Source organism: Mustela erminea, chromosome 6 (genome assembly GCF_009829155.1).
Source record: "Mustela erminea isolate mMusErm1 chromosome 6, mMusErm1.Pri, whole genome shotgun sequence".
In the NCBI taxonomy this organism is placed as follows: Eukaryota; Metazoa; Chordata; class Mammalia; order Carnivora; family Mustelidae; genus Mustela; species Mustela erminea.
Window position 1 is genome coordinate 141,040,883 of NC_045619.1, and position 72,089 is coordinate 141,112,971.

The window sequence follows — 72,089 nt, forward strand, 5'->3', positions numbered from 1 at the left end:
TTTGTTTTGTTTTGTGCCTTTCCTGCTCTTATTTCCCTTTTTAAATCCCAATTTCAACTCGAAATCTAAATCTAAATCTATCATGAATCCGGCGCTCTTAAAATGATGCTCCGTCAAAGCCGTTAGACTCAGTGATACCCTGTTCCCCCGCTCGTCCCTGACCCCAGCCTGTAACACAGGCGCAGGTGGTGCAGACATAGCTTTGGGAAGTGGCTCGGATGACGGATACAGAAGCGGTTTGTGTGACTCTCATCCTCCAGGTGGATGGCATTGTGCTTCTGCAACCAGGCAACACTCACAATGTAACAGTGACCGGCTTTAGTAAGAATACAGAAGATTGATGACGTGACATTTGGGTATGGAACATCTGGTAGAAGCTCGACCTTTTAGAATCCCTTCAATTAAATGATAGTCCTGATTAATGCTCCTTGTTTTGATTCTTTCTACACGAAAATCTAAGGAGCTATCTTTTTATCCCCAGCCATTTTTGGAGACTCCCTGTCACTGTTCGGATTAGAAAGATCTTATCTGGGCCAGAAAGACAAAAGAGAAACATTAGGTTAGTGGCAATGGGTTCTGTTATTATCAAAATAATTTTTAAATAATTAAATAAATTTTGTTTAAATGTTATTGATATATAAAACATATGTGTGTTTGTGACATAAATACTATTTATATGTATAAGTATAAATAAATAAAGCATATATAGGACATATATGTGTGCTATGTGGAAACAGAAAGGAAAAACACTGCCAACTTCACAGAGACTAGGTGACAACAGAAAGAAGATCCTAACTCAAATTCTCTGATTCTAGAGCCCAAGCTTTGTGGGCCAATGTTACTTTTGAATTCTTAGCCCCAGCCACAAGATCAAAGCAAATAAAGAAAAAGGTAAGGGAAATTTCATAAAGCTCATGAAATTTAGTTTGTTTGTAACCAAATCATTGAAAAATTGGCAGAGTTTCACCAAAGCTGTAGGGAATTTTGGAATGGTCTGTATATATAGGCAATATGGCAAACAGAATATAGGCCATAGGGCCAACAGAAAGGTCAACTTTCACTCTCCAGGGGATGAAGCGATGGGGTCCTATCTCTGAGGATTATCACTGCTGGATAACTGTCACCAAGTAGGGAAGTAGGGTTTGGTGGTCGGGCATATGCTGTATCCGGAATCTGCCTTTGGGAGTCCTGATAGGGGCAAGGGTGGGGATGCCTGAGAGGACATGAGCCTTCCCCTCTCTAAGGACAACTACCTGGCAAGCCTGCTCATCCAGAGGACATGGCCAGAACTCGACCACCCGAACAGCAACACAGACACATTCCGAGAAGTTGTCATATGGGAGTGGACAAGCAGCACCTTCCCCAGGTCCAATGGGGCAGTATCCCTGGGGAAATCTCTGGTGACAAGAGGAGCAGCAGGTGTCTGTCATTCCTAGGGCAGCTCAGGTATGGCAGGACCTAAGCCAGTATCAAGGACAATGATGGCTCTCCTCTGGCTATGAGGCATTTGAGAGCAGACGTGTTCCAGAATCCTGACTCCTGTCCATTCCTGTGAGCTAAGCCTCAGTGAGTGGAGGGGGTCCAGGACCTTCACCCAATGTGATTGCTGGGGAACCACGTGGGGCTGGGGTCCAAGTCTTACAATGGCAGCTGTACGTCATGGCAAACTTGCAGAAGGCATTGCCACATCATGGTTTATGGCTGGCAAAACACAAGCCCTAATTCTGGCTATATCTGTGTGGATCCAGATTTATTGCCTTAAACCTTGGGCCAAATCCATGGTCATGGAAGTCTGCAAGAGGCCAAGTCTCTCTTTGGGGTGCCAGACAGCAGGGGAGAGTCTTAGACAGGTTAACCTTGACCTCTGCTAGTGTCCCCACATAGGAGCTCCATTCCGGGAATCAAAAGGACAAATGCTTGGGAATGGAGCTGTTGATTTGTGATTAAGCTTTTTCTCCTGAGGGCCGCTCTAGATGGAATTTTCCGTCTGAGTAAAAGGTGGACTTTATTCAGTAGAATATTGATCAAAAATTTCCATCTCGATGGTCTTTCAAATGAGTGGAATCCTGGGCATTTTTGAAGTTCTATAAAGATTCTTATATTATGTTTTATTCCAGTTCTCTATGGCTTGATCTCTCTGTTTCCAGTTTCAAGGGTTAAACCCATGTTAGATCTGTACTCACTACTCTATTCTATGCAAGCACATGCCTTCTTGGGATGGAAACTGATTTGGATGTACTGTTTGAAAGTTGACTTGTTGTTTATATTTTTGTTAAATAGCTCAGAGGAAAAAAAAAAAAAAGAAACACATGACTATCTACCCCAAGTATAAAAGTAGTATTTTCAGCTGAAATCTCTTTTTGTTATCAACACCACAGTTACACTTAGATAAAAGGTATAAAAATACTTTCAAAATCAGCAAATTATGTTAACGTTCAACAATTAAAAAATGCCCTGAATTTTTAATAAAGAATGCTTCCTTATGAATTTGTTAATTATTTCTTACCTTCAAGATCCACATCCTGTGTTTGAACTCATCTAACCATGGGTAGACTGAGTTCAACTACATGGTTAAATTCAGTGAGAGACCATGCTGTCAAATTTTTCACAGTTACTTAAATTACTACCTTATGGTTTGCTATCTTTAACTGTTTCTCTGATTCTTAAAAAGTTCCATTTAAAATATATTAAGAAAAATATATTTTAAAAACAGCAAGTGTTGGCGAGGTTGTGGAGAAACCTCTTACACTGTTGGTGGGAATGCCAACTGGTACAGACATTCTGGGAAACAGTACGGAGATTCCTCAAGACATTAAAAATAGAGCTACCCTGTGACCCAGCAACTGCACAACTGGATATTTACCCCAAAGATACAGATGTAGTGAAAAGAAGGGGCACGTGCATCCCAATGTTCATAGCAGCAACGCGCACAACAGCCGAACTGTGGAAGGAGCCAAGATGCCCTTCAACACATGAAAGGGTAAAGAAGATGGTGTCCATATATACAGTGGAATATTCCTCAGCCATCAGAAAGGATCAATATCAGGCGCCTGAGTGGCTCGGTTGGTTAAGCAACTGCCTTTGGCTCTGGTCATGATCATGGAGTCCCGGGATCAAGTCCCACATCAGGCTTCCTGCTCAGCAGGGAGTCTGCTTCTCCCACTGACCTTTCTCCTCTCATGCTCTTTCTCTCTCAAATAAATAAATAAGATCTTTAAAAAAAAAAGGAGAAAGGATCAATACCTACCATTTGCATCAACATGGGTGGAACTGGAGGGGGCTATGCTGAGTGAAATAAGTCAAGCAGAGAAAGACAATTATCATACGGGTTTACTCCTGTGTGGAACATAAGGAACAGAGCAGGAGGCCACAGGGGAAGGGAGGGAAAGCTGAATGGGAAGAAATCGGGGGAGGGGGACAAACCATGAGAGACCCTGGACTCCAGGAAACAACTGAGGGTTACACAAAGGAGGGGGATGGGGGATGGGGTAACGCGGTGATGGGTATTAAGGATGGCATGTGTTGGGATGGACACTGGGTGTTATACGCAACTAAGGAACCACGGAGCACTACGCCAAGGACTTACGATGTACTATAGGCTGGCTCACTGAACATAATAAAAATATATTAAAAAAATAAAATGCGTGCATATCCTATAATGCACACATAACAGATATGACAGAGGGAAACAAACCATAGGAGCCTCTTCACTAGAGAACAAAGGGAGGGTTGAGGGAGGGAGGAGGGTGGGCTATGGGCTAGGTGGGGGTTGGGTACTAAGGAAGGCATTAGTGATGAACAGTGGGGGCTCTGTGTAAGTGATGAATCACCAAATTCTATTCCTGAAACCAGTATGACACGGTATGGTAACCAACGACGATTTAAATAAAAATTTGGGAAAAAAAAAAAAGAATGGCAAATTATAAAATTAAATGGAAAATCCAGAGATTTTCTACATGTAACAATGTAAAATTTAAGAAATTTACTTTAAAAGCAAAATACAATTTACTGAAATCAATACTAATGAAATGTATTATTTCTGATTGACTGAACTTACAAAATGTGATTTTTATTTTTTTATTTTATTTTATATTTTTGGTAAGTGCTGTCACAATCAGTCACACTCAGAACAATGGCTAACTTTATCTCAAAAGTCAGCTTTGGATAATGTGGCATTGCTCTCTTGAGCTCGGGAGATAAGGGAGCTGAAAAATAAATTAACTTTTTACTTGCCTAATCCGTAGTAATAATATTTTGGTGATTATATTAGGATGCCAGTTTCCAAAAAAATGCTACACTGAATCAAGATTGTTTGTTACTGTGGAGTACTGGGTGGGGGGGGGGGTTATGCATCCAGTCCAGAGATGTATGTATTTCTTAATGTCACATGCAGTATTCACGTGGCTTGATTAAACCTCTGAGTCACCTTTACAATGAAACAGGTCTAAAGGCTTAAGTCATAATGGAAATGATGTAGTTAAGGCATGCGACGTGAAGACACGCACACACCAATGCAGTGGGACAAGACGGTGACAGGTACTGAGAAGTCGGAGACCCCAAACTTTACAACAGGTGTCTGCCGGGAATTAGCCCAGGACGTGGACGACCATGTCGTCCTTTAACACAGCTCTTTGCGGAGGTGGAATTCAATCGCTGTGATGTGATTTCAAGACCATGCATCGCAATGAGGTGATGTTTTGTTTTTTTGTGTGGTTTAAGCACTCTCTGTTGTTATCTATCTGGATATAATATTATTTCGGTCTTTGTTCCCTTTTTCAAAATTTTCTATATTTGCTTTTGTTGTTAACTTCAAATCAAAACTCCAAAATGCATCACATCAAATCTTAAGACAACTGTATCCTTCATTCTCGCACATTATTTGAAAAAGAGACAGGCTTTGATCTGAATCCTTTGTATGTAAAGAAAGGCTGACTCAGAGCTGCCTTCTGTTAAAAAATTAAAACAAAACAACAGTGTTCTTGGTTGATAGAGTTTATAGGATGATCTATCTGTGTCTTTTGTTTTATAAGAGTATTCAGATACAAAATGAATCAATCAAGTACCCCCTGATGTGGGGCGTGCGGAAGGAAACAAGGAGAAAATCGAGGCTGTACAGTGCAAGAAAAGGATCTTTATGCCGGTCAAAGAAAGGATGCGTGAAAAGAGCTGTTTTTGATTCTATATACATGTTTTAAAAACAAATACGACATAGATAGAAGGGACCAGAGAAAATATTTATAAGCCAGGATTCAAAAACAGACCTTTTAAGGAGGCAGATATGCAGGTTTTAATACATTTGAAAAAATCTGTGCATTATAAACTCTTATTTTTTTTTATCATACTTCCACTCTGCCCAACTAGGTGGATTTATTTCAATAAGCATGTCAAAGAAAAGGACAAAATAAAGATATTCTACGTAAAAATGACTTTAACACAAAATATATAAAAACATGGTTGGATCCACGAAACATGAAGTTACGATGTTTGGAAGCAGGAGTGTCATGAGAGAACTTGTGCCACGAAATATTAAGATCCCACGAGCCTTTAATAATGACATTAACTGATTGGTGTGGATCTGGCAAAAGCACGTCAGATGCTAGATCACCAAGCTGAGAACCCAAAACCATCTGTAGGAACTTGGCAGATGATTACACTGCATTACAGATCAAGGGGAAGGAACTCACCCCACTTCTGTGATCCCCGTCCTCACCGCACGTTATATGCACCGGAAAGTCCAGCTGGATTAGACATGATGGAGGAGTGGGGAGGTGGGGGGTAGGAAGAGGAACAGAGGACCAGCTGGAGAGGAAGGGGTTAAGAGCTAGAGGCCACACCACGGATATAAGTTATGGAATTAGTGGGCTTGAAAGCTAGAGGCAAAAGTTATAAAAGGAAACATTTCAGATTTGTCTGCTTAAGACATGAACGTTTCTGGACATTGAAAACACAGCCATGAAGCCCAAAGGCAAACAACAGAAAGCAAGCACACACGGGCGAGCACGAGATCCCATGCACGAGAGGGCACAACCACCCGGCTTCCCGAAAAAGGGGCAAAGAACATGAGCAGACCTGCCCCAACAAGAACACCTAAATGCCTTAACAAGATCTGAGAAAAGCCAACCCTCATTACTAGTTGAATAAATTAAAAAGGTAAGATTCTAAAGATTATCTTCTTCCTTTTAACAAATAGTAAAAGGATTAAAAGGGTTTGAGGTTTTGTAATAAGATGAAGTGGGCTCTTGGACTTTGATTTTCCCCATGAAAATGAAGGAAATCTGACAACTGGCTTAAAAATACAGGTAGGTATCAAGGACCTTGAAAATGTCCATGACCCTCGGCCCCATAATTACCCCTTGGGAGATCCGTTCAGTGTTAGGTAGGAATTTTATTTTTAGAAATCCATCTTAAAATATGAACCTTTGATGGAAAGTATTTAGAAGTAGTCTTCAACACATATATTCCGAAATCAGGGAAAGGTAGAGGGAGGTGGGGAGGAATACGTACTCTCTGTGGATTTTAGTGACCGACCTGAAGAGAGTTGAGAGCAGGTGCAGGTGTGCGGCCGATGACACGAAGCATCGAGATGGCTGGCAAGATATTTGCCCTCCCATACAGAGATACAGGTTTCAGCAGCCGCCTAGCGGTGCCCCCTGGTAAACGGTCTTTTCCTTTTCTTACTCCTTTCTTCCTTCACTAAATGAACATTTCAGAGGTCGCAGCCAGGAAGGCACAAAGGATATATAAAAATCAATAAAACACAGTAACTACTTCTAGAACTTTATATTCTACCAGGATTACAGTCATCTCACACTCACATCTTGCCCTTTTCGCACAGCATTGTTTTTGCACACGTGCTAACGTGCCGAACCATGCTCCCGTGGTGCATGTGAATGTATTATTGAAATACATTCACACACACCGAATGCCTGTACACACCGGAGTCCCGCTCTGCACCACGGGAGCCCACAGACGCAGGTGGGGGTGTGATTGTCTTTAAAATGGTTTTTTTTTTTTCCCATTAAGAAATAATATGTAGCAACACCTTGCAATAGAAATATTCGCAATCTATTTAAAATGGTTGTCAAGGATGATGTTTCACGATGTGTTTCAGATACATTTCTTTTTAAAGATTTTATTATTTTTCAGTAATCTCCACACCCCATGTGGGGCTCACACTCAAAACCCTGAGATCTGTGTTCTACTGACGGAGTGAGCCCAGCGCCCCTCCAACGTACATTTCTATCGTATAAAGTGAGAGGTCATATACAATGACCTGATCTATCGTTTATCATAAAAGTCAGACTCAGCGGTTTCCTTGTGACCTACTTGGGGATTGTGAGATAATGACTGGCCTCTGTCCTGAGAAGTACCTGGACACAAGCACAGGACTTATGTGGTGGGACTCTGGCTGTAAAACTGGTTTTCTGGTTGGTCTTGCTTACGGAGCAAATTCATGTTCTGTTTGGCCTATGACATTGCCGTTAGCGCGGTGACGTCACTCAGCTGATGGCTTATGACTTGAGCCTGACAACATGTCAGTAAGGTGCATCTGGCAGTTTGTATTGGTGGTTTGGTTTTCCTGGGTTGCTTACTTAACCCCACAACCAGTCTCTCCGCAGATCATTTCTGAGATAGTTTCCTAAATTTACCTATGCTTTTTGTTCGTTTGGACTTGGATCTCTTACTTCTGTCAGAGGTGGCCCTTTCTGCAAATTGCTGTCCTGGTAAAGGGTCGGTTTATATGGTCAACATGCTTGACACACACAGATAGCTTTTGTAGGGACTGTATTTGCAGTCTGAATGAAGTGACCCAAGATGGGAGTTTGTGAGTTCTGACCTCGTGCTACACATTTAGGCTAACCGTGGGAACGTCCCTATTTTGTTTTATTGAAATCTCCGTATTGCAAAAGTACTGTTCATCGCTAAAGCACCCGAGCTCAGTGTAAGACGTAGCTTTCTCCCTGGGACAAAGGAGCGCTGTGGATTCCCTGGGTCCCCCAGCCTGGCCAACAGGACATTAACTGCAGTGGTCCAACAGGGATTCCATTGTCAAATACATACCCCCAAATTTTATTGTGTGTTTTGTTAACTGAACCCTATGATAAATGAAGAACTACACAATCCTAGTATTAATTTTCAGTTTTGTCTCCCCAAAGATTCATAAAAACTCTTTAGTTTATCTTGAGAAAATGTTCCAAAATGTGTTTCAAGAAGGATTCATTTCACGAGCTGCCCCATTTCTGTGTTGAAATAAACTGGGAAATCACCTTAGTGCTAGTCTTCCGTCCCGTCGGGCGCCATGCGCATTAGTGTGTCAGGAGTAATCAAGGGACTTGATGCTGTTTGGTTAAACCACAATTTCCCAGTTCACTCTCCCACATGGCTTTTTGAGCAAAATGCCCTGTAATGGTACAGGGAATAGGCGACCTTTGATTCCCAGAAATGCTGGCTTTGGGCTCTGTCCTGTTCCGTGCTGCTTCTCTTGTTGTTCCTGCTTCCTGTGCACGCTCTAACTAGCAAGTGTGTCATTCCTCTCACCCGATATGCATTTCCCTCCATAGTAGGGTCTTTATTGGGGCGCCTGGGTGGCTCGGTCGTTGAGCATCTGCCTTCAGCTCAGGTCATGATCCCAGGGTCACCCTGGGATCGAGCCCCATATCGAGCTCCCTGTTCTGCGGGGAACCTGCTTCTTCCTCTCCCACTCCCTCTGCTGTGTTCCCTCTTTTACTCTCTCTGTCTCTCTCTGTCAAATAAATAAATAAATAAATAAATAAAATCTTAAAAAAAAAAAGAAAGGTCTTTATCATAAATGGAAAAAAATTTCGACTGTTGTTACATTTGTGAAATATGCAAAGTTCAGGATACAAATGCAAGTTCTTCATTAATTATATTTTCAAAAGTGTTTCTTTCCTAGTGTTTCTCCTTACATGCACGGCAGTGGTTATTGACTAACAAGAGAAAGTGTTTCTTTCTTTGCATAGTGGCCCTAGAGTATACTGTCTTTTGCAATGATTTAAACACTGTTTGCCAAACGTTTTATTCCTCTTTCTCTATCTGAAGATATTGATGTCTTCTGAGCCCTTCCTTCTTGCCTTTATTTGGGATTACCAGTTGCTACCATGTTTATCTCAAAGACATCATCTCTAGTTAGGTGTTGTCATTCTCTAGTCCCTACCCGGCAATTCATTTCTCAATAGTTTCTGACCACGCTGTCCTCCCCCAAAGACACCTGTTAAAGAGTGTGACTGCATGGCACTTTGTCTGTTAGTTCTCGCAGGCCAGGAAGCCTCTAGGGGCAAAGACTCCTTTTATCCTTTAATCCTTCCAAACAGTGTAAAAACAAGGAAGCGTTCAGTGGTGGTTAATTCATGACTGATCTGTCTGCAACATTTTAGTTTTTGTACTTGTATTTAGTACAACTTTTTATTAGTTTCAGAGGGAGAATTTAGTGATGCATCAGTTGCAGAGATCACCCGGTGCTCATTCCGTCACCTGCCCTCCTGAATGTCCGTCCCCCAGTTACCCCAGCCCCGCACCCCCTTCCCCTCCAGCAACGCTGTTGGTTTCCTAGAGTTAAAGGTCTTTTCTGGTTGCCTCCCTCTCTACTTTCATCTTCCTTTAGTTTTCCTTCCCTTGGCACTATCGGCTAGTGCATGGCACTTGTATTTTGCACATTTTAAGAAATCCTTCCAGAGACCTAGTGACAAATGCTCAGAATCCAGCCTTGTACTCTGTGTGTGTGTGTGTGTGTGTGTTTCATAGTTTGCCGCTCACTATGTGCAGACATGTTTTTTCCCACATGGCGTTTCACTTAACTGTCACACTGTGACAGAAGGGTTGTTTCTTTTTTTTTTTTTTTTTTAAAGAATTTTATTTATTTGACAGAGACACAGCGAGAGAGGGAACACAAACAGGAGCAGAGGGAGAGGGAGAAGAGGCTTCCCACGGAGCCGAGAGCCCGATGCGGGGCTCGATCCCAGGACCCTGGGATCATGACCTGAGCCGAAGGCAGACGCTTAACTGACCGAGCCCCCCAGAAGCCTGTTCAGAAGGGTTTTTTGACAAAGGCTCTTTAATCAACCTTTTCCCTGGCCATAAGCCCTTCATCATATCCTGAGTTATGCGATCATTTTCTTTGTTCAGTTGCGCTGGTACTTGTTCTCGTCTGGTGAACCTCTACTTCTTTATTACTTACAGTCCATAAATAATAGAACTAAAGTTTGAACTCAGGCAGTCTGTCTGCAGAGTTCCTGCCCTGAGTCACCGTACCGCCTTGGCTTCGTAGCCTACATTTCTCATCATGCAATTGCCAAGTCCGAGGATGTGACACTCTTTTTTGTGCAGAATAATGGGTTGGTTTATCATCTCAAAAGCCAAAATACGATAATCTGTAATAGTTTACAGGAATAATATTTTATTAGTTAAAATCATTTTTTATGAATTTGTTAGTAGAAAATCATACTTTGTTTTTTTAAAAACTTATTTAATTTTATTTTTTTCAGCGTTCAAAATTCATTGTTTATGTGCCACACCCAGTGCTCCATGCAATACGTGCCCTCCCTAATACTTTGTTTTAATTTGCAATTTTTATATCTTACCAGGTGAAAGAGATTTCATACTTTTGCATTCTAATAGTATTTTCCTTTCCTAAAAGACTTTTATTTAAATTCTAACGCAGCTCACATACAGTGTAATAGTAGTTTCAGGGGAATGATATAGTGACAACACTTCCCATGCATCACCCGGTGCTCTCCTTCAGGTGCCTGTGTCCCCCCCGTCACCCACCTCCCCTCTGGTGAGCATCAGTCCCTGCGTTCTCATAGTTAAGAGTCTGTTTCTTGGGGGGCACCTGGGTGGTTCAGTGGGTTAAAACCTCTGCCTTCGGCTCAGGTCATGATCTCAGGGTCCTGGGATCGAGCCTCACATCGGGTTCTCTGCTCAGTGGGGAGCCTGCTTCCCCTGCTCTCTCTGCCTGCCTCTCTGCCTACTTGTGATCTCTGTCTGTCCAATAAATAAATAAAATCTTCAAAAAAAAAAAAAAAAGAATCTGTTTCTTGGTTTGTCTGTCTCTCTCTCTTCTTTCCCCTTTGCTCACTAATTTGGTTTCTTGAATTCCAAGTATCTGTCGATGCATGAATGGATAAAGGGGGGTAGTGTATATCTACAACGGGATATTACTCGCCATAAAAAGAATCAAGTCTTGCCATTGCAAGACATAGTTGGACCCAGAGAGTATAACGCTACGTGAAATAAGCCATTCAGAGGAACACAAATACCGTACGATTTAGCTCTGGGAGTATTTTCAATGTTGAGAGTTGATTGTTTATACCCTTTCAGGATATGTTGTTTGGAGCTTCAGTTGTTTTGTCCAGAAATCAGGATAGGTTAAATTTACCTGTGCTAACCCATTCAAATACATTTCCTAGTGTGTCAAAGAGTTTTGATTTTAATTTCGTTGTTTAGGCTAGTTTTCAAATTTGTAGAATAAATTTCCAAATGTGTTCTAGCTGTAAATTTTATTTTTTTTTAAATTTTAAAATCCATTTCAGTGTTTAAATACGCCAGTCTTTGTTTATGTGATGCCAACCCAGGAGGCCGCATTCCTTCCCTGGTGCCGGTTTATTTTCAGCTTTTCCACGTTCCGCTCTGGAATCCACTGGGTATATTTTGGTATATAGTCTAATTTCTGCATCTAAATGTTTTTAGTCCAACAAGACCTATTCAAAGACTATTTATTTTTTTCTTCCTTCCCCGGTGGGACTCTGAAATCCATCTTGCAGGGTGAGCGGATGTTCTCTTCTCCATGGCGCACTTGGAAATGCCCAAGTTCTTCCGTCTGCGCATCCAAGTCCCAGGAGCCGGAGGGGCCCCAGCCCCATGTCACACCTCAGGGAAGTGGCGAAGACTAATATTTATTTGCTTAAAAAGTGGTGGGTGCTATTCTCTGGTCTGCCTGCTTTAAGTTGGCTTCCTGGTCAATGTTATACTTACCCGCATCCCGCGTCTGTTGGCTTTTGTTAGATTGAATATAAATGCATGATTCTGAAACTCTTAGCAATAATTAGATGTATTGGAAGCATAAAATCATTACAGGAACACAAGGTGAGAAAACCCCTCTGGAGTGAGGGTCCAGGAAGAGGCTGGAAGTAACTGCAGGAGGCAAGGTGGCCCCTCTCCTCTGTGCTGCACTCCCTGGGCATGCGGGGGCCCCTCCAGGGCCCTCCCCGTCGGGGAGGAGGGTGACCGTCTGCGTGGTAAGCTGAAGAAAGAGGGATCTGGATACGCCGTCTTCGTCTCTCCTCTTCTCCCTCTGGGATCGACGGTCTCCAGGGAGTCTCTCTTTGGCTCTTGGCTTCTGTGCACTTAGCATGAGAGCTCAGCCTCTGAGAGGGGAGCCCGAGCGGCCAGAATCTGGTTCTAGGGTTCATGGTTGGGTCACCTTTGTGCTGCACTCCTCCGTTGAGCCTTCCAGCTCAGCAGTGATAAAGCTGATGTTTTGATCTCCATTTACCAAACTTCTGCACCTGCTTTTATTTTATTTTATTTTATTCCATTTTATTTTCTCCTTCCTTCTCCCCCCTTCCTTTATAAGTAGGCTCCCTGCCCGTGCAGGGCTTGAACTCACGGACTGTGGATTCAGTGTTGTGCGCTCTACTGCCTGAGCCAGCCAGGCACACTTGCATCTGTCTTTTAATTGGTTCCAACTATGGACGGTTATAGAAGTGCCACTGATTTTTGATTCTTTCCAAACCCCAGCAGTGACCCAAGATGAAGAATAAACGTAATCCAAGAAATGAAAATATCCACTCCTTATATGTGTGAAGACTCACTCAATCTGGGTCACTGGACATCAGTAAAGACGCTTTCTGGTTTCTCGTTTCTTGAGACCTCATATGGTCATATCCAAGAGTGCTCAGGAAGCTACTGCTAGAGATAAATGCATATATAGTCTCTGTAGGCAGATGGACACGCAGACACATGTATCTATCTTCTGACCTTGGAGATACACACGTCATCTGCCTTCCCCTATTTGTCTTCAATTTTCACAGACCATGTTGAAAAAATGATTAATCTTATAAGAAAGAAGATTTGGTTTTCCCTTAACATTTGAGGACTCCAAAATTCAAAGGCAGCTGTAGTAACCTGTGTGGTATGTATTGCCGTGGGTGTCAGGGGAACAGGTTAGGGTCACTGTCACCGTTAGTGATGGAGTGCTGACCCACATGGCACTGGCTCATGGTGGACTTGTAGGGATTCACCCAATGCTACCTGACAGAAAGGTTCACAGAAATTGCCAAATGGCCCTGGTTGTGTTTGCAATAGTCTTAAAATAATACATAGAGAGTCGATCTTAAAGTAGAGGTCTTCATGCCTCTCAAGTTCAGCTCAGGTGTTACCTCCCTCAAACCGTAGACTCTGGGATGGTGGGGGTAAAATTCCTCCGGAGTACTTCCATGACCAGCATGGATCAAAGCACTCGAAATGCAGCTGGCAATAAATATTGCTTGAAACAAACAAACAAAAAACCACGACTGAGTAATCCACTAACAGCAAACACGAGTCCCAACAAAAGAATGGGGAAAGTAAAATGAGTGTGTGGGCAGACCACATCTGTAGGGCTCTGTTGTGCTTTGTAGGTGGTCTTTCCCGATTTTGCGTCCTCTGGACTTTTACATAAATGGGTATGAGCCAGCATTTCTGTTCGTAGAGTAAAGCAGCATCGTGTGGATCCCGACATCTTAATCCAGAAGCTCTGGATGTCTTCCCAGAGGTCCCTCCTCAGCTTCAATTTTGCTCTCTGCTGTTATGTGTTGCCACACCTCATTCTGGAGGAGACAGAAAAAGCAGGTTTTCAAAAGTCAGGAAATCTCACAAGTAATATTTCCAGAAAAGACCTTAATTCTATCCCATTTCAATTTCCTCACATAACAGAAACAACCAGACTCTGTGTCAGGGTTTTTTTTTTTGTTGTTGTTTTTTTTTTCCCACAAAGCTGGTCCATGGAAATGAGACGTGAAAATCAAGTCTCTTAACACACACGCCAGAGCCATTGGTCTGGCCCTGTGACCTTCAAGGGACATCCCTGCCTGGTCCACCTTGAAGATGTCTTCTTTCTAAAAATCTCTTCTTTTCTTTAAAGACTTGATGCAGCGACCCTTATGAACGTTAGTGCACGTGGAGGAGATCCGTTTTCCGGGACAGATGAGACGGTTCCAAGGAGACAGGTTTCCTTCTTTCAGCAGGCTTGCTTTTCTTTTGATCTCGCCTTGCATCTGCAGTAATTTTATGCTACAAAGTGAATAATGGCTCCGGAAAAGCTTTCTCTCTGGGACAGATGGATACACGAGGCCTTTCTTTACCTGCCATTCAAGAATGGTTATTTTGATCACACAGAGACGTTCCTAGATGAGTAGAACAATATAAAATTAATGTGTAAAAAAGCTAAAAATATTTTCTTGGCTATCAAATGATGGTGAAACCAGTCATTTCTTTGTGTATTAAGCAACGCGGGGCAAAGGGATCCTAATTCCTTCCATCAGTTACTTTCTTTTTGATTCCACGTAAAGCTCCTTTGCTCAGTTTCCACTGAATCTCTGCAAGGAAGATCCATGGACACCCCAAACACAGCACCATGAGAGCCTGACGGACCTCCTGGGGTCGGGGATTACTTTCTGGATTTAGTGTCGGGTGTCTGTGCTGGGAAATTTTTAACTTTTACAAAAGACTAATTGCTCCTTCTACCCTTAAAAATAAAATGTCCCTGATGCAAACGTACTGATCTGAAGGGGCACCTATACCCCAATGTTCATAGCAGTAATGTCCACAAGAGCCAAACTATGGAAAGAGCCTAGATGTCCATGGATAAAGAAGATGTGGTCTCTCTCTATATACAATGAAATCTTAGCATTTGCAGTGAGGTGGATGGAACTAGAGGGTATTATGTTGAGTGAAATAGGTCAGCCAAGAAAGACAAATAACATAGGATTTCACTCATATGTGGAATTTAAGAAACAAAACAGATGACCATAGGGAGAAGGAGGGAAAAATAAAATAAGATAAAAATCAAAGACAGTGACAAACCACAAGAGACTCTTAACTCTAGGAAACAAACAGGGCTGCAGGAGGGGACGTGGGTGGGGGATGGGGTAACTGGGGGGTGGGCATGAAGGAGAGCACGGGCCGGATGAGCGCGGGGCGTTGCGCGCAACTGAGGCGTCACTGACCCCTACCTCTGAAACTAATACTTCTCTATATGTTAACTAATTAATTTAAAAAATAAAATGTATCCAAGAATTTATGTCAATTTCACACAACTCCCAGGTGGGCCTTATTCAGTGGAAGCAACAACAACCCCTCTAGCCAAGGCTTAGCCCATAAGAAGATTAGGAAAACGGATTTTAGCTTTCATTTCTTTAATGTGAAGTAAGAAAAACTGATTTCAATATTTAATTCCTTTGATATTTTATCTTTGGATTTAATTTTCTTGAACTTTAACTTGCAAGGAAATTTTATCCTTTGCACTTGAGTTTCTCCCTGGAAATGCTGAAACGGGAGATTTGCATTCACACTGGGTGAATCTTGATGATGTCATTTTATGACTGTGCCCTTTCAACGCTGTGACTGGATTTTACCTCAGAACCTCTAAGGGGCGTATTGACAACTTGCGTGGACAGAACATGGGGTGGGAGAGATGCTTCCTGTCTTGTGTACAGAAGGCCTCCAAGTCAAGTTAATTAGTGAAGAGCTCTGACCTGCTTTAGAGCCTTCTGGAGGAAAAAGGAACCATTCACAACAGTGGCCCTGAGGGACACCTAAAGGCCAGTTTTGGGGAGATGCTTCTCTAAAGGAAGCAACACTATTCTCCCACATCGTCTACCTCCTCCCCTAGAAGGATGTAGCCCAACTCTGCTTCAAGGGCTAAGGCAACAGAGGTTGCCGATGGGAGTGTGCAGGAATCGCTCCTTGCACACGTGCACTATTTGCATGGGGAGGAGGATGGAATGCCCCCAGCTCCCCTCTGCCTACAACCCTCCCGTCCCCGTGTCCTCAGCTACGCAGGAGAAAAACATGGGTCTCTGTTCGGAAAGCAGGAGAACTTGCTGTTAGAGTAGTGGTGAATACAAAGCTTTTCCTTTCTTCTGTTGTCCCTTTCTTGACCCATCGTGATGGGTCCAGGTCAGTTTCCTTGGCTTTCCTTCTTGCCCGCCAGGTGCAGACCCTAGGATGCCTAGGGGCTCTGCCTGCACCGGCCACACTCGAGGGTGGTCCCTAACCCATGTGCCATTGCCCCCACCCACGGTGGACAGGCACCCCAAAGGGTTGCAGCCTGCATGCATGTTCAGGATCTAGATGGGGTGGTTAGAGGACCCCCCCTGCACTGAGTGTCCCCCTTCCAAGCGTACCATGCAAGCCTGCCCAGGGACGGCACAGACACTGCCAGGCCCTGATCCCCAAACAGTCACTGAGTGGGAAGGGACCCGCTGAAGGAAGGAGAAGGGAGCCAGGCTGTGGAGGAATGGGCACCTGAGAACCTGAGAACCCAGTCCAAGGAGGCAGATGTCGGGACCTCACCAGAGCCGAGGCTCCAAGCCCCAGAACATGCCGCATTGCTCCCTGGACTTCACCTACAGAACACAGATCCCTAGACACAGTGATTACGAACTTCAAGATGGCAAGTGCAGAGCATCAGAATCCAAGCGTGGATCCCTTGTCAGCCCCGCCGTGTGTGGCCACACTGGCCAGCACGCGTGAGGCCAGCCGTGCTCGCCCGCCGACTCCAGACGAGCTGTAACACCACCTGCATAAACGCAGGAGGAGAAACTAGGTTGCTCTGTTCACTCTTGTCTTTGGAACTACCTGCCGGGAGGAAGCATGGTCCTCACTGGACATGAGGGCATCTCTGCCTGACCCTGGGCTCAGGACCTGGGAGCCCACTCACCCGACAGACAAGCCACATTCCCAGCCGCCAGCCCCATTAAGGGTGATAGTTCGGCTTCAGTGCCTTATTGGTTTGTGTTTTTAATCTCTGAGCTCAGAATGGAGCGTGGAGGTAAGCGCTGAGCATGCCGCCAGTCGAGCCCCTAAACCCATTAAGAATGGGCGTGGCTCTTGCTAACACTGACCTCGTGTTGAATGCTCCAGGTTGTCTACACAGCCAGACCCAGTAGTGTGCGCCGTTGCTTCTCACCTCTGCATCTCGATTTCCCGCCCCTTCCCGCCCACCCCGCTCCGTGTGCTCTTCTGCAGAGACGTGCAGGAACCATGGGCTCGGCCGGCACGCCTCGTTTCTTCCCCTGGGACGAACTGGTATCCCCCCAAATTTTAAACTCAAAAGGAAAGGAAAGGAGAATCAGTCAAGGCACAGATCCGTTTCGAAAGGACTTAGAGGCGTTCATTCAGAATCCGGCGTGGACCAACCCGTCCTCCGCCCAAGCCTCTCTTCTGGTCGCACTGGGGCTTCTTGCTTTCGTATTTGCCACGCTACTGGGTTTGCCTTTGCTACCTAACCCATTTCTACTTCCGTCCCGATCTTGGTTCAGAGATCATTTCCTCTAGGGAGATTTTTCTGATTCCCCCAGAATCCCTCTTCTGCATTTCCCTGTAGTCAGGAGACCAGCGCCATTGCCTCGGTTACGGGACTGTATCACAATGGTTCGCTCGCATCCCAGTCTTTGCTTGCTACACTCAGAGCTATGCAGGGGCAGGAATAGTTTATCTTATTTACTTTTTTTTTTTTTTTTTTTTTTAAGTGGCTCCATGCCCAATGTGGGGCTCGAACTTATAGTACTGAGATCAGGAGTCACATGGTGTACTGACTGAGCCCGCCAGGCGCCCCTCTTAGTACTTTCTAACAGCCCAACCTCTAGCACGTAGCTTGGCATAAAATCTCTGAAAATCATTTTTGAACAGAAGACATTTCAACATGTATTTACTTTTGCTTTGGTATTTTTTGAAGGGACTCAGAATAAAACCAATAAAAATGCTTTAAAAATGGGAATCCCTTTAGTAATTTTTTTGTTTGTTTCAGAAAAATACTGACTGGGCACTAACTGCCAGAACCTCCTTTAAACCATTTATTTTCCTCTACTGTTCTGTCCCCCGTGGCCTTCATTTGGGGTAGTGAGTTGATTCAAAGGGTCAGCCATCATGTCAATGTCCTCTATGACCTTCAGCAGGTCATTTCCTGCCTCGGTGGCTTTGCTTGTGAAATCAGAGATAATGACCGCTCTGAGCAATACTGATAAAAAGATCCTTGATTGAAAAGTTTTATAACCAAATGCTGACAAATAATGATTTCTAGCACATTTTTTTTCCCCCCTGGGTTTCTAATGATCATGTTAGTAATCAAGAAGACAAAGGATGGGTTTTCTATCTAACACTTGGGTATTTCTATCTGTCAAATCAAGTTCTCTAAGTTAAATATTCAAGTCAATTTTTTAAAAGATTTTATTTATTTATTTATTTGACAGACAGAGATCACAAGTAGGCAGAGAGGCAGGCAGAGAGAGAGAGAGAGGAGGAAGCAGGCTCCCTGCTGAGCAGAGAGCCCGATGCGGGACTCGATCCCAGGACCCCGAGATCATGACCTGAGCTGAAGGCAGCGGCTTAACCCACTGAGCCACCCAGGCGCCCTATTCAAGTCAATTTTAACTCACATCTCTTGTTTCCAAATTATTCAGCTATGTCATGGAAAATGATATTTGCTTGATCTTATCATTAGATATGCTGTCAGGCTTATAAAACGGTATGATTTTTCATTCCGGTAAAGCATATTTAAATCGTCTTTGTATTCCTTATCCATCTGCTAGGCAGGAATTTGGTTTACTGCTATCAATGCGCATTTTACATTTCTTGACTCTTCACTCAAAATGGTTCTTACCATCCATGCCTCAGGTAAAATACACCCAGATGTCATGTCATATGAAAGAGAAATGTCTAAGGAACACAAATAATCCAGGAAAGTGGAAGAAAATGAGAGGCTGACACTGAAAGTCGGGCTTTGCCTCACATCCTTCGAAGCGAAGTTTAACTTTGACCCGTGGTCGTATTATTTCTTTTATCTACACTGTGGTATTCATGGAGTTTTGTTGTTTTCTCTATGTCAGTAAGTCCTGACTCGCTAGATCTGATTTCTGACTATATTTTTATAATCCCGTTTCCCGTGCGTATCTCAATGCTGGATATTGCAAATTTTCAAGTTCCAGTGAATAAGAATACACCAAAACTCAGGTTTGCCTTTAAAGTTTGGGGACTAGTTTTGTTTATCACCAACTCGAATATGTGTAGAACAATTTCTGTAGACAGTGCTGTTACAAGAGACGGAGTGCCTGCATTTCCATTTGGTTTCTGGGTCCCGCTCAGTCTGTAGGGGGCTGGAAGGGGGTGTCTCCTATTTTTCCCTCTGGAGGGCTGATGGGAACTTTGCCCAGTTCAAGCCTCTACCCAGAGCCACCACTGCAACGGACTGGGATAGGAGATCCTACAGCAGGGCTGCACCTGGCCCTCCCCATCCCGTGCAGAAACTACGTCACACTCAGTATTGAGTCCTCATCCAACCCAGACTCTTTCTTCACTGCAATCCCCGTGCTCCTGCTGCCATGGAGACGTAGTCGCTGTAACGTGGGTGTGTTGCGGTGAAGCTCCCTGGTTTTTCATCCAGTCAGACCACTGCATGGCCTTGTGTCCACAAGAGCATTTCTAAGCTGTGCCGTTTCCTACTGCAGCACATAACTGCCCAACCAAGAACTTTTATTCAACACTATCTCGAGGTCCTGCTTTTAATATCCCTCCATGACTCCAACGTCACGGACACGATGTGGCTTTCCCACCAGACGGCCACAGAGCTCTGTGGTGGTGTCCACGAGACACAGCCTGGTCCTCTGGTCCTGGTCCTAGTGTCTCCTGAGTCTCACACTGATCTGTAGCATCAGCCACTTGTCACTGTCCTACTCAAGTCTTGGGAAGCCCCCCACGGAGGACTGGGACCACACGTTTCCACCAGCTGCCGGTCCTCCCAGCGGCCAGTCCAGCGATGACATCAGCTCTCTTCTCCACTCAGGAGCCCTTCATCTTCAGAGCACAGTGACCCTGCTTTTGTTTACTGGCCTTGCGGATGGACACAAATGGACTGGGAAAAGCGACATAATTCCCTTTAATACCAAGTAGGGTTTGTTCATGCAGGAAAACACAAGGCAGCTGTGCCTACATCTTTCCAGGCCAGCCCGTGTTCTGGTTAGAAGTCTGCCCCCATGTGAGGCAAGTGCAGAGCTGGGAATCCAGTGAGTCAGAGGCCTATTTCCTGGCTTCCTGGCTGGGGACACACACCAGGTGCCAAGGGAAGCCGTGACCTTGAGTGTTTACCTCCACACCTCCCGGGGACTGACACCACAGTGGGATAAGGAGATCCAGGCCTGACACAGCAGCCAGCTCTTAAACTACCCCCAGTTCTGGTCAGGACTGGGGAGAAAGGAACCTGAGCCGGCAGGGTCCGCCCGTCCATGGCTCCACCCAATACTGATCATGAGAAGACAGAAAACCAACATTGTTGAAATCAAGGCTATGATAACTTTTAAACTCTGCTCAACTTTCTTGCCTATGGCCATTTCAAGAATGATTTCTATTCATTGGTATGGACTCATCAATGAGAAAGAAATGCTTCTCTTAATCATAGGGCAGTATTTTCTTGAGGAAGAATCAACCTCTTAGTGGCTCTTACGATAACACATACTCATTCTATTGTTACAAAATAAATTGTAAGTTCCAAAAACTTAACTTTTCCAAGTTATAGGCATTGCAGCATTATTCAGATTGTAATAAATAATGGCTGTTAGCCATATATATATTTTTTTTCTTTCTTTTTTTTTTTTTTTGGCCTATTGTCTCACTTGTAGTCCAAATTCTATTTAGGAATTGCTTTGGGATTTTTTTTCCCCTGAATCTATGGGACAAAGGCTACAAGCCAAGGAAGAAAACGAATTTTTATCAGTAACTAACTGTGTGAAAGGCAATAAATGCTTTCCTTTCCCAAGGCAATAGATGAGTCATACTCTGTTTCTCCCCACCCCGGGCCAAGTAGGCTATCATTTGAGGTTTTGTTTTGTTTGTCTGCTTGTGTATGTATATGTGCATGAATTTGTATTATCTTCTTTAAAGATCTAAAGATATTGCAATGCTGTGGCTCATAATTTCAGTTAAATTATATGCTTACACAGCGCTTTATAACTTTTCAAACTGAGTCCATGGAGTGAGTAATTGATTGTCCTGCTGGCAGGTGCAAGGGCTCAGAAATGACCTGATGATACCTACTTTGTCAGGGAGCTGGCTGAGGCTCAGACGTGTTGAACCGCTTGCCGCATCCCCCCATGACTCCGACCCGTGAGGCCTTTCTTCGCTTCAAGCCTCCTGCATTCCCTTCATGGGCTGACTGCCTAAGGGGATGCTTGCTTCAAGGTGTCGGAATGCCCTTTACCTTCTTTGTAATTTGGGACACAAATTCCCAGCCTTCCTTACGGAGGAGGAAGGGAACAAGGCGGGGCAGAGATGTCCACCATCTCTTCCAGAATCAGGAGACAGGGCGGGTCATCCCATTTCGTTTATTAATTATCTTGTTCTCTGCTGGATGTAATCAGGAATAGTACAAAGACGGAGGGGAATTGATATTTAATGGGTTCCTTCCATGTTTTAAGAGGAGTGTTAGATTGAAACTTTATTTGCGTTTTCTCAATCAATTTAATCATCAAGCCAACTTATAAATATTGCTTGCATCTTACATAGGAAATCCCAATTTCCTTTTGAGGAAATAACATTCAGAGATGTTGAACCACCAATCCAAGTTTGTACATCAGCAAATGGCACGCGGGATTTGCTTCTCGCCTCATTTACCCCAAGCTCCCTCCTCCACCTACGTGATACGGGGCTGGTCCCCAGGAACCGGTCTACTCCGCTCCCCTATTTCTAATCCAGAAGCCCTGTTCTTTATGGCAAGGTAAAAGCAACTAAGAAACTGAGAACATTCCCTTTGGCGGAAGAATTTGAAAAGACTAGCTTTCTAACTATTTAAATCTCTGAGTTCTTTGGAAATGAGTTTTCAAAAGTAGGGGCCTTGAGAGTTCTGTGGATTTTTTTCTGAGAGTCTAAGTAGGGGTGGGGAGAATGTCATGTTTCCCTTCTTGCAATTCTGCAGTTTCCTGCTTCTTTATGTCCCTCTGACATAACCTCACCGAGAGCCAGGTCTATTTTGGAAACTTCCCCAATGAGTACAGAGTCGTGGAGGACAGTTTCGGCATCCAGTGGTGAAAGGTCAGATCTGTGGGTTGACTCTCTGGTAGAGAGCCATTGAAAGTATTGGATAGAACATGAGACTAAAAAAGGGTAAGAAAAAAGAGGAAAAAAAAAAAAAGGACGGCAGATATCACAAAAAAGGAGGAGAAAACATAGGATGGACCAACAACTGGCAAACATTTGAGACAAATAAACTTCAAAGTTATTAAATAAATATTCTCCCCTCCCCAGCAAAAGAACGGAAACAATAACAACAAAAAGACCACAAGAATTCCCTTTGACAATAAATAACAAGAGCCTGGCCATCTAGGTCTCGCATTGGGTCTGTTTTGTCAATCCCTGCATAAGTTAAAAACAAACAAACAAACAACAGAATATTCATTAGGGAAGTACTAGGATTCCTTTCTAAAAACACATTGATTTATTTAACTTGTTATTGTAGAAAATCGCAAAAACACATAAATAGAGGAAGGAGATCCCCTGGTATCATGGACCCTTCGGGGCTGAGCGGGCTTCAGAACTATCACATGCCTCTTGGATCCATGAAACCCTCGCCAACCACATCAACCCAAGGCCAACTTTGCCTCTTCAGAAGCCCCTCCTTTCACTCCCCCATGTCCTGGATTATTTTTTTTAATATATTTTTTAAAATTTATTTTTTATTTATTTTCAGCATAACAGTATTCATTATTTTTGCACCACACCCGGTGCTCCATGCAATCCGTGCCCTCAATAATACCCACCACCTGGTACCCCAACCTTCCAACCCCTGCCCCTTCAAAGCAAATCCCAGACATCATAGCAACAGACATCAATGCCTACCCCTAGAGTTCAATTTCTTTTTACAAAACATAACCTCAATACCATTATCACACCGAAAACTTTACATAATATTTCCTAATATCATGAAATATCCACTTGGTGATCCAATTTTCCAAATAGTCTCAAAAGTTTTTACACACTTCCATTTTACATGCTAAGGCGGAGCTCACTTTCAGTCACAGGTGATGATATAAACCACTTTCCTTTGGTTTCTGTGTCTTTTAAGACGATTTCCACTATGATAACAGAGCAACATTTCCAAGTTCTTTACCACTTAATAACCTTTGCCTCGTGATTCACAGCAAAACTCACGGGAAATAGTTTGGTCAATACATACCAGAGACTGACCACATCCCCACAGATAAGCTTTGCGAAGAAAGGTTTGTTACTGCCAGAAGCCCATGCTAGCTCAGCCTTACATGCTATTTATGAATCAACATGTGCCATCGTGCATAAGACCGGCTTCCTCCCTGTTCACAGCTGTATGCTTGCTAATTGTGTTTTGGAGACATTAACCTTCTCTTGAAAGTAAACACTCTTAACCTATTTACATGCATTGCTTGACTTACTATACATGCCAATATCTGTATCATTTCAGACTATGGCCCTTTTGTATCAGCAATATATGGCCATTGTGAGAGGAACAAGGGCCATGCGGGGCTATTATGCCTGAAGTTGAATCACAGGATATGATTCAACAGGAACAGGGAAATAACAGGAACTGTTCCGATGAACTCTTGTTAAAAACACCCCACAATGGCTTTCTCTTTTTTCCTCTTTTAAACGATTATTCCTAAAATTCTAAAATCCTAAACTCTTCTGATTTTACCAAAGACACCTTTAATAATAATAATGACCATAATTATAAGAGTCCATTAAAATTTGAAATTGCGGCTGAACTGGAAGCAAGCGTGTGGTGAGTCATGCTTCATGAACCGTGGCCTTTGGGGATTTGTAACTGTTGGCTAAATACGCCTGAAATTCAGATAAACAAGATGACTGGCAAATATAAATTTAGGAAATTTACTGAAGCGAGGCATGAGAAAGATAGCAAAGAATTCAAGGGAGCAGACAAATACCATTATCCTTAACTCTACTTGGGATCTGCCCACAAAATATCCATCTGTCACTCCTCAGACTCACTCAGCTCTACAAGCCAGGAGAACAGTCTGCTTGTCTGAGAGATGGGCTGTGTTCACACTTTTGAGTAACACTCCTCCCCGCCCGTGCCCGCCACCTCCTTCCTCCCCGCCCCCCACCCCGTGAACTCCCAGGTAGAAGCTCTTGCGTGGGCTTGGTCCCATGTAAAGGCAGGAAGCACTTTATAGGCATTTGGGCAACAAGGCAATAATTTTCAGCTGTTACAGAAATGAAATATTAATACGAAACCCATTAAAGCATACGGAGCTGATTCTAGAGCTCATTAAGAGTGGGACTTTAAAGTTTCCTCCTTGGGAGGTGCTTAGAAATCAATGGCTTGTTTACTTATTCAAACTTTCAACGAGAATGGGATGTCATTCTGCACTTTCATGGACTCAGATTCCCCCAAATGGAAACCTGAATATGTAAATGGAAAAAAAAATTTAGAATACACGGAATACACAAATTGGTCAGATTTTTCTAGACACGAATTGATTTGGATGAGTTGTTTTTACATATATTTTTTGAAGGGATCTTTCAAAGTGAATGGATCCTTTTTTGCTGAGAAATCACAGAAAAGATAATTGTGGCAAATAATATTTGAACAGAAAGTCAAGAATGACATCACATTGAAAGTCAGAATTTTTTTCTTGAATTACCTTAAGTAAAGGATAGATTGGGTGGTGTATTTTTAGTGCACTTGTATACACTGCAAAATTAACTTTCTGTGCCCAATTTTGTACTTTTTGACAAATGTATAGAGTTGTGTGATCATCCCTATAACCAAGGTGTAAAAAAGCTCCCCATCCCCAGAAAAGTTCCCCGTGGTGACATGCGTGGTCGAGCCCTGTGCCAATCTGTCCCCGCCATTTTTGTTTTCCAGAATGACTTGTAAATTGAATCAGTCTGTCTGCAGCATTTTGGGTCTGACTTGTTTGCTTTCACATAATGTGTGTGAGACCCACCTGAGCTGATGGAGGTCTCAGTGGTCCGCTGTTTCTGCTGCTGGATGTAGTCTTTGTATGGATGAACCTCAGTTCATTGATCTGTTTGCTCACCAGAGGACTTTCTCCCCACTCAGTTTGTTGAAAAGATTCTTCCTTGCCTGTTGACTTGTCTTGTCAGCCTTGTAGAAAGTCACTTTGTGATAAATGTAAAGTGTGCTTCTAGATTCTTCATTCTGTTACATTGAGCTCTAAGGCCATCTTATGACGGCCTCATACTCTCTGTCTTGCTATGGTCGAATAGTAAGTTTTGAAACTGGGGAGTGTGAATCCTCCACGTATTCTCTTTCTCAAGATTTGGTTATTGTGGATGCTCTGCATTCTCATGTAAAATTTAGGATCCATTTATTAAATTTATGTCTAAAGCCCAGCTGGAATTTTGATAGAGCTTGCCCTGAGTCAGTAGATCAATTTGGAGATACTTGTCATCTTAACAATATTAAGTCTACCTACCCATCACCATGGTATGTCCTTCTATTGAATAGGTGTTCCTTAATTTCAAAAGTATTTTGTAGTTCTCAGTGTACAAGTCTTTTAATTGCCTTCTTAGATTTATTATAAATATTTCATCATTTTGAGTACTATTGCAAAGATTTTATTTATTTATGTGAGAGAGAGACAGTGAGAAAGAACATGAGCGAGGAGAAAGTCAGAGGGAGAAGCAGACTCCCCATGGAGCTGGGAGCCTGATGCGGGACTCGATCCCGGGACTCCAGGATCATGACCGGAGCCGAAGGCAGTCACTTAACCAACTGAGCCACCCAGGCACCCTTGAGTACTACTGTAAATAAAAGACTTTTAAAATTAGGTTTTTAAGTTGTTCACTGCTAGCATATGAAAGTAAAATTAATTTTTGTATATTGGTCTTAATGTTCTTCACCTTGCTGAAATTGTTTGTTAGTTACAATAGTGGTTTTTTTTTCTTTTGCAGATTCCTTAGGATTTTCTATATACAAATCATGAAATTTACAAATAGAGATATTTCACTTCTTCCTCACTGATCTTTACGCCTTGGTTTCTTTTCCCTGGCTAGCTGCCCATGGAGAAACTCGGCGTTGGAAGGCATGGGGCTGGTGTCTTGTTCTTGATCTTAGGAGAAGAGCATTAATCATCCACCATTAAGTATGATGTGAGCTGCGGGTTTTCTGTGGATGCCTGTTAGGTTTGGAAAATCCCGGCTCCTTCCAGTTTGTTGAGTGTTTTTAGCACGAAAGACTGTTGGATTTTGTCAAATGCTTTTCTGTATCTATCTCCAAGTGTAATTGTTAATCTGTCTATACATACTTTCTGTTCTATCAGTTTTTCAAATGTTTTTGAATTCTTGTTTTTCAGTGCATACACAGGAAGGGTTGTTAAGTCTTCTTGGTAAATTAAACTTTCTGTCCTTTGGTAATGCCCTACTTTAGCCCTTTTAAATTTCAGGTTTTTTTTTGAAGTTCACTTTGCCTAATGTTAAGGTAGTCAGTGTAGCTTTCTTTTGATTAGTGTCTGCATGGGTTCATCTCTTTTATTTTTTTCTGTCCTGTTCCCTTTTAACCTCTCTATAGCATTATTTAGAGTGGGCTTCTTGTAGACGCCACATAGTGGGGATTAAAAAAAAAAATCCAGCTTGCTGTTCTATCTTTTACTGTTTACCGTTTAATGTTTAGATTATTGAAATTTAATGTAAATCGGTTAAATTTAACAATCGGTTTTGTTGGGCTTCACGGTACCATTTGATCATTTATTTTCTGTCACTTCTATTTTTTGCTTCTCAGATTCTTTTTCGTTGATGCAATGGACTGAATATCTGGGCCAACCCTTACTTCTAAATTCATATGTTGAAGCCCTGATCCCCCATGTGACTGTGTTTAGAGATGGGGCCTTTATGGAAGTAATTAAGGTTAAATGAAGTAGTAAGGGTGAGGTCCTGGTCCAGTTGGATTAATGCTCCATGAGAAAAGACAGCTCAGAGCTCTCTTGTCTCTCCGTGTGCTCCCAGAGAAGAGGTCGTGTGAACGCACAGTGAGGAGGAGACCCTACAAGGCCGGAAGACATCCCTCAGCAGAAATGGAATGTGCTGGTACCTTGATCGTGGGCGTCCAGCCTCCGGAACTGTGAGGAAATAGATCTCTTGCTTGAGCCCCCAGCCTGCGGTGTGACGGCAGTCGGGGCAGAGTAACTCACTCGTCTTCGTTTTTGTCTCACTTGAATGTTTTTAATAGTTCATTTTAGAGTATCTATTTTTTTTTTTAGCAATATCTCTTTTTATTACTTCAAGTGGTCAGTCGAGGGATTGAGAAATACATGTCTAGCATCACTTCAAGTGATGCTATTTTACCCACCGGGTAAAACGTAGAAGGCTTGCCACCCCACAGACTTGCTCAGCAACCTCTTGCGATGATGGTTTCCACATGAATCACAGCGAACTCTACATAGAAAACTCTCCCCAGAACAAGTCAGGATGTTTTCTTCCAAAAGTCAGGCATAGTTTGAAGATTTTTGCACTGGAAAAATACTCTGCTACTTTAGGTAGACAGTTACTATTTCTTTGGCTTTCCCTCCATTCCTGATTTGGGAAGATTCCTTCTGGTATCACTTCCTTTCAGCCTAGAGATTTTTAGATTTTTAAAATAGCTCTTCTGCTGGAATTGGATGATCTTAGGTCTGTTTCATCTAAAACTGCATCCTGCAGATAGACGCTCTTATCCCAGACCTTATCTCTCCTGTCTCTCCCATTCATGACCGACTGTTTCTTGGACTCTCTGGACCTGCTGCCAAAGGACCCAAACCCCACCCTGGGGAGTCCTGCTGCTCTCTCTCATCTCAGTTTTAGTGCCGTACACATCACTAATTCTTATTGATTTAACACATAAATATTTTTCAGATATACCTGTTCTTTGCCATTCTAAATGACACTGAAAAATCAAAAGTCTAGAGGGTGTCTCTGCTTCCCGTCTGGCCGCTCTCAAATCTGTCAGACACGTGGGTACCCGTATTTCTCAGTTTAAAATCCATCCAAGTGTTTTTGCTCCCCAGACCCTTCACTGGCTCCTTCCTGACCATGGGATGGAAGGTGAAGCCCTTATCTCGCTATCAGGTCTTATAAATTCTGAATTCGGAACAAGTCCTCTGTCCTCCGCCCTGTCCTCTACTACCACAGCCACAGCCAGGGTGTCCCACGTTACACGGGATGGTTTGTCGCTGAGTTTTCCTTTCTTCAGAACGGTTACCAGTTACATGGCCAAGGTCTCGTTTGTGTGGCTGTTTTCTGTTTCATGCATCTTGCCTGGTACCATGAGAGGAAAGATCAGAAGTGTAGAGGAGGAAACAGTTGAGCAGATCCCAGTGGGATTCCTCGAGTCGCAGGAGCCACACGTGGCACTCAGAGGGACCGGGCATCGGAGATTCCACTCCCTGCTCTTGGTATGACGCAGTTAGCGCTTTTTGATTGTTAAAATGTACTTTCCCCTCTGTTCCGTTTATCCGTTGCTGTCTGACAAACCACCCAGAATTCAGTGGCTCAGCCTGGCATCTTCCACTGGGTATGGGGCTCTGTTCCCTTTGCTGTCGGTTGGGCTTCGCTTAGTGGCCATCATCGGACAGCAGACTGGTCTGGAAGATGGAGAGAGCTTCTCTCCCACTTCTGAGGCTTGTTGACAGAGACGGCAGAAACACTGGGCTTGGCTGAGCCCGCCCCCGAGACCTCTCTCCGCGTGGTCTCTCCAGCAGGGCAGTCCAACCGTTGCTAGAGTAGCCCCAGGCTCTCCCGGAAAGATGGTACCTAGAACACAGTTTCACCTCTGCCACTTGGCCTGAGGGGTCGGGGGGTCGACCCCACTTGCACTGCAAGGTGGGTAAAAGCCTGTGCAGCATCGTTAATTCACACGCAAATTCATCTCAGTCTTGAGGCCAGAGCTTATGACGGTCCCAGTAACAAGCACCTACTGCTGTAACATAGCGTTTGGGGCCATCAGAAGGACTGTCTCTGTTCAGTCATGCACCCCTCTGTAGGGGAGAAAAAACGTCTTTCTACCCTCGTAGATCTTTAGCTGGGCCTGTGAATCAGATGCAAGAATCTGACATAAGGCAGGTTAACGGGAGAAAAGCGCATACATTTTATGTGACCTTTTTAAATGTATGAGAAGAGTCCTTGCAGGGAAACCGAAGGCCCAAAGGAGCTGTGAGACTGAAAAGCTTACACAGCTTTACAAACAAAAAGTGATAAATTATGGGGACATAATGAAACAGAGGAGCCTGGGCTGGGGCAGTGAACTGTGGCTCAGTGACTCTGCGGTAGATGCAGGACAAGAATGGAAGAGAAGGGTTATTCAGGAGGTCGGCTCGCAGTCCATTGTGCTGTTTACGCTCGGTCTCTGGTGATGAGAATGTGGTTTCCTCCTGGTGCGCTGAGGGCCTTTCCTGTGGGGAGTCTGATGGCCTGCTTCTGGGTACAGAGGGGGAGACCGGCGGGCCCCTCCTGCGTGTGCTGATTCTCGAATGCCGTCGGCTCGCAATAATCAGTATGTCCGAGCGGCACATTTTGGGGTGGCATGTTCTGAACCTTTTCAACGTCATAGCTCCTGGTTTTGTGCATTTTAACTACGATTACTTTTTATCACCCACTGATTCAAGAGTGCTTAGGGATACATAAGTAGATAGGCAGATGATAGATGGATAAAATTTCACACATCCAATGAATAAGTAAACACGATTCCTGGGTCAGGGTTCCCTCTCTGCAAAGATGATTATTGTAAACAGACCTTCAGAACAATGCACCAGCGAAATTGCCATGTTAATGAGATTGTCTAACATGAAAGGGACATCAGCACAACAATGGGAAGGACACTCACTCAAGGGTTTCCTGTGAACTGAGGTGTCAGTGTCGATGTGCACGTTTATTTATAACATCAGTAAGTTGGTCTAGTGTGCACACATGTCTGCAGTCCTGGGCTGCTGCTTTCGAGTTTGTTGCTACCGGCAGCAAGTTTTAGATACTACTGCCTAATTAGTTCAAAATCACAATTAAGGGTCTGATGCCTACCACAGGTTCGCGTTGATGCTGGGAAGCGTTTACATCTAAAGTCTCCTTCTCACGACTCTAACGGTGGTGTCTGAGTGCCGTCTCTAGCTCTCTGGCACTTACTGCCTTCAGTATTTTTTTCTAATTCCCTGGATTTCCTTATAGAATAATGTTTAGAGAACTTCTGAAAAAAGTTGTTTTGAAGATTTTATTCATTTATTTGAGAGCGAAAAAGAGCACCAGCCGGGGGAGGAGAAGCAGAAGAAGAGACCCCCCGCTGAGCAGAGAGCCCGATGCGGGGCTCGATCCCAGGACCCCAAGATCATGACCTGAGTCGAAGGCAGAGGCTTAACCCACTGAGCCACCCAAGGCTGCCCCAAAATTTCTGAAAAATGTTGAATACTAAGATCAGGAAGGAGTGCATTTATTGAAAGGTATCAATGCGTCTGGCTTTGTGCTACCCACTGCATATAATCCAGGACATCATATGAGATGGCTTTTAATATTATCTGCGTTTTTACAAGGAGATACAGTTGTAAATATTGATTAAGTCCTCCAAGATTTAAAATACAGAAACGAATAAAACGGTTGACAAGACCCTGCGTGGTCTGGTCCCTGTTTATCTCATCAGCCTTACCTGTATTTCTCCTGTATTTCTGCCATGCAATTTGCAGTAATGCAAAAACAAATTGATGGTGCACAGGAAATGAGCTTTGAAACATTCCAAAGATCAAGAGATGGCAAAGAGGTATTAACTGTGTCATTTTAAATGGGCATATCTAGTTTAGTGAATTATTTGTATATTTGTAAAGATAAGAATTATATAAGGACTTCGGGTCTGTCACCTGAGACCTCGGTCCCTTTCACTCTAATTTTTCTTTGAAGTCTGAAGTTCGATAACCGTTGCTGTCTTACCAGAGTTCTGTGTTTTTGTTTGTTTTCAGACAGTGTGAGTGGCTGCGCGGAGTTCCCTGGGGTCCTTGTTCCTGCCCCCATCCCCCATCCCCTAGATGCTGACTCAGGTTCCCACTAGTTTCTGCTTCTTTCAAATCCCTCTTACTGCTAAAACACACACAAGTACATGAACAACACAAGTGCAAAATAAGAAAAAAGAGTAAGACTGGAATTTGGATTCATGTTATAAAATGCCAGATAGCAAATTTACAATACCTGAGCTGTATAATCTATCCCTACCCGCATAGATTAGAAAGAACATAACTAGTAAAATGCCAGCAAAATGTATGATTTTAAGTCGATTCTACCAACAAATGGCATAATTATTTACCAAATGCATGGAAATAAATCAAATGACAAATGAGATGATTTTTTAGGCTAATTGGAGGACAAGTAAAATAACGCATATGTCATATCCCCAAATTATATGAGAATATTAAAGTGAGGTGTATACTCTGTTTCAGATTTATGGATGCCTTATGTACACGTATCCTCGGATTTAAAAAAAAGATTATTTATTTAATTTATTTATTTGAGAAAGAGAGAAGGGAGGGAGAGAGAGAGAGGGAGCCTGTGCACATGAGTGTGGGGGTGGGCAGAGGAAGAGGGGGAAGCAGGCTCCCCTGTGAGCAGGGAGCAGTGCAGGGCTCGATCCCAGGACCCTGAGATCATGACCTGAGCTGAAGGCAGAGGCTTTAACCCACTGAGCCACCCAGGCGCCCCCATCCTCAAGTCTTTCTAAAATCTCATAGGTTTTAGTCATTGAGTCAGGGATGATACCTTTCATGCTATAACAAAGTTGCTTATATTTCATCTCACCGCTTCTACTCTTGCCTTCCCAAGGTCTGTTTCTACACAGCAGCCAGGATCCTTTCGGAATATGAGCAACATAATTGTCTCTCCTATGCTAAAATCCTGCAACGGCTCCCACTCCCCTGGACTGAAAGCCCGCAGTCTTGCAGCGGTCTCCGTGAACTGCTCTCTGCTCCACCCCCCACTCCTTTCCTACCTGACCTGATGCTGCCTCTTCACAGCATTTGCATTTGCACTACCTGCTTTGTCTAGGCTAGAATGCTCTTCCCCTTAATTTCTCTGTAGCTAAGTCCCTCACGATCTTCATTTCGGTGCTCAAAAATTCTACCCTTGATGAAGTGTAGGGGAGGAAAACTTTTCCTCTACCTTCCTAGATTCGGTCTCTGAGGTCTTGAGAATTAGATGAACTGAAGCTACATTAACAAGAGAAAAAATATACAGATTTTTTTGATGTTAATATTTTTAGGTATACAAGGCTTTTCAGAAAAAAGTGAAAGCCCAAATAGGCAGTTAGACTGGGGGCTTATATACCATGTTAATAGACAGTGATAAACTATGGGGAAGTGACACAAAGAAAAGGGGGCTTTGGGCTTTAGGGGTGGTAAGTTGTTGCAGGGTAAATATATGGAAAAGTGGGGTAGATAAGAGTTACTTAGTAAAGTCTGTTTATGCAGAATCATCTTGGTGCCGGTCTCTGTCCTCCGTGATTATGGTGGTTCTCCTTCAGGTATGGGAGAGAGGGACACCTGCAAAAGCAGAATTTATATCCGCTTCACACAGGGAATTTATGTTCTGCTTTTAAGAAGAAGGAGGAGGGCAGAATGTTTGTCCTATACCTGCTGCTTCCCAGTTGTCTTCAGCTCAAAATAACTCCTGTGCCAAAGTGACATATTTTGGAGAGGCATGTTCTGATCCCCTTCAGAGGCCACCCTGACCAGCTTTATAATATTACAATATTCCCAATCTCTGCCTACACCACTTCCCATATCCAACCACCACTCCTTAGCAATTCAGGTCTCTCAACTTTCTCTCTTTCCTTTTCTAAATAGCACTTTCTATGTTTTATGGCTTATTTTCCATCTTTCCTGCTATAATATAGGTTTTACATTGCCTAAATTTTTCTCTGGTTCTCTGATATATCCCAAGGATTAGAGCAGTGCTTAGCACGTATAGGCAGTCAACAATTTTTTGTTAAATAAAGGAAATAGCTTTGTAGGTAATCATGCTCTCTGATGCCCGAGAGTTAAACATGGTCCACCTAAGAGAGAGACAAGTTCCGTTTCACACTGCCGGCGTGTTCCACGTCACCTGTTCTTCAGCGTAAAATATGTGACGTTCTTGACGTAGATTGTGAAATCGTCAGCATTTCTGAGTTTTCAGCAGATCTCCTTTCTTCCACAATGAAATTAAGTTGTTGGGAAAGCTGAGTAGTTCTATCTGGAAGTAAAGCCTACTTAAGTACCCACGCCTGGTGTGTTGGTTCACGTGGGAAAAGTGATGTTTCAGAAAACACCTGCAAACTTCGTCATTCCTTGTCTCCACAATTCAAAATCAAAGCAAATTCTTTCTTGTCCCTATAATATTTGGGGATAACTGAACACAGGTCTCAACAGTGCTTCAGTAACTATGCCCGACAACACTGGAAGAGGGTCAGCATGGACCATCTGGTTCGGAATTGTGGATTGCGATTCATAATGCTCTCATTTGTATCTGCAAAGCTGACAGGCCTGCCCTGGGGTGGAAAGTGTGTGGCAAGATTATCTGTCCTTTCCACAGTGAGAATCCCTGGAGATCCTCTGTGTTTCTTAGAAAGGCCTGTGTGTGTGAAGGTTGAGCCTCTCTGTCTCATAGCTTGAGTGACAGTTTTGGCTCAAACGAACTGGTCTACCTAGTTTGACTCCCTTTATCCTTAGTAGTTTCAAAATATTTTTATTTCCATCCTTCTGACTCTTCTAAAATTATGGGTATAGAAGAGTTATGATCTTTATGTAGCTCATATGTATATGAAAATGTCAAATCAGAAAATTTGTTTCATATTTAATTTGTAAATCCTCACTTTTTAATGGGAATTTATCAGTAAGCAGAAATGACAGGTAAATATTAAAGTAGTCCTATAGTTATTATGATACTCATATTTAAAGGGATCAAGGAGCCAGTGAATCATAGCTTGGCCTTTTGGTTAAGATCAGATGTAACAAGTCAATGACATGTGTGTGTGTGTGTGTGTGTGTGTGTGTGTGTCTCAATCATGTACCACGTTACTTCTCATACCAATAAGCAGGGTAATTTTCCACCAACTGCAGTAACTCTTTTTTCCTTTTCATCTGGTATCTATTAACTTTACCAGATGGAATAATTTATTTCAGGTTGGGCTAACCAACCTGATGTGGGTTAAGTCCTCCAGAAAATAGATTTAGTCCAAGATAAGAAAGGAAAATTAATTCTTTTCCATGACAAGATAAACCCACGTGGTAGACTAGGCTGGAATGGGAAGGAAAAAAAACCATGGAGTGTTCCAGAGAGGACCTGACCCTCAACATTCACTCTCCATGTTACCTAATCACTGTCAGTCACATCCCAGTAACACCAATATTAGCCCAGCTTTGAGACATGTCCTCAGAGAGGCATGAATTATTGGGAAAGGAGAAAGTTTATGTAAAGCATCAATCCAGGCTGCTTCTGAGACAATGGAAAAGATGAAATACATTTTAATTCCCTAAAATAGTGAAGTGACTGCTTGCCTCATTTTTCTTCCCTTTGTTTTTAAGCCTGAGCTCCATCAGAATACCTGCCTTCTGCCCAAATTTCCGCCCACCCCTAGCGATGGGGAAAATCAGGGAGATTGGAAGGTGTGTGACAATGCGTCCAGTCCGAGTTTTAAATATCATAAATCTTTCCCCTGTAGTTCGCATTTTCCACTCCAACTCTAAAACATAACCAGGTCATGAAATTTCCAATTTTCCCCTAAAGAAAACTTAAGAAAAAATTTTTTTTAAATTCTTTGGTTAGGGGAATAACTGAAGATTATATGTTGCTCGACCTAGTTGGGCTACTTTAAAATAAGAAGCACACTTTCTTGGAAGTTGCACAATATTCAGAGATAATGAATATTCACTATTTTAGTAAATATATCACATAAGTATTGATTCTCCAACTATTCCTTCAAATACTTCTTTTATGACTCCTTGTTTTGATTCTTGGGACCATCCATGCCATTAAATGTGTGGTTTCAAAATAAACTTCCATAGTGTAAATACTGAACTCAACGGACCTATATTTTTCCTTGAACTTACAGACATTATAAAATTTAGAGGTTTTTTTTTAATAGTAATAGGGATAAAAAAGAACACCAAGCTTCTTTCCCCATTGTTTTTACAGTCCAAGTCACAGAGACATCACTCAAACTTTGGAACAATGAAGACAATGTGTGGGCTGTAATCTGTGGGCCCTGGGCTGTGTGGATCTGGCAGGGACAGCCACATGGCCTCTAACCCAGCTGCTGAGTTGACTTCCTTTGGGTTCCTCTCCAAATCGTGGCAAAAACGTCCCCAGCACCTCGATGCTACATGAACCCCAGCACCCATTCTCCCAGGAGATGCAGTGTCCCTAGTAAACTCAAGTATATCGAATTTCTAAAATCATGCTCTCGCTCCTGGACCGTGAAAGGGAAAAACTTATCATCAGTCTGGATCATGCCCGTCCTGTGTGAGTACACTTGGATGCGCTTGGTCAAGGGCGGGGTGGGGCGGGGAGGGCTGTTAATTTTCAAAAGAAACAACGAGGGAAGGGATGCTGGGCAAAATAAAACATTTGATGACATTTTAGGGGCAAGATAGTTTTGTAAAATCCTCTTTTTTGACTCTCATTTGCCTGGAGAGTTCGCTGACTCTCCAATCACTTTTTAAGTAGTGAGTGGCCTCAGCAAGAAAAATGTACTTCTTTTTATGGCTTATTCTTAAGCCCTGCAAATATTTCAGAATATAATGGTTGGTGGGACATTTTAAAAGGAAAGGAAGTTAATTATATTAACCATTTATTTGGTTTATGCTTACATTTCTCTACGTGATGCTTCTACCTCCTGTATTCACTTTCACCGAACTTCTATGAGTCAATCCTTATATCTATACATGTATGTGTACATGTAAGTATTTATATGTGTGTAGAGATAGGTTGATCCATGTGGTGATTCATTTCTTCCTTTTATTTCTTTATCCATTTGTCTATTTAAAAAAATTTTTTTATTATTATTTTTTAAATTTTTTATTTCTTTTCAGTGCAACAGTATTCATTGTTTTTGCACCACACCCAGTGCTCCACGCAATCCGTGCCCTCTATAATACCCACCACCTGGTACCCCAACCTCCCATACCTCCCCGCCACTTCAAACCCCTCAGATTGTTTTTCAGAGTCCATAGTCTCTCATGGTTCACATCCCCTTCCAATTTCCCCCAACTCCCTTCTCCTCTCCATCTCCCCTTGTCCTCCATGCTATTTGTTATGCTCCACAAATAAGTGAAACCATATGATAATTGACTCTCTCTGCTTGACTTATTTCACTCAGCATAATCTCTTCCAGTCCCGTCCATGTTGCTACAAAAGTTGGGTATTCATCCTTTCTGATGGAGGCATAATACTCCATAGTGTATATGGACCACATCTTCCTTATCCATTCGTTCATTGAAGGGCACCTTCAAATCCCAAAATTTGTATGGAATCAGAAGAGACCCTGTATCGCTAAGGAAATGTTGAAAAACAAAAATAAAACTGGGAACATCACGTTTCCTGATTTTAAGCTTTACTACAAAGCTGTAATCACCAAGACAGCATGGTACTGGCATAAAAATAGACACATAGGCCAGTGGAACAGAGTAGAGAGCTCAGATATGGACCCTCAACTCTATGGGCAAATAATCTTTTTTTTTTTTTTTTAAAGATTTTATTTATTTATTTGACAGAGAGAGAGAGAGATCCCAAGTAGGCAGAGAGGCAGGCAGAGAGAGGAGGAAGCAGGCTCCCCACAGAGCAGAGAGCCTGATGTGGGGTTTGATCCCAGGACCCTGAGATCATGACCTGAATTGAAGGTAGAGGCTTTAACCCACTGAGCCACCCTGGCGCCCCTAGTGATTCATTTCTTTAATGCTGCCATCACATCACATTTGTCAGTTGTTAAGATTTGTGCCCAGGACTTACAAATAATTGCCCTTGCAAAAAGGCCAAGAGTATGCAATGGGAAAAAGACTATCTCTTTTTTTTCCCAAAGATTTTATTTATTTATTAGAGAGAGAGCATGAGAGGGAGAAGCAGACTCTGTACTGAGCAGGGAGCCTGACCCAGGGCTTGATCCCAGGAGCCCGAGATCATGACCTGAGCTGAAGGCAGACGCTTAACCAACAGAGCCACCCGGGTGCCCCCAAAAGACAATCTTTTCAATAAATGGTGTTGGGAAAACTGGACAGCCACATGCAAAAGAGTGAAACTGGACCACTTTCTTATGCCATACAGAAAAACAAATTCAAACTAGAGTAAAAAACCTAAATGTGAGACCTGAAACCATAAAAATCCCAGAAAGGAGCACAGGCAGTCATTTCTCTGACAGGGACCATAGCACTATTTTTCTAGATAGGTCTCCTGAGGCCAGGGAAAAATAAACAATGGGAACTACAGCAAAATTAAAAAAACAAAACAAAACAAAACTTCTGCACAGCAAAGAAAATAATCAACAAAACTACAAAACAACCTACTGAATGGGAGAAGATATTTGCGAATAACATATCTGATAAAGATTAGTATCCAAAATATAAAGAACTGGGGAGGGGCACCTGGGTGGCTCAGTGGGTTAAAGCCTCTGCTTTTGGCTTAGGTCAGGATCTCACGGTCCTGGGATCGAGCCCTGCATGGCTCTCTGCTCAGCAAGGAGCCTGCTTCCCCCCCTCTCTCTCTCTGCCTGCCTCTATGCCTACTTGTGAGCTCTGTCTGTCAAACAAATAAATAAAATTAAAAAAAAAAAAAAAAGAACTGGGAATGCAGACTAGTTCACTGTAGAAAACAGTATGGGGATTCCTCAATAAGTTAAAAATGGAACAACTTTATGATCCAACAATCTCACTACTGTGTATTTACACAAAGAACACAAAACATGAATTCCAAGGGATACGCGTACCCCACATTTAGAGCAGGATTATTTAGAGCTGGAAGCAGCTCAGGTGTCTGCCCACTGATGACTGATGAAGACAAGGTGGTGTGTCTGTGCAGTGGGATCACTCAGCCACGAAAAGAACGAAATCTTGCCATCGCAACGACGTGGTTGGAGATGGAGCGTCTGACGCTGAGTGAAGTCAGTCAGAGAGAGACAAATGCCATGTGATTTCACTTACGTGTGGGATTTAGGAAACAAAACAAATGAGCAGGAGGAAAAAAAAAAAAACAGAGAGAGAGAGAGAGAGAAGCAAACCAAGAAACAGTCTCTTAACTACAGAGAACACTCTGATGGTTACCAGAGGGGAGGTGGGGGGGGGGGTAGGAAAACAGGTGTTGGGGTGAGCGAGGGCACTTGTCCTGGTGAGCGGCAGGGACGTGTGGAAGTGATGAATCATTATCGTGCACCCCTGAAGCTAACATAACGCTCTATGTTAATCACACAGAAATTAACATAAAAAACTTAAAAAAACGTTTAAAAACTGTAATTGCCCTTGCTAGCAAGTAGGTTGTTTTCCTTGTCTAAATTACATTCTAGCAGTTTGCACACAACTATAGAAACGTCTTTCAAAATAGAAGCAAGAACTCAGACTCGTTCCTGATCACTCTCCAGCCCCCTCTCACCCCGCCGTTGATGCCGAGACGGATTTGTATGACCTACCCGGGCTCACCAATAGGCCTTGAGCTTTGCCAAGACGGATTTGTATGATCTACCCGGGCTCACCAATAGGCCTTGAGCTTTGCCAAGACGGATTTGTATGACCTACCCGGGCTCACCAATAGGCCTTGAGCTTTGCCAAGACGGATTTGTATGACCTACCCGGGCTCACCAATAGGCCTTGAGCGTCCACGCACAGAGCTTCCGAGTTCTCACATTACTGCTACCCCCTTCTGCTCTCATTCTTTGGTTGTGTGAACCGACAGAGGCTCATAAGACAACAGGCAGTTGGCCTTTGGTCTTTCTGTCTACACAAGTGCTGAACCGCTCGATTCACTTGGAGTGCATGGCAAGATAAGTACCTTCTACTGAAGTCTGAAGAAATAAGCCCAAAGTGGTTCAAATAACTGAACATCTTTCCAGAGCAATGCCTGACCCTTGCAACACCAGACCCCAAAGGAAGAGATAGATAACGTTCCAAGACTGACCTGTCAGCATCTTCTCTGTGTGCACAGGAAAACACAGACATTTCTGGTGCAGAATGTCCAGTGGACATTCTAAGAATGCAAAGGTGTCTTGAGTTCGTTGTCATGACTTTGAAAATCATTGGCATTTTCATACTTGACAAGGGCTATAAACATGACAAGGATTCCCAAGCTGCTCATTCTCTCTGGAGAACGCAGCAACAGACAACCAGCCAGTGATGCCCGTGGGATGACTGAGCGGCTCCTGGGGTCCACAGGGTTGGTGGCTGGGTGACAGTGGGTAGGACACCTGCATTCTGCCTTCCGTGGCCAGGTAAGAAAAGACAACTTGCAAAGAAAGGGCCCAACTGAAAGAAGTGACTGTCTGAAAGGTAGTGATGACTTTTGTCCTCTTTAAGAGTGTGTGAGGGTTTTCACAGCTCTATCCGTTTCCTGTTTAATATGCAGTTTGGACATTTTGAGGAAGAAATCTGATTTCAGAATTGTCTACATATGTTTAACGACAACCATCATGCTGTTTGAAAGCACGTCACTCTGAGTGACATATGTCTTGTGTGCTACTTACCGTCCGCCCAGAGATTTCTTTTTTCTGAAACAATTTTCTTTCAGCAGAACATGTGACACTGTTTCCAAGTAACTAACAAAGTTATACACTACAGGAACTATATGCTATAGAAGCTGATGACATCACAGTGTTTGGCCCTGCTCATTTATGCAAAATTAATCAGACTGACTGATTTTTTTTCTAGCCCTTTTATAGGGTAAAAACCCAACATAATGAGAAGTATTTCTTCCAAGGTTTCCCCTTTCTGCAGGAGCTCCAAATAAGCTTTAAGATCATTATCTTCGGATTCATATGTAAAGACACACACATATGGTGTGTCCTTATTCTATCCAAATCCTGTGTAACTTTCAGAGTAAAACTCCCACCACTCTTCAAACAAGAGGAAGACCAGAAATAACTTGATGCCATTTATTATTTTCTCAGTATCAGTTCTTTTTTTTTTAAATAAAGATTTTTGTTTATTTACTTGACAGAGAGAGATCACAAGTAGGCAGAGAGGCAGGCAGAGAGAGAGGAAGGGAAGCAGGCTCTCTGCTGAGCAGAGAGCCTGATGCGGGGCTCAATCCCAGGACCCTGAGATCATGACCTGAGCCAAAGGCAGAGGCTTAACCGACTGAACCACCCAGGTGCCCCCAATATCAGTTCTTAATATCAGACACAGTGCTTACCAGACTGAGGGAAGCTTCCATGAAATTCCACCGTGATGCACACGTGCTTGGGGCATGAGGTTGAAGGAGAAGCACACACAGGTCTTTGGCCATCCCCACTGTTGAGATAGGATTCACTCCACTGAGAGTCAGGATAGGATTCACTCTACTGAGAGTCAGGGAAACTCAAAACTAAAGAGAAGAAAACTCAGGGTTTTGGACACCCAGCCCTGAATGGGAATCAGAGGTCAAATCCCTGCAACGGGTTATTAGCCAAGTAGGCTATCCATCACCTCGTTCCTGTATATTTATATGTTTTCTGCCTCCATCTATCAGTCCACAGGCATCTCAAGCTACTCTGCAGAAAGCACTGAGCTCATCCATACAGGAGATGTTGGGAAAGGAGGAAGAAATCCTGTTCTCATGGGATTTATGAGCTAGCTCCGAAGATACAGGTACAACCCCCGTGCTGTGTCAGCATTTATAAACGTCCTTACCAGCCTCTCCTGCTGCCAAGTACGCACACGGAATACTTCCAGGATAGTTAGTTGCCAGCCAGTGGGATTGTAAATGCCAAATAAATGATGTAGATACTTAGTTATATTATTTCAGAGGGGTGATACCCAAATTAATTAATGTAAGAAGCCAGACAAGATCTAGGTTTCATGGGACAGATGTGTGGGATGGATGGAAAGGTGGTCTGCTCCAGTGGTCTGCTGCCCCGCCCCCCCATCCCTATTGATACCATTTGCCATGGGTATTTATATTTCTAGAGCCCTCTGTTAGGCATGATTCTGGAATGGTTTGTTGCAGGAAATAATAATGGTTGGTTTTTGTTCTAGGCAACTGGTCAGATGAGTATAGAGGACTGTGTTTTTCTGCATGACCATATGCAACCCAATTATCTAAGGAAAGAAGGCTGAGTAAAGACAGATGGGCTGTGGAATCCTAGCTCTTAAACCTTCGCAAGGAAAGGAAATGTGACACAAGATGAAATACGGGTACAGAGCCCTCCGTCCTTGGTTCCTGACACACAACTCCTAAAACGCTTGTGATTTCCTGGCTTTTGGGGGAAGAGAAGAGCATCTAACCCAGAGCTCCTAAATCTCTTGGAATTTCCTAGGTGACAGAAGTTTCTTTTGTTCTGATGAGGCAATACTTTGTGGCCCCTTGGATGGGGACGCGTCACCAGAAAGCCCAAACCATGATTAGAAGCTTGAAATTTCAGTCCCACACTCATCCTCTGGAGACAGGAGAAGGGGCTAGAGATTGAGTCAATAATCGGTCGTACCTACATGATGAAGCCTGCATAGGAATCCCCAAGCCTCGGCGTTTGGAGAGCTCCAGGGTTTTAGACACTTCCTTGTGTGGGAGGGGTCATGCGCACCAGCACCGCGGAGACAGAAGCTCCGGCAGTGGGACCCGTCCAAAGCTCACCCCATGTTTCTCCTCATCTGGCTCTTCATCCGTATCCTTCATCATATCCTTTGTAATAAACCAGTAAATGCAAGTAAATGGGCTCCTTGAGTTTCGTGAGCATTTAGAACAAATTGTTGAGCCTCAGGAGGGGTTGTGTTGCCAACTCAGATAGAAGTGTGGGGGTCCTGGGGACCCTCTACCTGAGAATGGCCGTCTGAAACGGAGGCAATGTTGTGGGGCAGGGCCCTTAGCCTGCGTACTCCATGCTAATGCTGGGCACTTCGTGGCAGATTTGACTGTAAGTCAGTCAGCTGGTGCCTACTGAGCACTGGAAAGCTGCTTGGTGTGGAAAACCCATGCATTTGGTGTCAGAAGTAGAGAAAGTGGATTTGGCAATGTTCAGTAAATATAGAACTGTCCAGCAACATTTATCAGCATCCCTAAGAGAAGCTGGTGTGAGAGGTTCCCCAGCGGCCTCACCGGGCTCTCTAGGTCTGTGGGAACCCACCCTCACCACACCCCTCTCAGCCCTGTCCTCTCCCGGCTTCTTCTGCACCCCCTCCTCCACCCAGGACTCTCCCCTTCTTTCCACCCTTCAAAAACAGGCCAGCCTCAGGACCTTTGCACTGCAGCTGCCTCTGCCTGGACTCCTGTTTGCCAGGTATCCTTAGGGCTCCTTCCCTCAGGCTTGGCTGAGACATGACCTCCTTAGAGAACGCTCACTCTGCCTTCCTCTCAAAAATGGCAAATGGCTCCCCAGACTTTCCCTTTCAACTGCAGCTACTGAAAACTGACTATTCTAGCCATGCTATCTGCATGTTTAGGCCTCCTTCGTCTGCCCCCTTCCTACATGCACGAAGCCTTTGTCGTCAGACCTTCGATGTTCCCTCTGCTCTTTCTGCAGCACCTTGCACGTCGCCTGGCACATGTCATGGGCTCTCAAAAGTATCCGTTGAATGAGTGAATCCCGGGCAAGTGGGACTCACAGAACAGATCCACTGTGTGCTTTGTATTTTTTCGAAGCTTTTTTAAATGCTTAGAACCAGGCCAGGCAAACAATGCTCTTGCCATTGGCTTTTCTCTTGGGGGAGCCTCTTAATTGAAATCTGTGATAAATGCAGAACATCCAACCTTTTGAGGACGTCACCTGGTTTATTCTGTGTGTATGTTGTTCTGGGTGAGGCTGCCGTGAACTCAGCCGTGTATCTGAAAGGACATTAAGTGATACTCTGTAACACAGGGCGTGTTGCTATTATTGTTCAATCCATGGAGATGACTTTTAAACTGGATTGATTTACTCTTTATATGAAAAATCACTGTTGTTTTTTAAATACTCACCCTCTCTTCTCCTGTTCTGGTTTTCCTCTGAATTTCTAAGCCCGTCTGCATGTTTTGCCATTTGGGGTCCTTGCTTCCTGTGGTCTTGACCCTCAGAGGTTATCCTTCCATTGAAAACTCACTTGATGGGGAGGTCTGTGAAATATTTCTCAGTGTATTCTGAATAGTGACAGCTGGCTTTGATTCCCAATGCCTGCTCTTTTGTTTCCTACGTTTTTTTGGAACTGTAAAGAAATCTAGCACATCTAGATGTGTTATTACTTACATTAAAAGAACATAAAATGTCTTTATGGAATGCCAGGAAATCCTAAAATTAAAATTAGATTATTGTATTCCTGTTTTTGTTCATTTGCCCAACAGATACTCGCTGTGTCTCTGACGTGAGTCATGCACTATGGTAAGTGCTGGTGCTTTGAGACGGAGGCAGGCAGTCCCTATTATAAAGCAGACCATTGTCTGAGTGCGGGTGGTAGTCTGTCCTCATTTCGTCTTTACTGGAAAGCTGCAGGCGGAATAGTCCCAGAGACAAACCAGTCATTAAGGCTGACTTCTTCGCTCTTCTTGAGAACCCCTCCACCAAATCACTCTGTCTCATTGCCTCCATGTAACTTTACATTTTTGTCTCCCCCCTCTGCTCATTATTGGTTCATTTTCCTGAAAAGCTCCCCCCTGAACCTTCCTTCCAACCATCCGTGATGGTTGAGAAACAATCCGATGTCATTCATGTAGTACTGGTCCAAGAAGGTTGTGCTGCACACCCATGGGTGTGACCATTACTTGGGGCACTACAGTGCGACCCTGGGTCCCAAGTCGTGGTGGAAAACTGGCGGCTTCTGGAAGACTGTCACATAAAAAACTTCGGAGGAGGGGACCCCCCTAAACACAGTTTATTTCTCAAGCCCTTAGTGGTAATCTCTCTTTGTGAATCAAATAATTATTTCCTCATTGAAAACCCGAGATAAATAGAGGGTATTGTGTTCCTAATAGTTATTCTTAAAGACACTGTCTGTCAACACCCACCTCACATCTTATCCACAACGCTGTTTGCTCCTTTCTTCAAAGCGTTAGAGAAAGTCTCTCCTCAGTTTCCACAAGGCGAAGAGATTGCTGAGATTGCTGGGAAGTGCAATCGTAATAAACAAAACTGTAAGAGCACAGAAGTGGTTTCCCTGCTAAGGTAAATCCACGTGGGATAAAGAAGAGATTAAAGCTTTAAAAAAGAATATTTGTGGCTTCTTATTTTCAAAAACGGAGCTGAATAAGAAGCCTACCCTCTAGGTGCATATACAGCTGGGCTCCTAGTACCAAGGAAGGTAAGCAGGCAGCTGTTGGAGGATGGGCTGGGAACACTCCAGAGATGCACTGGGCTTCCCTGGGCCACTCCCTCCCGCGCAGACTGGAAATCCATGCCTCTGTCTCAGCGACGACCAGGAAGCCATGACAGGTTGATGGAGGCAGCCCTTCCTTCCCCAGTGTGAATTACAGAGCCGATTAACATTTAACAAAGGGAAAACCAAGTACAAGCACTCAAGCGATCGCAGGGAAAGATGCTCCTTCGCGATAACGGAGCTGGGAATGCAACGGTAAAGATCACTGAAGAAAAAGATCGCTCAGGAAAGTTGCTTCAGACTCGTTGGAGCGACAGCTCAGCGAGTGTATTAATGATGAGCAGTGCTGTGTCAACGCTCGCTCAGAGAGATGCGGCCGTCCTGCCTTTTCTGAGTGATGAAACCTTTCCCCTTCTGTCATCAAGATATTAGTGCGTGTGTTCCAGATGGGCTAATACCCATCAGGCCATCACAGCACATTAGCCAAGCGATGATTACAACCTTCACGCAGACGCTATACATTGGAGCATACATTATTCAGCTCAAATGAGTTTTAATCCTCATGCATCCTGCCTGTGATCTGATAAAAGTTTAATGGCACATTAGAGTAGATGCTTTAGATTTATTCCTGCAAGTATCAAAGCCAGCCGTGGTTGAACGAGTCTGTCCATTAACTTCTGGGGACTTGAAAGCCTTCCGTTACTTATATGATGGTTCCGGTATTTTCGTATGTTTGTCAGAGGAAAGCAGTTTCCATTGGAACTCGTTACGTGTGTTTGCTTGCCGTTGGCTTTAACAATGGTTTTACTTACAGTTGCACAGGGTACAGACAGACAAATGTGAGGCCGTCGGACTGTAATTCGTATGAACTATTCTTATGGAGGGCTCCTGCGAGTGCCTACTAGCTCACTCTTTTAGGTGAATATGAAACAAGTTCAAAGGCTTTAGAATCAGAAATTGTCTTTCAAGCATCAGTTCAAACCTATTTCATGATGCCATGATTTTTCTTACAAACGTCCTTCCCTAAAACAAATGTTTTAGGAGCTTTCCGAAACCTTTATTATAATCATGAAAGATAATTAAGATAATAAAGCCACCTTCTAAATCCTGCCTGTCACAGAATGAGTCTAATTCTCTAATCAAGAGCATCTCTCTCCCTGGGACCTGCCCTGTGCTCGCTGTGGGAGGCACCATGGTGGCCAGCATGGTCCGAAGCTGGGAGAAGTCATTGCTCATCTGGCCATTAGGTGCTGGCTTTTATATGGGGTCGTATCTGGGGTCGCATATGTCAGTAGGCTTTCAGTGATACGCAACATCCGGGCAGGGAGGCAGTGTGCAGAGATACAGAAGAGCAATGTATGTTGCATTTTAGACTTTACTCTCCTGCCCTCACACCTAGCCAAGGTGGCTTTGGAAACATTATTTCACCAGGTAAAATTAGAAGCACTTGGAAACATGCTCGTCATACGCATATGCTTGGAACGAACTTGTCAGATCTAAAAAAAATTAGAGACAGAATCAATTAAGGGGATGCTTATTTCCCATAATTAACCCATCATTAAAAAAACAGGTAAGGCAGATATTTTTGGCCTGGATCAGCCATATGTTTACCATGGTTTCCCATTTCTCTTTGTACTCATATCTTCTTAATATCCTTGCTTCTAAAATATAATGTACTATATCTAAAAAATAAGTACTATTTTTTTTTTTTTTTTTACTCTGGACATGAAATACAGAAAGAAATCATATAATATACATCTCTGACTTCTGCAAAACTCCCACTCCTTCTTTGGTGTTCACTATTTTTGTATGCATATTTTTATCGTGTTTCTTGACAGAAGGGTCAATGTTGAATTCAGTTGGGATCCTTCTGCCACAAAGCCTATAGTCAATCAAACTATGTGCTAAGCTCTGAGTAAATTATTGAATATAAAATTCAAATTGTAAGCTGAATTGTGACATTCTTCCATTGTCTCGCTGTTGTGCCGCCATAAAGAACGCAAAGTATGGCAGGTCCTGAGACCTCAGCTCGGGAACCCTCCTTTTGAGGATATTTCCCCCTGGAAAGTACAGAATCTGCTCCATCCATGTGGGTCATTGGCCATTTTGCCAAGAGGCAAAATCTAAGTCGCCGGAGACAAACTTAATTATCTCTTTGTTAACTGTGACGTGTGGTGACTATACACGTCCTGATCTTGATATTTTTGTGAAATTAATTCAAGTGAACTACAAGCCTTTCAGCAAAACCCAAAGGAAAGAGAGGAATTCGATTTCTAAAAGAAAATAATATAAACAAAAACAGTTTAGAAACAATTATCAATATATATTCAGCTATCTCTTTAGAAATCAAACTTGAGGGGCGCCTGGGTGGCTCAGTGGGTTAAAGCCTCTGCCTTCGGCTCAGGTCATGATCTCAGGGTCCTGGGATGGAGTCCTGCATCGGGCTGTCTGCTCAGCAGGGAGCCTGCTTCCTCCTCTCTCTCTGTCTGCCTCTCTGCCTACTTGTGATCTCTGTCTGTCAAATAAATAAATAAAATTTTTAAAAAAATAAAAAAAATCAAACTTGGAAAAAAACCTCCTCTTCCTTTTTTTTTTTTAAGTTCAGATATTTTAGGGGAGAAAAAGTTCATAACTTAGCTGAAAATTCACATGATGCTTTGTGATGCCTTCCTCTCATCATTAAAATATTCAAGGGAGCCAATGTAACTTAAGCTTTCTCTTCTTTTCAAAGGGACAGTCATTTTTGCTAAAGGTCAGTGAAAACCTCTGTACCTGTTTTCTCTGCCAGCCCCTAGTATGGCCTCAAGGCAAAATTAGCAATGCCTAGCTGTGCTAGGAATGGGGGCGTGGTGGAGAATAGAGGGGTGTTGAAAGACCAGAAGGATTTCACACTTAGCAAGAGCACGTTTTCTCACAGTCCTGTCCATAAGTGCTTGGGGGCTGTTCTCACCAACTAGGTCCTTCCTACAGCCGGGAGATGGGTTTTACGATCTTCTGTTTTCAGACGGGGACACGAGTGTGAGAGCCGTGACTCACCCCAGGGCACAGGACTCCTTCCCTGGGACCCAACCTCCTGATCCCAGCCTCAGCCCGTCTCCCCAAGGCACTGGGCATCTTCAGGCTCTCAGCTGCTTGTCCTCTGTGGAAAGATGTGGCAAAATAACTTACATGGAACTAAATGACTGTCAGCCGTTCTGTCTTCCCTGGTCTAATTTTACCCCAAGGAATAAACTTCTGATGATCACGTTTGTGTCAGGACTTTCCCTGGAATTGGTGATTTCATACTCTACTAGCAGTGACCCAATTTTAACTGTTCATTGGCTGTGACGATCTGTAGGCAGAAAATACTAAAAAAGCTAAAGATCTGAAAATTAAAAAAAAAAAAAAAAGTAAAAGAAAACAGCCTCTCCCCACCAAACCTTTACAGGCTGAGTCGCCATTTCCTGCTCTCATAGCTCTCCTTACCAATTCTCCCCCACAGGTCTTTTCCTAGGTGAGGTCTTCACTGTCTGCTGTTCATGATGGCAGTGAAATGTGTAGATGGGTGATTTTACTGCCCAGAGCCACGTGATCCTCTTGTGATAAGTTAAGAGATTAAATTCCATGACTTTTCACTTTTACCCCTCTTTCTTTCCCAATGCCATCACTTTTTGTTTGGGTTTTTGAAAAACAACGTAGAACTGTCCAATGAGCAATATGCTAATTCTGCTTGTGATAAATCCATTTAATAAATTTGATAAAATAAAATATCAGCCGTTAAAATATTTCATAGTTACTAGGGCTTAGGGTGAGTGTCTACATTTATGAATGATCTTCAACAAGGAGAGTGGATTTGGAAAGATAAAGGATTGGAATTTCATGGTTACTAGAATTTACATATGTAACTAGATCAAGTAACCTAACCAGAAAGAAAGTTCCAGGCATCCCGTTTTGGGGAGGGGGGTGTTAAATATGATTCAGACTTTCTATGGATTTCTTCTCCTTTATTTACTGAGGGGAGGGGGAAGGGAATACCAGAATTTGAAAGTAGAACCAATCAATGGTTTAATTCTCCTTTTTATCTTTTAGTTCTAGAGTATGAGAAATAATAAAAAGAAATCAGACTCGTGACTTTCACATGACACAGACCATGAGCTCAAGGAAGAGGAGACAAATTAAACAGAGCTGGTCTTCATCTCTGGCGGTCCAGCAGGAAATAATTACAAACGGTGATGACAACTCAGTTTGGTTTCCCTGTCCAAGTGAATGCATGGTTCCAGGAGCCTCCTGCTCCCATGTGGGCTCTTCTAGAAGTCCATGTGACACAGCAAAGAAGCATCTTCGTTGCTTCTGTACCTTCAGGTCACCTTGTCTGTAAACACTGGACATCCATCTCCCATCAAAGTGGTTCTGATTCTATGGTACTTAACAGTGGAAATGATGTTGGAGATGAACTGTGTTGCATCTAAGCTCTTAAATATTATTTTTTCAAGTTGATCCAAGATCAGTATTACAATGATGTTGAGATGAATGGAGAATCTAAAAATGTGGTTGTTTTTTGGTATCGAGGACGGGTTTTGATTTGAAGGGTCTTTGGTTTTGCCACGTTAGGTCTATTCGCCTGACAAACATGACATCTCCATTTCTGTCATTCACATTGTACGAGAGGAACTGACTTCAGCTACCTTAGCCTTGCTGAAGGAAAATGTGCGTCAGACACTTAGAGGAATCCGAGAAACTCCTCTGAGCACTGCTAACCTCAGGTGTTACAGAACTCCAGACTGGGTTAGATTTATTAATTCCAATGGTTTCTTGGGCCTGTAGTTAACTTCTCACCAGTCCGGTATTTTCCTCATGCACTAAACACAAAGGATGATTACACAGTCTTACAGGCAACAGTATCCATTAAAATTGGTTCTAAATAAGGATTCAGAAGAAGGTTTAATTATTTCCATGTACATGGGTGATCCAAGCTATTGAAACTATAAAACTATAGAAGCTGCAGGTGATATGTGTTTTCCTTTTTTTAAAACAAATTATTTATTTATTTATTTATTTGTTTTTGATATGTGTCTTCCTATCTCCATGACATTTTAATGTTTTTATTTGTTTATTTTTATTAAAGAGGTAGTTTCTTTGAGTCCTAAAGAGACTTAGGGTAATTCTTGACATATGGAAGGGCAGATACCTTTTTCTTCAAATAATTCTGGGTTCCTTTTACTCTTTTAGAATAATTTTGAAATCCATTTAAGAATTTTGATTAGAACATCAAAAACAATGTATCTGTCTTCTCTTTTTACCTTCATTATATATATAAAATATATACAAGTAAAATAATATATATATTAAATATACATACAAATATGTATATTCATATATTTTTCATCTATCTATCTATCTATCTGTCTATCTGACAGTTAGTTTGTGTGTCTTAAAGTCCTAACCCACAATGTGATGGTCTTTGGAGATGGAGCCTTTGGGAGGTAATTGGATTTGGGTGAGGATGGGGTTGGAGCCCCATGGTGGTATTGGCGGCCTTAAAAGAGGATGAAGGGACCACAGCTGTCTGCCTCTCTCTCTCCATCACATGAGGACATGGCAAGTTGGTATGTCTCTGCAAACCAGAAGAGGTCCTTCTCCAGGAGCTCAGCTGGCCCTTTGATCTTGGGCTTCCCAGCCTCCAGAACTGTGAGGAATGATTGCTACTGAAGATAGCTAGCTCCTGATTCTGGTAGAACTGTTTCAACTAAGACCTTGGGCAGATTATTTCTAAAAACTTACTTATAGGTACTTTAGAGTTTTGGGGTAGCTATTATGAAATACTTGTTTATATTATTAGATTATTATTACATTACAATTGATTTTCTTTTTTGGTTTGTAGTAATATTGAGTTCTGATCTTGTAGCACAAAGCTTCTTGAATATTCCTTTTTGCTTTAATTTCTCATCTATTCTCTTAAAAGTTCAATGAGGATGATCCTCTAAGTCAATGGCAATAATGGTTTTATTTCTTCCTGGATTAGCTATTTCATGGAAAGACGCTCTGTTTGTACTCACATTAATGCGGCCATTCCTTAAATTGGTCCCAGAGTGTATTTGTTTCCTGAGGGGACTGTAACAAAGTATCACCAAGTGGGTAGATTAAAACAAATTTATTCTCTCACAGTTCCAGAGGTCAGAAGTCTGAAATCAAGGTGCTGGCAGAGCCCTTCTAGTCCCCAAATGTTGCAAGGAAGCATGGTTCCCTGCCTCTTTGGTTTCCGGTAGTTGCTGGTAATCTTAGTTTAGGGTCCTATAACTCCAATCTCCGTCTCTGGCTTCACAGGGCTTTAGACCCCGTGCCTGTCCATGTTGAGAGTTCCTCCTTCCTATAAGGACACTTGGATCAGGGACTTCTCTAGTCCAGTGTGATCTCATGCTAACTTCATCCCCTCTGCAAAGACCTTGTTTCCAAATAAGGTCATGTTCACAGGTTCCAGGGGAGCATAAAATTTTTTGAGGTGGGGATACTGTTCAACCCAGTGGAGTCCACTCTCTTGTACCCCAAAATTCATGTACAACATACATTCATTCCATCCCAACATCCTCCAAAGTCTTAAGCCATCCCAGCATTAACCTTAAATCCAAACCTCACTTAAATATTATCTATTGGAAAAGTTCCATATCTCATTATCCAAATTTCTAAACGAAGTATGGGTAAGACTCCTGGTCTAATTCATTCTGGGCCAAAATTTCTTTCCACCCATAGAACAGTGAAACCAGAAAACAAGTTACTTGCTTCCAAAGTACAATGGTTGGACAGACATAGGATAGACATTTCCATTCCGGATGGGATAAATGGAAGGAATAAGGATTGGAGGGGGAGGGTACTGGCCTAGAGAAAGTTCTCAGCCCTTCCAGGCAAGTTGCAGTAGATTATAAACCTGAGAATCATCCTCTGTGGTCTGATGCTCTGTCCTTAGGGCTCTCCAGGAGGACAGCTCTGCCTTCTTTGGCCTCTGGGTCCATAGCTTTGTCCTGGAAAGTCATTCCACAGATGTCAAAGAGACCTTTAAATGTGAGCATCCTACACAGTTCTTTCCTGAACAACCTGCCTGAGAAGGTCGATGGGATTGACTGAGTCACACTTGTAGTCTCTTTAACAAATGGTTTTCCAGTCACACCCTTGGCCCTGTTTCTAGAGCACACTATCTGGAAAAACAGAATTTTCCAAACCATCAAGTGCTGGTTCCTTTCTGCTTAATGGTCCACTGCTCAATTTCTCCCCTTTTTGTAGCATTTTACTACAAAGAGCAAGGAGAAACGAGGTCACATCGAGTTTCGCTCAGAAATCTCAGCTAAATATCCAAGTTCATTGAGGACAAGTGGCACGTTCCACCCAGTGGCAGAGAACAATGTCGCCAGGTTTCTGCTGCTTTGTGACAAGGTAGCCTTTCTTCCATGGTCCGAGAACATGCTCCCCGTTTTCATCAGAGACCCCGGTTTGGGTTCAGGTTCCCTGTTGTTTCTTCCTTGTGCTGAGTTGTTTCCTTTGTTGTAATTTTTTTTAAGTTCATCTTCAGTTGACTTTGTTGTTCAATGCGCCCTGTGTTGTTGAACATTTGTACAATTTTTATATCTGTTTCATGCTTTATTTTATTACAGTTCCTATTGTTTGCTGATTGTATGCAATAATACAATTGATCTCTGATCTTTTTGAATTAAATTTGAGGTTTCAGTCGTTGTTTTGTGGATTTCCTAGGCTACTTTGTGTAAACAACCATGTCATTTTCTCCGTGATGGTTTGAATCTCTGCCTGGTACAAGTCACTGGCATCCCACTGTCTTTGTCACCTTTTATCTGAGATTGTCTTTATTTTACCTTTGTGTTTGAAGGATGTGTTTGTTGGATGTAGAATGGTAGGTTGGCAGTTTATTACATTGTGCCACTGTCTTCCAACCTCCAAAATTTCTGACAAATGAGAAAATATTTGGGTAAGTTTTTTTTTTTTTTTGCATATGGGTAATGTATCATCATTCTCTGGCTTTTAAAGCATTTTTTCTTTGGTTTTCAGTCTTTTGAGTATGATGTGCTTACTCATTTTATGCACACCCACTCTTGGGATTCACTGAATATCTTGATTCTGTAAATGGGATCTTTGAGTAAACTGAGAATTTTTCAGTCATTCTTTTCCATAATTTTTTTATGTCCCATTTTCTCTCTCCGCTGCTTGTAGGACCTCAGTTACACGTATGTTGGGAATTCAGATGTTGTTCACTTTGATTTTGAAACATCTTTCTTTGTTTTCCTGATGGAAAAGTCTATTGATTCATTTTCCAAGTTTACTGACTCCCTCCCTTGTCAACTCCATCCTTCTGTGAAGCCCAAACCATGTTAATTTGTTTCATAGACCGAGTTTTTCCTTCTTGAAATTGGGGCTTTTTTAGTTTCTAGTTTTCTTCTTATAGTTTTATTTATTGAGAGCATATTCTCTTTCATGCCGCTGAGAATAGTTAAGTAAAATAAAATACTGTCTGCTTATTCCAATATATGTTCATTTGGGAATTGGTTTCCATCGATTGTCTTTTCTCTTGAGAATGGGGTAGGTTGTCCTTTTTTCACCTGTTGGGTTCATTTATATTGTTTCCTGAATAGTCTACAGGAGTGGAGACCCTGAATTCTGTTTTATTGCTAACTAGAGTGCCGGTTTTCTAAATTTCAGTTATGTTGGACTCATAAACATTGCCTTTTTGGTATGGCTCAAAATTCATTTCAAAATGCAGTGTGTTTGCCCAGTGTGAGCATGGCTCAAAATCAGCCAGTCAGTTGGCCAATTTTCTTACAAAGGATTTGGTACGTCACCTCTCTGGCTCTGTTCTTTTTGGATATCTTCCTCACTTTGTAGTGGCAATGATGATTCTGAACTCTGTCCTGTGGCTCTGGAGGCCAGAGAATTATGGATTTTCCACCAGTGTTTTACCCTGTCAGGGCTGGGTCCAGCCTGACTCTCAGGCTTAAGTCATTAAAAAAACAAGAAAATCACCCCGGGCCATTCTTTCTTCCGAATTGATTCTCTGCTATAATCTTCCTGCTTTTGTTCACTCTGCGCTACCTCCAGGCAGTTTTTAAAAAATTTATCCAAGTTTATAGTTCTTATTTGTGGGAAAATTGGTCTGGCCTGAGCTTCCTTGGCCATGCCTGAAGTGGGACACGTAAAAAGTGATTTTGCATTTTCTTTGGCTGGAGCCACCAATTATTTCATCGAACCAAAATATATTTTCTCTTAATTTACCAGCTTGGGGTTTCCACAACACTTTGATAATATTACTTTGGACTCTATAGTTGTGTAAGGGTCAAATAAGGATTTAATTTCTAACAAAAAGTATTCCCTCCCCCCAAATCAGAGTCCCATACACATGTCTACCCCTGAAGTATGTCTTGTAGTATGTCTGGCCCTGTTGGGGGCACGTTTCTATTTCTGGAATTCTTATGATGAATAGCATTCCTTCAAGAGTCTCGACATTGGATAATCTACTTGAAGTTCTTAATCTTGTATATGTCGAAGACAATGAACTATGTTCTCTCCGCATGTGGGTGTTAAAGCACTGAACACTACACACACTAGGAAATTATCATCCACCTAGGAGATTTTCAGAACCTTTAAGGAACTGAAATAAATAGAAAAGTATGGAAATAGTTACATAAGAGACTCCTTGATCAACGAGCAGGAAAGATGGCCTCTGCTTGATGAAACTACTTGGAACGTGATACAATGACTTATTTTCTGACTATCAGAGCAAAAACATTTCTAGATCCTTTAGAGAAACAAGTCTCAATCACACAGAGTTTACAGATCTTGCTAAAAATAATGGGACATGTACAATGGCAGAATCACTACCCTATTCATAGGTGACTCTCTGAGATGAAAGAAGGAATGATCCAGAACGGCTATCGAATGTGTCTTATTACTATGTAGCTCGTGAAAAAGTGACAATAGTTTCTGCTGCATATTTTGGTTTTGTGTAAAGAGGATGGAAATATAATTTTTATGTAATAATGAAAAACTTCTGAAAACATCAGTTGATGTAAAATTGTTTGCAAAATCAAAATCCTTACCAGAAAACATTGTAACATTAAAAAGAAAGTTCTTCAGAAACAATGACTCACGAACGAGTGTCAAGTGCCATCTGCTAACATGGTGAATCGTGCCCAGAAAATCTCAGTGGTTTGGAACATTATTTTTATTACTGGTTTAGTGATATTTTTGAAAATCCAAATATGTAATTAAAATGGCTAAAAGCAATACATTAAAATAATAAGTAGTTTAGGTCTTTCCTGTATACAGGCTATATTTTGATAAAAAAATTCCTATCTTGTCTATTATTTTCCTTAAAACTCTAGGCAACACCAGGACTCATTTGCGATTCATGTTTTCCAAATAATATTACGTGCTGCATCGAGTTGCAGTCTGTGGCAATACGAACAAAGATTTTTGCCTCTGGCTGTTATCTAAAAAGGCAAATAGAAAAATATTATCGATTTCTACATATATAGAAAGAGAAAGGTAAGAAAAATTCCTCAAACTGTTTTAATCTTCATGGAAAATCAGATAATCAAGAAACGTGTTTATAGTTGCCATTATTTTCAAAACCAAAGTCCAGTGAGAAAGAGAAGAAACAGACTGCCTCTGAAGCTGGGTTCTATCACTCACTAGTTGTGTAACTGGAGGCATCTTATTTGAGATCTCCGTGTTGTAATTCGTAAAATATAAGTACTTTCTATCAACTTCTTCAAAAGATTGTTGGAGGTAGCAAATTATGCAATTTATGTGAAAATGCTGGGCACGGTATGAGGATATGGTCTTGGAGGCTCCAGAAATGAAAGAGTGGGTTTTGGATTTTTTTTTTTTACCCTTTTCCCTATATTTACAATTTGTAAACTTTAAATACATCATATTTTCCAAAGCAAACCATGGAATTTTATAATACATTTGATTCCACTTAAAATGTTTCTTAACCACAGTGTTGCTTGGTGTAATCTATTAAGATCAATCATATTAAAAAAACTAACAGAATACAAACTTGAAATCTCACAGTGAAATGCACTAACAAGGAATTCAAAGAGAAAGAAATCTATTGTGAGAAATGTCTAATTTTTTTTTTAAGATTTTATTTATTTACTTGAGAGAGAAAATGAGAGAGAGAGAGCAGGAGAGGGGAGTCGGAGAGGGAGAAGCAGGCTCCAGGGACCCCAAAGGGGGATGTGATCCCGAGACTCCAGAATCACGACCTGAGCTGAAGGCAGTTGCTTAACCAACTGAACCCCCAGGTGCCCACGAAATGCCTAATCTAAGTCATTTTGGTGCAAGTGATACCCAGAAGTAGAGAGAATAGGCCACTCTTATGTGCCCAGTGAATTAATATCCAGGGGATAAGGTGTGTGTTTATATTTAAACCCAAACTAGCCTCCTCTGCTTGTGATCAAGAGAGTGATGGCATTAACTGCCACAAACATACCTTTCCCAACACGAAGAATGGAGCTTCCTTTTGTAGCGTGTTTCCGGAAGGATGCACATGGGCACTGAGTCAAATCAAGGCCTTCACATTTTAAGGCACTTGGCTTCCTCGGATTCTGATAAATTCAAAACAAGGAAATTGTTTACCAGTCTGGAGAGATAGGGCCATGGGTCGTTGGTGAGGCTGATGAAGGAAGAACTTCTGAAGATCCTCTAGTCTGTGAAAGCAACGAGCACCTTGGCGGCAGTGATCAGAGTAGACTTGATTTTTCAGGGCTCAGGAAATTAACCAAAGATGACAATCTGGGGAATGTTTATTAAAAAAACAAGCCCAACAAACAACAAACTACTTAATCTTGGGAATGACAGCAAGTTTTGTGGATTTTTAATGTAACCTTTCCCATTTCCCCTTCTGCTCCCTTGACTGTGTGGTAGTCTTGGAAACAACACACAATCTTGGAGAAAACCAGCAGCCTGGCAGTGACCGATGGCACAAACCCAATTCCCAGAGTCATTATTTCAACCGTCTGTGGTTCCCAGAAGACCCCATCATCAGCCTGGTCTTTATCTGACCTGACTCCACATTCTCTCAGAACAACAAGCGTTTTTCAGGACATTTGTTGGAATCCATCAGGCACCATTTTCATTTTTTCCAGTGGCCCTAGCTGTGGGTGCACACCAGCAGGAGGCAAACCAAACTGGTTAGAAGGGAAAGCTGTTGGAGCAGGTATCTTGGGGGGATTTCTAAAGCTGTGGCATACTCCCGGGACTCTGGAAGGCTGCACTCGTGCATGGAGTCCTGCTCATGCCCACAGCTATGCACACACTCAGAGAAGACCCAAGCCACGGAAGCGCTCACCTCCAGCTGACCCAGAAACCCTGCTCCAGTGGGAAGTGAGGCTGGGGCAGGATTTTCAAATACCTGGCTGAGTCTTAAGGGCATACCTGAACCTCAGCATGGAGCCCGTCAGCAGAGACTGAGCAATTATTGCTTCCAAGCATTTAAAGAAATTTCTCTAGACTCCTTCGCTGACCACGAAGCTAACTAAACAATACAGATGCTCTAGAACGGATTCTGGAAATTCATGAACAGGGAATGACAAACACTGTGTGTATGTATGGATCTGATTTCCGGGGTTGACCTGACGTTCCTGGAAATTCCCATTTTCACAATAATCACTCTACGTCCAAAGGAATAGGAAGGTCTGACCTAGACAAAGGGATAAATCAAAGGACGCCATTCCTGAGAAAGCCCAGATATTCACGTACGTGCGTGAATGATGCCCTCCACCCCCAAATCCACACCCATCAAGAACTTTAGCATGTGAGCTTACTTGAAAATGGAGTCTTCACAGATAGAACTACCTGAGTCACCAGGAGGTGGTACTGGGTTTGGGTGGAATCTACGGGTATTGGCAGGACTCTGTTTAACACCAGCAGAATATGCATTATCCTCAAGAGTGGTTGAACATTCTCGAGGATAGATCATAGGCTAACTTGTTGAAAGTTAAAAGCACTGAAATCATGAGATATCAACTCTGATCACAGGGCAATGAAATTAAAAATCAGCAACAGAAAAAAAAAAAAAACTTAGGAAATTCACAAATATTGTAGAATGTCTAAAAAAGGCAAACCCACAGAGATAGATGTTTCCGGGGACTGGAGATTGGGTATGGGATTTCTGTTCTCCGATCTGAGAATAATTGGGACACACATGGTGGTGATGAATGTACAAATTTGTGAATCTGTGTACTGAAAACCACTGACGTGTACACTTCAAAAATGGAAATTTCATGGTATATTTTAATCTCGTTTTTAAAAATGTATGAGAAAAAAAGCATAGCTATGAGACAGAGAACAGACCTTATGACACACGCATACTATATATATATATATATATTTTTTTTTTATATGTATATTTAACAGGCCCACTTATGGCTAGAAATGGACTAGAAGCAGGAACTGTTTTCACAGGAGCAGAGCAAGCTCATTTCCTGTGTATCAAGCAACCTTGATTTTGTAACAAAACCCACAACAGCCTTCATTCTATAATTGTTTGTTTAAAATATACCGATTCAGTGAAATGAGTGAGTCTTTAATGCCCACTCATTTATGTGGCAGTCATGAAATCTCACCCAAAGACTTCCCGGGCTTAATCATAACAGGATTTGACATATTTGGGCAATTCTTTACCTACCGCTCACATCAACTCATTTCGTCCTCGTGACAGATCTTTCCGTCAGACTCAGCACTTTTGTTCTCATTTTGTGTACGAAGAAACCAAAGAACAAAAGCCTTTAAGGGTCATGTTCAAGAGATCATAATAAGCCATTGGTGAAGGCGCCCGCCGTGGGCTGAGCCCCGCTCTTTCATTACTTCCAAAACACACAGAAGGGAGAGCTCAAGCTAAGGAACGTGTCCATTAATTTAAAGGCTCGGTGAGAACATTTCTCCGACTGGGTTACACAAATCATGCCGACACGTAGTTTCACTGTTGCGAATGAAATGTTTGATTTCAGCTCCTTGGTTTTCGAATGCCATCCTTCCTGGAACGGCTTGAAGAATCTTTGCTATCTTCCAGGTTACATTAGGGCACAGCCTGTGTACAGCCTGTTACATTAGGGCACAGAATCGCTGTGTTACTTTCTAAACAAACATTTCGATGCTGGCGAGTTCGCAGATTAAAATCTGTCGGCGTGCAGAGGGCCCGTCTCTGTGGATGATATCAAGACACACGGAGAGGTCATTATGCATAAAACTAGGTCGCCTCCTCACACAGATTCCTTTGCAGAGGCATTCAAAAATCAACAAGGAGGCTCCAGCCAAACCCAGCCCCGGGGAGGGGACCCTCTGTCCTGCAGGGACAGGTACCCGTACTGAGTGTGGAGATCTGTGAAAGCACGGGGCCCTGTTTACACTGGGCTTCCAGGAGTTTCTAGAATCGGTGCTTCTGCCGTGCCACCTGGGTTTCCTTGGCAGAGGCCCCAGAATCTCTGAATGGACCCAGCGTGTTGGAGGGCTCCTGGGGCTGGACTGACTGGCATCACGCAGGGAGCCAGGCCGCGGCAAGGGCCGGGACCCAGCTCCACCCTGAGTCCAAGGTGGGGACTCCCTGGAGATCGGGCCCCATGACTCACCACTGCGTTCTGCGGCTGTCCAGGGTTTCTCGTCTCACAGCCACTTTGCCTTGACATTCTGGACTGATTTTGATTTGCGCTAAAACGAAATGCAAATGAGGAAAAAAAGGAGACAAGTCCCTCGCCCTTTCTCCAGAAAGTCGGGCTCGTTGGAGGGTCCTGGGTGAGCTTCCCGAAGCCGGTCCGGACGCTCGTGTTTACAGGGAACATGGAACTCCAGGAAACTCGGGCAGGACTGATCAGTCTGAAGGAGACGGAAACGAAAGTCAGGAGAGTTGGGATAGTGTGTGGGGGCGTTGTGGTTTTTTATTACTTATTTATTTACTTATTTAAAGATCCTATTTATTTATTTGACGGAGAGAGACACAGTGAGAGAGGGAACACAGCAGGGGGAGTGGGAGAGGGAGAAGCAGACTCACCGAGCAGGGAGCCCGATGCAGGAATCGATCCCAAGACCCTAGGATTGTGACCTGAGCCGAAGGCAGACACTTCACCGACTGAGCCGCCCAGGGGCTGAAGTGGGGCCGTTTTAACATAACTGTAGTAAAAACATGCTTATTTGTGCCGTTTTAAAATAGGAAGATGTTTTAAATGATGCTGAATGAGTCCATTCAAGATTTTCCTGAAAAAGACTGCTTCCGGTTAAATTTTCTTTCTTTTTTTTTTTTTTTTCTAAGACTTTATTTTTTTAGAGCAGTTGTAGGTTCGCAACAAAACTGAGGGGAAAGTACAGAGGTTTCCCGTCTGCCTCCTGTCCTATCCCCTCCTATCCCCTCCACATGACGGTGCATTTGTTACCGAGGATGAAGCACACTGACATGTCACATCACCCTGACTCCGTCGTGGACAGGAGGGTCCCTCTTGGTGCTGTGCATTCTAGGGGTTTGGACAGAAGCATAATGACGTGTATCTACCATCATGGCTTCATGTGGGGGTAGTTTCATTGCCCTAAAATCCTCTGCGCTCTGCCTGCTCATGCTTTCCTCCCCCAAGCCCTGGAAACCACTTATGCTTTCACTGCCTCCTTGGTTTTGCCTTTTCCCGATGTCAGATACGTGTCATCTCTTCAGGCTGGCTGTTCTCGGGTTGTCCTTCAGAAGTTTTTGATTAGTAAAACTCAGGCATGACCCATTAAAGAAATACCGCCATGAAACTATAGCTAGAAACTTGCCATAATTAAGCAATTTATTCATGTAAAAATTACATTTTTTTTTCTGGATAACACAGTCTTCTAAGATATAATGGTGGTTAGCGAAAACTCTACTCATGAACCTGCTGCATCTCCGTGAATGCATACATATGTCTGGGCTTGGATTCCTGGGGAGACACGGAAACTGAGCTGAGGGGGAGAAAGGCACTCAGGCGCTGGATCTCCCACAGCCCTGCTCTCTCCACACCGACTCTATTCTCAGAGGGCCACTCACTTCAATTTGCTTCCTGTGCTGGACTTCCAAGGCATTGAGGAATGCTGGCAAATGAGGGGACACAAGAGATAATTGAAGACAAGTGGGCCAGAGACAGAGAAGAGGGACGGAGCTGTCCAGCTGCCAACAGGTCGCTTGGGGGGAGCACAGTCCGCGCTGGAGGAAGGAGCACTGGAGACAGCTTTTGGGACGGAATGGTTGTAGGTCGGACCATTCTGAGTCTGTGAGTCACAAGCTCAGAGCTAAAAGAAAACGTGGGACGTGTAGTCTCGTTGGCTGTCACCGCAGCCAACGTCCTCTGTGGCTGACACATGCCTGGGAGAGGAGCCCAGGGAGGCGACATGCAGGACAGGAGCCCAGGCCATGCCTCTGGGAGCGGAGCTGCCTGTCCCATGGAGATGCGCACGGAACGGTTCTTCCACGGGCGCGCCGAAGGCCAGTTCTTTCTGAGAAATGAGAGGCCAGAAAAGGAGAACTACAGCCCGGAACGAGCCCGGGGAGCCGCAGCGGGGGCCGTGCACTGCTCGCCCGTCCTCGGCAGGGTCCGCTTGCCCACGCGCCGGCCACAGAGCAGCAGAGTCCCGCTACCGCGATTGAGTCACGCCAAGGTTATCGGGGATTTTGTAAGAGCCACCAGATGCCGGGTAAGAAGTGACGTTTGGTGTCGATCTGGTAAACACCTCTGCTTAATTCACTGAGAAGGAGGTATCGCCCAAAGGCTCTCTTGGCTGCTTCTTTTGCAAAACTCTGGGTTCCCTGAGGAGTAACAGAAACAAAATCTGGTTGTTGTTCGTTGAGGAGAGCCTTTTAGTTGCCCTAACAGGACTCTGGCAGGTGGAGCCATTCCATCTCCTTTGCCATGTGGTGTCGCCGTATGGCTCCTAGATTGGTCGGAAGCGATCACCTTGGAGGACCTGCCCCGTCTTCCCTTTGTCAACGGGTCCAGCCCAGCCGTGTGTGCACTCATTCTCGGTGGTCATCCAAGGTCAGAGGGGCTGGAGGAAGGGGTGGGGGCGGGGGTGGGAAGGGAAGTGTGAGGAGGAGAGGAAGACGAAGCGGAGGTCAGCGGGGAAGTGGGGGTCAGCGGGGGGAGGGCAGAGAGGGTGGGGCCCGTCGGGGAATCTGCAGGATGCACGGCACAAAGTTTCCCTTTATTCCTGGCTCCTCTTACAGCTTCATAGCACACGTCACGGGCAGCCTGCATCCGTCCCCTGCCCTCTGGTACCTCTATTCATTCTCCATGCCTTCCCACTGATTCGTGGTCAGTGACACTAATCTGCCTGCTGGGGTGCCCAGGGGCCTGTGCCCTCCAGCTCCTGTAGAATTCACCACGGAGGCAGGGGCAGGTGATGGGAAGGTGGGAAGTGGGAGACGTCCTGTATTTATTCCCTCCCATTATCCCATGGCACCAAGTTCTAGAGACGCGGTTCCTGCTGAGAGTCCCTGGTGTGGCTCTAGAATGTCCCCGTAATAGGCATGGGGACAGCTGGTGGCCAGCAACAGACTGAAAGGGTATAAACGGGCCTCGTTCTGTGAGGTGCATCCTCCACTGAGCTCTCTTCAACAAAACCCTTTGAGAGTGCTGCCTACTTCCTGAATTTATCTGGATTTCTACTATCTGTTGAGCTTGAGAACCAAGACTGCCTGACTATGGCCTACAGAGTACAAAAATCAAAGTTATTGTCCAAGTGGAAGTAAATATTCTGCTGCTTTTGCTCAGAAACAAAACTTTTTTTGGGGGGGGGTGTCTTAAAACTTATTCTTCCCAAATGATGTGATAGAAAAGTTGGCAGGCTATGAGTTAATACGTAGAAAAAGATACACCAAATAAGGACATTTTCATTTTTGATCAAGTTTTCTGTAAGGTCTGCTGCATACAGGGAAAACCAAGTGCAGAGCTCGTGAAGCTTTCTCAGTTAATATGTACACAGTATCAACATTTTCAGACGATTTTGCAAAATTGAATTGGCCAGGGGTGAAAAGGATGCTGAAATCCACATATGTTCCTTAATTCCTTCTTTTTCACAGCAGTGAGACATTATTAGCACTGGGTGTTTCTATAGGGCTTTTCTCATTTCACGGCCTTTCACATAATTATCTCATTCAATCCTCACCCTGCCCCACGAGTGACTGAGCATCAACCGTGGCAAATACGACTGGCAGGTCCATCCTACAAGAGACTGAAGGGGCCTCCCGCAGTCACCTACACATTCTGGGGGCGGATGGACAGATTCAATGTCAGGGGAGCATTACGTGAAAAAGAACAAATGTCCCTCTTTGGAAAATGACAAAGTCCTGCTTAGAAGTATCAAAAACCGGAACCCAGTATATTTCTGAATCGTATATAACATATATGGATTCATTTTTAAAGCAATTATCCCAGATTTTTGCAGAAAAAAGAGGTTTGCCTTCACACAGATTTCCCACTTGGTTTCTTTCCAGTCTCTTTGGTGCTGTAAGTACGGCTCCTGATACGTCTATTTTAGTTTGGTTATGGCTACGGCAGGGCTGTATTTATCTCATTGCTTATGTGTTTCCTCCAAACCAGCACACGTTTCTGAATTCAGTGGCTGTAGCTGAGAGCATGTTTGGGAAAGGACTTTGCCTTCAGTGTCTTTTGCTGACCGTAAATAAATTTCTTGTAGAACTGAAGACTTCATCATATCAAACCTAGCTCTGAGAAAATGCTGAAATTCATAAAAAATAACAACAACAACAACAACAACAAAAATCCCTTGAATGTGTCAACTTCTAAAACAAATTGGAACTTCAGATAGCTTCAAAATGAGGAAAGGCTTTTGCCAGCTGTAGAGTTAAAATGCGGGTGGTTGTCACAGTTTAGGCTCTCTCTCTCTCTCTCTCTCTCTATATATATATATATATATACACACACACACACAACCTCAAAACCTGACAAGTGCAAAATAATTAGCAGAAGTTTGTGTATGTGTGTATACTTTTTATATACCGTATCTCATACACACACACACACACACACACACAGTACTCTAATTGTGCATATATAAAACTACACATATATGTACTACACATATATAAAACTACATGTATATGTATATAAATACATGCACAAAGTATAACACATATTAGAAAGTATAAATTCTATGAAAATATATGCACAAAGTAGAGTATATAAAAGTGTATTAAAGCACATAAAGTACTCTGAAAACTATAAAGAACTGATGAAGGAATTTGAATTACACAAACAAATGGAAAGCTATCCCATGCCCATGGATGGGCAGAACAAGTATTGTGAAAATGTCCATACGACCCAAAGCAATCTACACATTCAATGCAGTCCCTATCAAAACACCAACAGCATTTCTCAGAACTAGAACAAACCGTCCTAAAATGTGTGTGGAACCCCAAAGACTTTGAATACCCAAAGCAATCTTGAGAAAGAAAAACAGAACTGGAAGTATCACAGTTCTGGACTTCAAGTCATATTACTAAGCTGTAGTGACCAAGACAGCATGGTACTGGCACAAACACAGACACATAGACCAATGGAACGGAATGGAGAACCCAGAAATGAACCCACCGTTATATGGTCAACCTTCAACAAAGCAGGAAAGAGTATCCAATGGGAAAAAGACAGTCTCTTCAACAAATCGTGCTGGGAACACTGGTCACCCACATGCAGAAGAATGAAATGGGGTCCCTATCTTACACCGTATTCCAAAACGAACTCAAAATGAACTAAGCATCTAAATGTGAGACCTGAAACCACAAAGATCCTAGAAGATAGAACAAGCAGAAAATCTCTGACATTGGCTATAACAACATCTTTCTAGAGATGTCTCCTGGGGCAAGGGAAGCAAAAGCAAAAACAAATGATCAGGACTACATCAAAACAAAAAGCTCCTGCACAGCAAAGGAAACAAGCAACAAAACTGAAATACAACTTACTAAATGGGAGAAGACATTTGTAAATGATGTGTTACTATCCAAAATGTATACGTAACTTATACAACTCAACACGCCAAAAATGGATAACCCAGTTGGAAATAGGCAGAAGACTTAAACAAACATTTCTTCAAAGAAGACATACACATATGAAAAGAGGCTCAACATCACTGATCATCAGGGAGATGGAAATCAAAACCACAGTGAGGTATCACCCCCACCTGTCAGAATGGCTAAAATAAACAGCACAGGAAATAACCAGTGTTGGTGATGATGTGGAGAAATAGGAACCTTCTTACCTTGTTGGTGGGAATGCAAATTGGTGCAGCCCCTGTGGAAGAGTATGGACGTTCCTCAACAATTTAAAAATAGAACTACCCTATGATCTGTAATTCCACTACTAGGTATTTACCCAAAGAACATCAAGAACACTATTACAAAGGGACACATGCACCCCCATGTTTATTACAGCATTATTTACAATAGTGAAACTATGGAAGCAGCTTGAGTGTCCAGGGACAGATGCATGGATAAAGAAGATGTGGTGTATATGTATACAATGAAGTGCTGTTCAGCCATGAAAAGAATAAAGTCTTGCTGTTTGCAACAACATAGATGGATCTAGAGGGTATTATGCTAAGTGAAATAAGTCCGTCAGAGAAAGACAAATACCATATGATTTCACTCATATGTAGAATTTAAGAAACAGAACAAAAAAAATAAAAGCAAGAAGGACAAACAGAAAAACAAGCTCTTAACTGTAGAGAACACACTGCTGGTCACCAGAGGGAAGGAAGTGGGAGCATGGAGGAAATGGGTGACGGGAATAGAGTCCACGTCTCTCAATGAGCTCGGAGTAATGTATGGAGTGGTTGAACCACTATATTGTACACCTGAAACTAATATAACATTGTATGTAACTATACTGGAATTACAATTGAAGAAAGAGATGAAAAAACCCTGAAAGTATACAGATTATATAAAAACATGTTAGAGTATATAAAGTACATATTTACTATAAAAGTATATATGTAACATAGTAATATTACTAACGTTACATGTGCTAACATATCAATATTGATAACATATATAGGCGTTAACTGACATATTAAAATATATGCTATTTTAATACATGCTTTTAAAATATCCTAATATATATATATTTTTTTTACAGTTTTTTTTATTTTTTTTATTTTTTATAAACATATATTTTTATCCCCAGGGGTACAGGTCTGTGAATCACCAGGTTTACACACTTCACAGCACTCACCAAAGCACATACCCTCCCCAATGTCCATAATCCCACCCCCTTCTCCCAAACCCCCTCCCCCCAGCAACCCTCAGTTTGTATAATATCCTAATATATTTTTTAAAAAATGAAAGAGATCGAGTTTTCTTTCTGTGTTCCTACATGTGATGTCTACATTTTGCTGGTTCATTTCATTAGCTGTGGCTAAGATATTCCCTAATTCTAAGCCCACATTCCCCAGAGTGTACGTGCGAGGGTCCGCATTCTCATGCTGTCTGAGGAGTGAAGTCAGGAGTTTGTAATTTCACAAAACACAAGGTCCACAAGAGATGCTTGCGGACAGCAGGTCGAGGATCACTGGACACTTACCGAAGGTGGACGGTAGGGGGCAGAGCGGTCCACATTTCTCTGATTTGGGTGGCTCTGCTTTTTTTTTCCCTGGAGTGGGGGAAACTATTTGACTTCAGACACTAGCTACATTCTGGAACTTTCAGATGAAGATTTCTTATCCGTTCTCTTACTTTCCAGTCTCCAAAGAAATAACTTTTATCCTTATAAAAGTAATACAAATTTGTTGAACAAAATTTGGAAAATACCCATATAGCAACAGTAAACAAAACCAAAATGAATCGCTCAGATTCCCACAGTTGAGGAACAAATATTCTGATAATATTTTGCCTTATTTGCTTGTATACCTTTTTGTGTGTATATGCATATATACAAAGTATCATATTATGATACATGTCTACAATAAATGTAATATCATATATAAAATTGCATATACCATATTCATTCATACATGTATAATTAAAAATGCAGATCACCCAAATATTCTTATATTTTGTTTATAAATTTGTATAATATAATTTGTGTATTTGTATATATTTGCATATTTATGTATTTGTGTAATATTCCTCAAATATTATTATAATTTGTGTCTTTTTCTGAGTTTTGGTAGTGAACAGATGAGGTTCATGGCAAACCACATTGGGATGAAGCACTTTGCAAAAGGGGTTAAATATTGTATGAGAATGGGCTATGTGATGAAAACAGAAGGGGTCTCTCCTCTTCAGACTATCTGGGTCACAGAGACCCTGGCGAGAATTCATTACAGACTCACATTGTACTGTATTTGTTGCGAAGGGTCTTAACTAGTTCAGGAATGGCAAAGTCTGAGCATATCTCATGGTCTATAAGCTCTCATTTGATATGCATGCAAATGTGCCATAGGGATTTCCATCTTGAGATGAAAATTTGTCTAGCTTTCTTCAGACATGTGTCCCGCAGTATTTACTTAGAATAGTTTTCAATCATTTTAGTTCTCTGTCCTGTAACTTGGAAAGCTTGACTAATATAATCTTTCTGGCTGTCAAGAACTAACAGTCTGAAATTAAGTCAGTTCAGTTTCCTCTTTCTCTTCCTAAATACCTGGGAGCAGCTACAACAATCTAATTTGTGGAAAAAATGGTAAACAATACAGACTACCAACTTTCTAGCCTCTGTGTAAAATGACACTCCTGGAAAATGACTGGCTGCCAAGTGCTGGTTTTCTCTGTAACTTTCATGTCCACTAAAAAAACCCTTTATTTTGAGCACTGCTAAATTAGCACACAGATCCTGGAGAATGTGAGGAGGGAAATGCTTCAGTCCCAGCGCTACAGCCCAAAGTACCAGCCTTGTGCTCCTTGCCCGGTCATGGCTTATAAATCCTTCCCATAATTATTGAGTCAATTAATTAAATCAAAATCAACTTAATTGAATTAACATCAGGTTATGCTAAGTAATGGTAGATCCTCTGGTGGACTAAAAGAAGGAAAAAAGATTTGCTTTTCATTTAATGAGTGTTACTGGAAATCAGATATCCATGGGGAAGAAGTAGATAATACTAAAAAAATTATTCTAATATGGAACTAAATATGAAAAGCAAAACTTAAAAGATGTAGAAGAAAATATGGAAAAGTGTCTTTTTGTCTATAAGAAAGAAAAGAATTATTTAAACCAAATCATGTTTCCTGAAGGCAATCCATCAATCGATCAAATACGGAATATGTTAAATAATTGGCCAACTGTTCATAGTAAAAATAACAAGCCACAGATAGAAAGAATAGATAGATTGATAGTGTGTATAATCTATAAAGAATTAGTAGTCAAACTGATTTAAAGTTGTCTGACAAATCTCCAAGAAAATGACCCAAAAAGGGGAACAAAAGTGAAGGAGAAGAAGCAATTCAGCAAAGATGAATTTTTCATGGTCAATAAAGAGATGCCGTCGCGTTAGAATGGTGTGCGGGGGGGAGGAAGGGGCATGAGATGAACCGGATGCCCAGTAGCTGAACATGTTTTGCATAGATACAAACTAGAATATGTTTGTTGGATTTTCGTATTCTTCGAATTGTTTGTTGAAATATTTTTTGTCTCTCTTTCCAACAATTCAGACAGAGCCAGGAACAGGATCCAGGGCTGTGTATGTAAGTTACAATGTATCTGCCAATGGAGGAGTTACATTAAGTATAATCTTGTTTACAAATTCTCAAAGCAATGTGTTTTTAAAAACGCAAGAACTGATTTAAAGTGAACTAAATTTATTTAAAAGAAAACGGCCGTTCTTGCTAAACGGCCTAAGGTACGTGAAATGTAAGGTGTCTTCAGTGGAGACAGGAGCAATCCAAACGGAAACAAAGTTGCCTTCTCAGTGTAAAAGATACTCTTCCAATAGTGGAGAGCTCATGGTGTACTAAGATCTGTTGAAGGGTAATTCCTATAACAAAAAATATGAGCCAGAATGAATGTGCCAAATGACATTGTTTTAGTTTGGGAGGTGAGCACACTGGTTGACATAAGGTCTATAAGGGATCATAATGGAGGGAAGAAGATAAGTGGTCCAGACCACAGAGTGCAGAAGAAATAAAGAAAAAACCCAGTCACCTACTCATGACACCATCTGCCAAAAATATGGATATCTGATCTTATTCCCATTTAATAACTTTTGATATCTCCCAATTTCCTACATTTTTGGTTTCATAGGTAGCAAATTTGGTAGCACTGAAAAATTATCACTGTGCTTCCAAATGTGTTGGCAAAGATCATTCCTAAGAATCTGTCCCTGGCCTCATCTTAGGACACTTCGCCCTCTCTCCAGGTGTCCGCTGAGTAGACTGGGCAAAAGATGTCATCAGCGGTTCTAAGATGTAGTTTAAATTTAAAATAAGTCCAATGAACTCATTGGTAAATCTTAATACCTTAACCTTCGGAGAGAAGATTCAGATCCTGGATCCCACAGATGACACAGTGTCATACCAGCCTAAAGCCTCGGGGTGGGGTGAGGGAAGCATTCCCCAGCCGGGACAATAGGTGGGACTTCCTGATCTTTTAATTATTGGTTATGAAACAAATTGGTTGCAAAAACAGCACGGCTTTTATGAGTTTATGATGCCATCGTGTCTGTGAGCTCCGACAATAGGCAGCTTCACAGAATTTCTGGGCTGTCAGTGAAATTGTTGACACTGTTTTTCAAGATTACTTTGTAAAATTTATTTATTCCCTTGTTGACATAACCGTGACCACATGGGAAGGATTATTTGATACCTTTTAGCAACAGGTGGTGTCCCATTTCGATGTTTTTGTATTGTACGCAAGTAATACTCAGAGGAAGCATCTTACCAATCTAGCTCTCCGTGAGATGACATTGAGTGAGATGCTACCCGGATAATTTATCAAATGTGGAAGTGAGATCTGTTAAGCCTGTTTGAAAACCTATTCACACGTATTAAACAAAGTGTGAGACAGTTAATTTCCCCACTATCTAGCTGCAAATCTTGTTTTCTTTTTCCTTATTTACTTTTTTATTAATGAGATACCCTTACCCTTCACTTTTAGGTGCACATTTTTACATAGTCCCTAACAGGACATTAGTAAATGAACACTGATGAGAGCAATACCTTTACTTCTGCCCTGCAGCCTCTTTCAGCGGGACCATAGTGAGCCTCTGTTGTGTCACCAAGACCGAGCTCCAAGCTTGGAGTCACACTTGCATGGGAGGCCACCAGCCCCTTGGGCCCAGCGGATTATTTTGTTTCCTAATATACATTATTATGGAAACAGAAGGCTAGACAGGGGAAGTTAGAGAATAGACCTTCGCTGTATGAAGTCAGAGAAGCCGGCAGCCGGTAGGAAAAGGGCGAGCAGAAGGACGCGGCTAGAACTGCAAAAGAGCACAGAGAGTGGGAAGGGGGCGTTTGCAGAAGGATGAAACCAGACAGTTGTGATGCTTAACTGAGTGCTAGTCACGCCCAAGTTCTGCTCATGGAGAACACCTTCACGCTCACAACTAGCCCGCCACCCTCCCGGTGAATGAACACCTCTTTTGTTGTCCGCTTCTACACATTTCACTACAGGTATGTGTGCCACCGTTTCAGTACTAACCCCAACCTTTACTTTTTGTACTCCAGACCTTCTTCTCAGTTAACGGGTGGTTTGAACCCTGGGTGGTAATGTAGGTTTGGAAGGTTTTGGGGGCAGTGGGCCACACGATGCAGCAATGACGCACCAACAACATTGAGCGTGAAACCTGGACAGACAGTTTTCACTGACATGGCATTACACCCTCACTCTGGAATAAGGCCAGGGCTCGCATCACAGAAGTTAGTCATTTGCCCCAGAGCAGTTTGAGGAAAGGGTGCAGAGATTTCCCATATACCCCTGACTCTACCCCTGCACAACCTCCCCCACTATCCACACGCCCACCGAGAGTTTGTTACGGTTGACTAATGAGCCTGCATTGATGCGTCATCATAGCCTAAGCCTGTGGCTGACATCAGGGCTCCCTCATAGCTTTGTGCTTTCCATGGGTTTGGACAAACGCAACCATTTTAGTACCATTCAAGGTATTTTCCCTGCCCTAAAAACTTTCCATTTATTCTTCCTTCCCTCCCTCTAGTCCCCGGCCACCACTAATCTTTTGACTGTCTACATCGTTTTGTCTTTTCTAGAATTGGGAATCACCCAGTGTGCAGCCTTTGAGATTGGTTTGTTTCACTTAGTAGTAATAATTTATGTTTCTCTATGTCTTTTCATGGCTTGGTGGCTTATTTCTTTTTAGTGCTGAATAGTATTCCATTGTATGTTTACTTATCCATCTGTCCACTGAGGGGTTCTCGGCTGCTTGCAGGTTTTCGCCATCATCAGTAAAGCTGCTGGAAACATCCGTGTGTGGGTTGTGGTGCGGACACAAGTTTTTCAACTTCTTTGAGTAAATATTAAGGAATGACAAACATCCTGGAAAATCAGAGCAAAAGAAGGAAATTAAAAAAAAAACAACCCCATAAACGGAAATGGAGCTCTTGGATGGTGCGGCATGTTAGGAGAACTGGGAAGCACGACAGAATGGTGATCCAGAGAGCTGGTCACCCATGAAATGAGTGTTTTCTGAGCAGGTTAATCTTTCTCTGTCTATTGGGTCAGGGTCTGGATTAGTCACACGCTTCAGGTGACCGACTGGCCAAAATGTCGTTAAGATGAATCGAAGGGTGCATATCTTGCAAAGCAAATACAAATATTAAAACAAATATCTTTCCATAAGAAATAGGTGTATTTCCTTTCCATCCACTGACTACCTTCTGCACTCTGTTTTCACCCACAGCATTATGCGTGGCATGGAAGCAGGCACTCTGTCTGCTATATGCGTCTTTTCAGGCCAGGGGCCGCATGCTCTGATACAGAGGTTTCTGATATGTCATGCTTTCCAGCATCAAAGCCACATTTCCCCTAAAGTCATTTAACATTTCAATCCTCGAATACTCCACTATGTCAAAAAATCTGAATCCTTTTACTTCGCGTTGTACAAGTAAGAAAAAGAAAACATCCACTTACATAAAATCCCCACAGATGTCACTTAGAATCGAGCAGTGGATACTATAGCCTGGCAGCCATCACAACGCTCAGGATTTTTATGATTCAGAAAACATCACAGTCGCGTTAAACAAATAGTCCTTTTTATTAAATGTCACTCAATCCCAAGGCTGGTTATTCATTCGTGTTCTATTCATGGACTCAAACGCTGTCCTTACAATCAAAAGACACCTTGAGTTGCAACTTACAAATCCTGTCTGTTAGTCTTACTCTGGAAATAAAGGAACGAGGCATCCCTACCCCTCACCCCACTAAGAAAAAGAAAAAAGAAAGAAAAGGAAGCAATGTCCCATTTAGGACAAAGATATGCACCTCTGGCCTGAGT

At 42.7% G+C, this 72,089-nt stretch overlaps 1 long non-coding RNA gene across 1 annotated transcript; it reads left to right on the forward strand.

The window, feature by feature from the left end:
• The first annotated feature begins 23,843 nt into the window (after positions 1-23,843).
• On the forward strand, positions 23,844-35,708 carry LOC116592531. Its single transcript, XR_004286507.1, has 3 exons — positions 23,844-24,019; positions 27,005-27,404; positions 35,395-35,708. It is a non-coding gene; the product is annotated as an uncharacterized LOC116592531 (long non-coding RNA).
• Positions 35,709-72,089: the final 36,381 nt, after the last annotated feature.